Here is a 72,089-nt window from a genome sequence, read left to right on the forward strand (position 1 = left end):
AGGCTAAATTGGCTTAGGATGCCTTTTTGGAGCTAATTATGTCATTTTGAGGATAATTAGCTAAGTATAGGTCATGTTTTATTAAATAGACCATTTAGGATCTAACTAAGCTAATTATGTCATCTAGGTGGAACCCTAGCTAACTATACGTCGTTTCGGAGCTAACTTGGGTAAAATAGGTCATTCCGGAGCAAACTATGCTTATTAAGCCATTTTGGATCTAGCTAGGATAATTATAGGCCATTTAATACCTAAGTTAGGGGGAATAGGTCATCTTGCAGCTACGTAAGCCTTATTATGTCATTTAGGAGAGAACTTAACTAACTGTAGGTCATTTTTTATTAAATATGTCATTTTGGAGCAAACTAAGCTAATTATGTCATTTCGTAGGATAATTAGCCAATTTAGCCTTTCTTGGAGCTAACTAAGCTAATTATGTCATTTAGATGGAAGTCTAGCTATTTTTTATTAAAACACTAGAAATAACATACCATTATCGTCATCACAGCGGTGAAGCACTGTGGCTCTGGCTTGTTTCACCTGGAGAAGGCTGCCCTGGAGAAGGCTCGACTGTAGAAGGGTCGTGCGATGCGTTTCGGGAGATATTCTGCACCAAACATCGTTTGCAATGTGTAGTTAGCATGAGGACACTCTTAAGATTACTGTACTGAAATGAAACTCACCATCCCTGCCACGTTAATTACTGACATCGGCGGAGGGACTTGGCCGTTTTTCTCGCACATAGACTGTACATTTGGTTTCGACAAGTCAAACTTTTTATTTATTAATGAGACGGACATTCAAATGAAAGATTTGAAATAACATGAAGAACAAACTTACCACGAAGAGCTCGTATATGGCCCTGTTAGACGCATCATTCCGTGCCCTCTCCGCCTCCACCAATGCACTCGTCCTCTCCTCCAGCTCCCTAATTTCCTTATCCTTCTCCGCCATAGCCGCCTGCATTGCCTCTCTCTCTCTTTGTGAATAGCAGCCTGCAACACAACTCACTGTTAGCAATGTAATCGTATTGGTTCCAACACACAACATAATGCGGAAAGATAGTTGAGTCCATTAAACTAACCTCGATGGCTAGCTCGACTGGCCGTGGACGACGTGTTATCTCTGGACAAGAGCTCGTGTGGCGTGCCTTTATCTGCCGGAGAGTGCTAGGACAACTTATAAGGCCGTCTCCAATGGCGATCGAGCCATGGGGCCTCCCGTTGCCAGCTATCGTCACCAGCTCTGGATCAATAGGCCCCTCGCTCGGGTTAAAGTCCTCCCCTTTCCTCACCTTCCCGTGATCTCTGTACTTCACGAGCTTGTGGTGGGAGGAGATGTTGGTGAAGTTTTCTGGATGCTCGAGGTCAGACTCAGAGAATGCCTTGACCTTCTTGTACGAGGCAGTATGGGCCATTGCATACAGGTCGTACATCTGTGGCGCCTCCGTCTTATTGTGACGTGCCTAAAAGAGAGAGAGAGGAAAATTGTATTAGTAAAGGTCTCAAGATAGAATTAAGAATGAATTGCATGAGGCATGAAGCAAACCACATACCCAGTTCTCGCCAAATTGGATTAAGTTGACGCTCCCTTGATGGTGTGGCACGCCAACCATTTTACCACGCCTCTCCTTGGCGTTGTTGTGGTTGGCCTCCCACGTTTCGGAGCACCACTGATCCACGAAGGGCTCCCAACAATCCATCTTATCCACACACCATCTCGGGGGCACCTAAGTTAATAAAGAGAAATTTGAGCGCGTAAGAACCAAATCAGGGAAACTAACTACAAAGCCTTAATAATATGTAATTATCTTCATGTAATGCTCCTTCTCCATCTTAGCATCACGGCACTTCGCCTTGTCAATCCTAATATGCCACGTGGCATAGTAGTCTCGAACAGCCTGCACCCGAGCCTCGTGCCGAAAGTTTTGAAGTAGGCGGCGACATTCGGTTTCGATAACCTTTGCCGCGTCCTCCTCGTATCCCTCCTCACACGTGTAGTAGGTCTGCAAATGAGACAACACCGATTAGTACAATAAATAGCTATGATTGATTTATAATTGTGTGAAGGAGAAATTACCCAGATCTTTCGGATCACCATGTCCGCCCTCGTGTCGCACAAAACACCGTCGATCTCCACCTCCGGCGGGGCTGGGGCACCCAAGTAGTGCTACTAGGTCATTCCTACCTCTCGCTCCCGACCGGGCAACGTAACAAACCCTGGGAAGTTTTTACGGCAAAGAACACCAAGGACGCTGTTGGGCTTGCGGACACCCTTGGCAACAATCCAACCCCTACAGTATGACAAATTAAAGCCAAAACATTAGATATTTGAGAAAACGCGAAGGCAAAAGGTTAAATAAGAGTAAATTAACTTACTTGTCCCCATTTGGCCAAATCGACCACCTCTGCACGGGGGTCGCTGGCATGAGCGGGAGCCCCGAACTACCACGCTGGTAGACGGTAGCCCCCTCACCCAGCTCCTCGTCGCTACCAGCATCCCACTGGGTCTCTTCGGACGTACCCTCATCCCTGCTTTGCTCCGGAGTCGCCTGGAAGGAAGCCAATGGGACACGAGTCTCGTGGTTCGAAGGCTCGTCGACCTGAGGCTCGTCGACCCGAGGCTCGTGAACCGGAGACCGTGTAGCCTCTACCTCAGACGAATCCACCCTAGAAGTCCTATGCTCAGGTGAATCTGCTTGGGGTGGTGGCGGAGACCGTGTAGCCGCCACCTCAGAAGGCGTGGCAGCCACTGCCCTACCTCTCCCGTGGCCACGTGTACCTTTAGTACAACATAAATACCAACATGAGTAACAAAATGTATATAAATACCAATATGCATACAAGATGAGTACAACATAAATACCAACATGAATACAACGTGTACCTTTAGTGCCTCTCGGCTTCGCGGGGGGTCGACCTCCTCTCACGGGGGGCGCTCCTTGCATAGTAGAGAGCAACACTCTCCGAAGAGGCGAGGCAGGAATGGAAGTACCCATCCCATCACCCGCCGACGAAGAAGGAGCCGCGGAGTGCTTTCGACCCTTTCCCACCATCTTTCAACACCTGTCATGACAAAGAGTAAATGAAATTAGTACAACATAAATACCAACATGACTAATAAAATGTATATAATTTAAGTGTATCATCGTCATAAATACCAACATGACTAATAAAAATTGAATACCTAACATGAACTCAAAATTTATATATAGTATAATAGTTGAATACCTGACATGAATTAATAACAATCGTGCCCGTCTATATATGCTTCGGGGTCAATAAATGCATCATGATCATCACTATCATCAATAAATGCATCATCATCATCACTATCATGAAGAACATGTGGAAGTCCACCATTATGTAATCGGTCAAGAAGTGACAGGTCATCCGCAGCAGTAACCTCTTCTTCTTCCAGCTCTTCCTGTTCGGGCTCAGGGGTTAAGACGGATTCACTATCGCTGTCTACTTCAATGTTCTGGGGTGAAGTAGAGCGGTTCTTGAAACGTTTCTTGGACATACGTGTTTCTTGGAAGAATTCTCCTTCATATGTGTCTGGGTTAATGTGAGGTTCGTAATCCTCTTCATTGAGGGTACGTGGTCTAAAATGTGGCGGCACTTCATAAACGACATCCCAACCTTTGAGATTTGGATCAGTTTGGCAGGCCCACTGTAGATAGAGAACTTGTGTCGCCTGTTGAGCGGTAATATAGACATCGGGAACATCTAAGTGGGTGTTTTGGTTGATTTCGACTAGTCCTATATGTTCATGAGTCCTTCTAATCTCCCTCGACCCAAACCAATAACATTTGAAGACTACGACGGTCGGTGGGTTTTCACCATAGAATAGAAGTTCATAAATTGCTTCAAGGCTTCCATAATACTCGGTGTCTCCTTCGCCGATAGCAGAGACAGAACAATTTGTAGACTTTAGGTCGGGCATAGATAGCTCTTTGCCAAAGGTACGAAAGTGATACCCGTTGATGTTGTATTTGTCAAATGAACGGACCTTATAGTCAAAACCATTAGCGACTTGTCTCAACTCGGCGTCCATAGACTCTGCATCAGCCTACAAGTTTAATATGAAAGAATGGATGCATTAGCCGCAAATTAGACCAAGAAATCAAATGGGCCCTTAATGGTAATTAATTACCCTTTGTTTGAACCAAGAGATGAAACCGGGATAGTCGCCTCCATGCATTGCGAGAAGCTCATACTCTTCGATGGAATCCTTTTCGATGACCGCTCCATCCGAGAATTCGGCGACGTATAGACTATATCAAATATCTGGGAATAAGAGTAGTTCAAAGCAATTAGAAGTTGGAGAACAATAAATTACCGAGAACTTACTCGATGTACGGCCGCACTTCTGTTAGGTTGGTGAAGATATACAATGCAATGGTCCGCCATTCTTCGACATCCAACGATTTCCCTTTCGAAGCACCGGATGGTGCGAGCTTACCTTTTAATAAGCTGAGGTTTGATCGAACTTTTTTTCGATCGCCATCATTGTACCGAGGCTTCGGGTTATGCAAATGATGATTTTTGGCTTCGTAGTGTGCTGTCATGTAGTTTGCCGCCTCCTTAGTAATGAATGCATCGGCCATCGATGCTTCAATTCTACATTTATTTTTACACTTAGCTCGAAGTGTCTTCTGCATCCTCTCAGTTGAGTAGCACCATCGATTTTGAACGGGCCCCCCCCCCATTCTTGCCTCGGTCGGGAGATGCAAAATCAAATGTTGCATTGGATTAAAGAAGCCCGGTGGAAAGATCTTTTCTAATTTGCAGATAAACTCCAGCGCCAACTCTTCCATTTCATCTAGCACGCCAGGCGATAGTTCTTTCGCACAAAGAGAATGGAAGAAATAGCTCAGCTCTGCCAGTACTAGCCATTCATCATCAGGGATAAAGTCACGCAACATCACCGGCATTACCCGCTCAATCCATATGTGCCAATCATGACTCTTGAGCCTGAATATTTTCATTTTCTCAAGACTCTCTCCCCTCTTTAGATTCGCAGCATACCCGTCGGGGAACATCAACCGCATTTTCACTAACAATAACATTTCCCTCATAGCTGGCCTTTCAAGATTGAACCATGCCTTTGGTTTCGCTATGCTTTGATTTCCTTTTCGTTGTCGCAAGTTTTGCAACGGTCTATCACATAGAGCCTCCAGGTCGATTCTAGCCTTAGGATTATCTTTTGACTTCCCCTTTATGCCGAACAATGTACCAATAATGGCCTCCGCAATATTGTTTTCAGTGTGCATCACGTCAATGTTGTCTGGGAAAAGGAGGTCTTTCAAGTAAGGCAGATCCCATAAGCATGACTTATGAGTCCAGGCGTGTTCCGTATTTTACCCTTTGAAGTATCGTGGATGCAAAGGATCAAGTTCGAGAGCGTTTAACTGATCAAGGGTCTGTTGGCCTGTCAACGCAGCTGGTGCAGTGTTTTTGACAACTCTATCTTTGATGAAATTCTTCTTGTCTTTTTTGAACTTATGGTCAGGATCCAGGAATTGTCTATGCATGTCGAAGCAAGAATACTTGCGACCAGCCTGCAGCCAACGGAACTGAAGAGCTGCCTTGCATGTGGTGCACGAGAACCTTCCATGCAAACACTAGCCAGTGAATAGCGCAAACGCCGGATAATCATGCATCGAGTACATGTACCACACATGCAGTTTGAAATTTGTTTTGGTAGCCGCGTCGTAGGTCTTGATCCCATTATCCCAGGCTTCTTGCAACTCATCCTTAAGTGGCTGCATGTACACATTCATATTCTTCCCCGGATAGTTGGGCCCCGGAATTATCAACGTCAGGAAAATGTTCTTTCTTTACATAATCTCTCCGGGTGGCAAATTTAGTGGAATGACAAATACAGGCCAACAACTGTATTGTGCTGCCGTCATACCATACACATTGACCCCATCCGTGCTGATGGCAACTCTAGGTTGCCTTGGATCTTCCAATTTATCCTTATGTAATGCATCGAAGTGCCTCCACGCAAAACCATATGAAGTGTGTACCAGCATCTTGTTCCCATCCGCATCTAGTTCGGTCCTTTTGCCCAATATACCTAGAAGAATTGCAAATGGGGCAATAGTTCAAGGCCGCATACTCAAGCCTAAATAAGGCACATCCATTCTCATAGGCATGTATCTTCTCATAGGGCATCTTAAGTACACGGAGGATTTTCTCTGACTGGTACAGGTTTGCAGGCAGTACATGGCCTTTGGGTAGAAAGCGTCCAAATAGTGTCATCATTGCATCGTAGCATTCTGTGCCTAGGTTGAATTGAGCCTTCAGAGCCATTACTTGCATGATGGCATGCAGCTGACAAAGCTCAGTCTGCTCGTGGAGAGGACGTTTTGAAGACTCCAACATTTCATAGAAGGCCTTTGCAGATTCCTCCATCTCATCATCTGAATCCCGAGCATCATGAAAGTCTTGCACCATGTCTTCAATCCCGGTACCATGCTCGTCGGTGCGACGACGAATCACCTCAGCTCTGGCACGTTGGTCAGACTCACCATGAAAAGTCCACACCGTATAATTAGGCGTAAAACCCCACTTCTGCAGGTGTTTACCCATTTCAAACTCTGTCTGCTTTTTCTAGTTGTCGCAGTTGGGACAGGGGCACCATGTTTTTGCTGGCCATTTGCAAATGCGGCTCTCACAAACCCCCTGGTTTTTGTTAACCATTCACGGGTCATGTCTTTCTGACTAGAGTGACCAGTGTACATCCAAGCACGATCACTCGTGTTGCCTAGCTACCTATGGGGGCACAAGAAATAAATATATAATCCATCATCTATATTCATACGCTAATCAAGTTTGTCAGTTTTATTACGTCCATGCAACCTACACGCTAATAGGTAAAGATAGGTCCTAATCCCACCCGAGTATGTGTAGACTGGGTTCGTTTTCCCATGCTCTGCTCCAGATGCGACGCAGAATTTCGGCAGCACCTCCCGGCTGTTCTCCTCATACACGTCTCGGCAATAAGCAGAGAGGATGTGTACCTGGAGAACAACATGGGAGGAACTGATGAAATTCCGCATCGGATCTGGAGCACAGCATACGGGAAAACAAACCCAATCTACACATACTCGGGCTATCCATGGATAATGTTGGACAATTCGAAAGGATGGCGGTTATAAATATGCAAAGAAATGCATATTTATAGATGTCGCCCTTTCAAACGGGAGACGCATACTGGTCATGCATACTTATGATTGAAGAAACCTATAGCTAGCAAGTTTCATTGGCACGAAGACCGGGACAGAGCAAATTAAGGGGGTAGGAGGAGAAGTCATTTGTGCTCACCAACAAACGCAAGGGCGGAGCTCGTCCAATGCACGTGGAGGTCGTCGAACAACTGCACATTGAAATTCACACGATCAACACAAATACGATGTTTTTATAATTAACATAATCGGAAAATATGTGACCTAACTCATAATTTACAAAACTATGAACTCGTGGGCCTCTAGAAGGCCAAAAAGCACCTTCTCGTTCAAAAGAAGGCAGAAGAGGTGTCGGGGGTCGGGGCTTAGTGGCGTCGGGAGTCAGTGTCGTTGAGGGTCGGTGGTGTCGGGTGTCGGTGGTCGGGAGTCGGGTTAAATGCGTCGATGGTTGGGGGTCAGTGTCGTCGGGGGTCGAGGGTCACTAGCGTCGGGGGTTGGGGTCTTTTCGATCAAAAAGAGGCCAAAGAGGTGTCGGGGGCCTGGGGTTGGGGGTTAGTGGCGTCGGGGGTCGGGGGTAGGGGGTCGGGGGTCGAGGGTCAGTGGCGTCGGGGGTCGGGGGTCAGGGGTCATTGGTGTCGGGCGTCGGGAGTCGGGAGTCGGGGGTCGGGGGTCGGGGGTCAATGGTGTCGGGCGTCGGGAGTTGGGGGTCGGGGGTCAGTGGTGTCGGGCGTCGAGGGTCGGGGGTCGTGAGTCGGGTGTCAGTGGCGTCGGGGGTCGGGGGTCGAGGGTCGGGGGTTGGTGGCGTCGGGCGTCGAGGGTTGGTGGTTGGTGGCGTCGAACCTCGGGGATTTGTGGCGTCGGGCGTCGGGGGTCGTGGGCGGGGGGTCGGGGGTCGGGGTTCTTTTGTTTCTTCTTCTCCTCTCTCCTCTTTTTCTTCTTCTTCTTCTTCTTCTTCTTTCTCCTCCTCTTCTTCTTCTTCTTCTTCTTCCTATTCTTTTCTCTCCTCTTCCTCTTCCTCTTCTTCTTCTTCTTCTTCTTCTTCTTCTTCTTCTAACAATAACCTAATTAACATTAAACTAATAGTAACCTAATTAACCTAAACTAACATTAACCTAATTAACACTTAGTGTAACCTAAACTAATAGATGCACTGAAATTAAAAAAAGAAAAAAAATGAAATCACCAGGGAAGTTGCCGCAGGAGGGGTGTGGCCGCGGGGAGGGGGTGGCCACAGGGAGGGGTGTGGCCGCGGGGAGGGGGTGGCCACAGGGAGGGGTCGTCGGGAGGGGTGTGGCCGCGGGGAGGGGGTGGCCGCAGGGAGCGGTCGCGGCAGGGAGGGGTGTGGCCGCGGGGAGGGGGTGGCCGTGGGGAGGGTTCGGGTGGCCGCGGGGAGGGGGTCGCCGCAGGGAGGGGAGCGCCGCAGGGAGGGGGTCGCCGGTGGGAGCGAGGCGTGGCGGCGGCGGCGAATGACAGTGAGCGCGAGGGAGAGAGAGAGACAGTACTGTGAGGGGGAGCGACAGACAGTGAGCGCAAGGCGGAGAAGACGGCCGTTACACGGTCGGCCCCTTTGCCGTCCGCCACCCGACGGCAAAGGGCCCCACGGCAGACGGCAAAGGCCGACCCATGGCAAAGTTAGGTTCCGTCGGACACGGCAGGCATGGGACCCACCCGTGCTCTTTGCCGTCTGTCCTTGGTTCCTTTGCCGTCCGCTGGCAGACAGCAAAGGCCCGACACATGGCAAGTAGTATTTTTGCCATCAGGCAGCCCTTTGTCGTCCGCCTTGTGCCAACTGACGGCAAAGAGCTTCTTTGCCATCAGCCAGCAGACGGCAAACACACGGCCGACGACAAAGAACTGGATTCCAGTAGTGATTCATCCTTTCCTGGTACCAGGCTCACGTACTCGCATGTCCTCGAGTGAATGGGAGTGGCTTCCTTTTTGCCATGTCGGAATGTTCAGTCTGGTTGTGTGTTTCGTATTGGTGTTTCTTACTGCCTCAAGCATTTTGACCTTGTCCTTAGGTGATTCATGACTCAAGGAATCAACCTGACTGAGCTATTGCTGCTATATCCTTGATTGAAACGTCAGGCATGATCACAAAATAATCATAGATCGTAATCTCTTATGATGTCATGTTGTCTACGAGATGTTGTTGTCGATGTGCTTTGAACCATTTGATCTTAATGTCTCGTTCAGACTTTGTGGTTCATGGGGATGGCTTTGTCATATATATAGCCTCCGTAGTCCTTGTTGTGATCACTGAGATGTCCATAGTATGCCTATCACTTGGTGTATCTTTTAGGGCATAACTTCTTCTTTGGGTTGATGGTCCATATTCATGAGGAGTGCGGCAAGCTCGTTTGTGGCCGCATATGTAGGAGCCTCACCAGGGTTGGTAATACCTCTTTGTCTGTGAAACAGTATCTTGTTAACCGTCACGGAGGTCGTTTGCCTACGACTTCTTTGGTCTTGAGGACTCCTTTGATGTACTTTTCATGTTACGCCAACACCATTCCTTGATTGTTTTCCCTGAGCGTTAGCTTGTTCTCACAACTTACTCTTGTGTATCTCATAGGGGTTGTTGTGCGAATATTCTTGTTTTAAACATAGGGCTGACGTTTCTCTGAACGCAGTCATTCCTGGGTACGAGTGGCTCGCAAGAATTGATCTGTTAGACATATGCAAATGTAGGATAGGTCCTTCCATCACCACTTGGTTCTGAAGCGAATGTTTGTCCAGACTAGCTCATGCTCCTGACAAGTTTGTTGTAGGCACGATGGCATGTTGAAGAAGACTGAATTCTTTATGCTCGAAGCTTCTGCTAGAGTAGCGTGCTGAAGACAGCTGGTTATCATACCTCAAAATCTTTCCTTCATGTGGCTTGCTGCGGAAGGTCGGGTTCCTTACGCCAGAAGCTTTCCATGGTAGCCTGTTATGGAAGATGGGACTGTCATAACCCATAAGAATCTTTAACCGAGTGGCGTACCGAGACAGTGTGGTACCATAAGCTCTTTTTGGTAGCTTGTGGGGGAAGGCTAGGTTACTTATTCCAGAAGCCTTTTTGCTATGATGTATCATCGGATCTACAGACAGTTTTGGCTTCCTTTTGAATTATCTGGAATTTTACCCATAGTAGAGCCATAACTTGATACAGGCTATACCTTGGCTGAAGATATTCCATACATTGCTTGTCCTTCCGCTGGTCTGGTTTTTGTTGTTGTAAAGGTTGCATGACTGGTGCAGACCTCATGTGGACAATTGATTCGGAAGGCCATATGTTCAAACCAGGTGTTGTCGATAATAAGCAATTGATGGATACTTCCATCTGGTCCAGCTGAGCTTCTAAGCATGTTGGGTGCTTCTTGATTCGGCCAACTGTGAACTTATCCATATTCCTAGCAAACCTTGTTCATAGTGCCCAGAAAATTTTATATTTGCACCGATGTGCTTTATGATTTTCCTAGAAATTTCTACCAACGTACCGGATTTTTATCGCTGCTTTTGGGTCACTTGCATTCTTGAAATATGTCCTTGGTGAAGAATAAATGGCTCTTGAGTTTACTCAGAAAAGACTCAAGGTTTACCTTACTGACTGAAATAATACGTGTATTCCGGACAGAATATTTTATCCCTACGGATGTTCATTCTCAGTAGTTCATCTGAATGTTTCCTTTGGTATGATCGATTCTGAGGCCAAGTCTCTTAGGTATATCCGGACCTTGTCTGTTGCACACGATTCTGCTTCTGACCCATTCGTCATTCTTGACAAATCCGGTGGTAATGTTCTGAATATCACGAAGTTGGCATGGCTTGACTTTGGTTGAAATGGGGATTATTGGGTATTATCCCGGTTGCATGCTGATTTTCTTAGACAACTCTTGCAGATGGATCTAGTCGGAGCAGAAAAATGAAACCGACAAAAGAAACGAGAACCGCAAGAAACCAGAAAGCAAATAAGCTCAAGTGTTGCGGACCTTAAACATGGCCTAGGATCCACTAGTATAACTAATATGGCGCACTCGATGCATTTCTAAGGATTTAGAAGCGAAACCGCACCATGGTCCTGATAGCACTGGTGTCAAGATCCTACTACTTCCTTAGGAAACATCACTCTCGACACAGGACTATAGCCAAAGTGGCTTAGTCAACGTTCCTAAGGTTGTCGAGGAGAGATAGAATTTATAAGCATTTCCCAAAGGAAACTAGAGTTAGAAGAGGAATGTCATGGCTAGCAAGTAGGGGTAAGGATATCTGGTTGACCGAGGGGTCTCAGGACTCACGGGTCGTTGCCGGGTGCAAGAATGTCACACCGGAGGCAAGGGCCACGAGAGTTGGTGTCTGATGGAGCCGAAAACCTATGGGGTTGCCTTATGATCAATAGTAGCCGTGCCAAGTGGCAAAGATGGCTGAAATCCATGTGGGCTTTCTACTGAACACAAGACAGTGAGGTGTGGCTAGGGTAACCTATAGTCAGCCTGGAGGCTCTGATACCATTCGTTGTGGCGCTCCGCCAGATTACCACTGTAGCCGGACAGTCGCCGCACATACCAGCCCAGGAAATCACTCTTGCATGCAAGTTTACAACTGGTATCAGGAACATAGGCATTTCTATTGATGAATATAAGTGTTCTACATGATGAGCCACAAGGGTGATGGCAGTGGAAAAGCTCTATCTAAGGTAGCATAGTCTTGATGCAGCTCCAATCCATAGGGATCTGAGTCGGTTAGGCTCCTAGCCGCGAACACTCTGTCTCCTCGCGTACGACGAATCCTTATGTGAACCTGACCACGTTAAAAGCCGCTGAGTACTTTTGAATGTACTCGCAACCAAACCAAAACTAACATATACACTGAGCAAAGCAATCTATGGCATTCAAGCATGCATTTGTTATTAGAGCAATATTAATCATCATGACATAGCATACCTATCTAGCAAGGTTAATTATCAAGGTATTATAGGGTTATCTAGCAAGATAACTTCTAAAGTAAATGCGATAAGGTAAAGCATATTAGGTAAATGATTTGTACTCCGACTATTCTCATGATCTAGTCTGAATCTGATCCAATCCAACTCATGTGGTCATCGACCACTCATCTCATAGCCATCTCATGGCTAACATGTCATATACCGGACATCTTCCGATGTCTGCACAAGACGAGTTCTTCCATCATTATCATGGCTCTTACGGTTGATCACCTACTGAGGTCTGGTCGGGCTGTCCAATACCGTGGACTCGGGTATTCGAATAGGTTTGACACTCTGCAGAGGTTGCACACTTTACCTACACTATGGAGCACTGACCTTGTGATCCCATTCGGGTGGACCAGCATTACTCCAACGAAACTTGCCTGACCCGTGACTCTTTCATCGTACCCCCGACAACCACTCTCCCCGGAGTCTTGCACTGGGTGGCCCTGTGTCCTAATGACACCTACCACCGTCGTGGCCAAACCGAACTATCCCATCTAGGGACGGGCCCAAATCAACTCAACTGGAGTCATAGGATTATCACCGCCCACCTGATCAGGGTAGCACGTGTGCATAATCCTCCCTCTTTGGGAGTACCGGTGAAAGGTCATGCGATCAGCCAAGTCACGGCCGTCCCATATCGGCAAATGTGGTTGCACGATAAGCCCGGACAGGTGACTCGAGATCAACTCATTAGGTTTGGTTTAAACAACATATTTATCAAGCATGGTTGTTGTCAGCATTGACTTAACATAATGATGATTCAGCATGAAATAACAACGGTAGAAACACCTGAACCTATCTCTATATTAAGAGTCATTAATAAGACAGTATATAAATGATAGGTTATTACTTTAAAAGATCTAACTATAAATTGGACCCTCAGAACCCTCGCATAAAACCGGCCAATAAATCGGTAGCCACCAGAACGGTCTTTACAACACAGATCTAGGACATTACCGGAATAACTCAACCCCAGCTCAAGACGGCTGGAAAGCAGCACAAAGCATGAGGCGGTGTTGATAAAAAGAATGTACGAGTTCCCTAAGATGGCCGAAGAACAGCTCAGAGCATAGTGTCACTGCCACGGAAAGAAATTCAACAGCTGCCTGCGACAGCCGAAAAGCAGCTCAGAACACGAGCTAGCTGTCGACGAGAGACTTATAAAGTCGGCATCCACCTCAGACGGCCAAAAGCAGCTCAAACTCACGCGTGGTGCCGTCATTGAAGAAAATTCTAGCAAGGGTTCGTCGGAGTCATGTACCACACGTTACTATACATACAACCGTAAGCATATTAATTGAACATGCAGGAACAACACATAACAAGCTTTAGGGAATATGTCAGGTGGTCGACTTTCCTGGGGTCGAAGAATACTCCCGGAAGAGGTACGGAGAGTCCGCAGAAAGGATCGCCGGATACCGCTCTCTCTCGAAGGGGGCTGATTGCAAACAAGGACAGAAGGGTCATTTTCACAGTGTAACCACCTTGTGAATATGTTACCAACATGACGGGCTCGACGAGACGAAGACGTGAGCGTTGGTTTCACCTCGATCGGAGTCATGGTTAAAAAGATACAGACGAAAGAAGATCAGGGACCAATCTGCAAAAATATCCTCTCCAACAGGTTCCTGGGCTAAAAAATAGAAAACGTATTGCTCGAAATGCGCTTCTTCTTAAATTAAAGTGTATTTACCAGAATACACTTCCACTTAACAGCTGGACCAGGTCTTCTCTCACCGACAGGTGGGGTCGGGGCCCACCTGTCGGGTCCCCTCTCTCTCTCTCCTCACGAGACGCACGGGCCCCACTTCATCCACTCCTCTCTCTCTCTCTCTTACAAGCGGGCCCCGCCCCAGCTCCTCTCTCTCTCTCCTGCTTCTTCTTCAACCTCCCGATAGGGCCACGGGGAAGATCTGGCGACGGTCCTCACCTTCGCTACGCTACTCCGGGAGGCCAGCCAACGGGCACAGGAGAACCACCGCACCTCGCTGCGCTCGAGGGTGGCCGCGGGGTCACCGAAGATGGACCACAGCGCCACCGCCACGTGCCGGTGCACGGTGGGCGAGGAGTTGCAGTGGGCGGCACCGGCAGGGCCTTCCCTAGCGGGGTCGGCGATCACGCAAGATCGAGAGGGGTCTCAGGCAAGGGCTAGGCAGGGAGGAAGGGGACGAGGTGCTCTAACTTGAGCCGGAGCCGAATGCGGCAATGGCGGCCATGGCGGGCAGAGAGCTCCTCGAGCTCGAGTGGGAGTGGCTTGGGAGCTCTGGGCTTGCTAACGAGGAGGGGGGCTAGGCTTGCTCCTTAAATAGCCTCAGGGGAAGCTTCTGGGCATCTCTCGCCGGCGCCCGAAGCTCCCGAAGGATCGGCGTTGCTCCAGTGGTCGGCAGAGGTGTCCATGGAGAGGAACAGAGGGGGAAAGGACCGCACGATCACGGGCTAGCTACTGGACATGGATGGGACGCGAGAGGCAGAGGGAGTGGACGGGGTTGGGGCCCAAATGAACAGAGCTTGCATATGGCGCGCTCTGCTGGTGATCACCACGTGGACAACCTGATTTGACACCTGCTGCATGTCCAATCATGTCCAAGAGCACCCTCACTGCTCCAGGACATAAGAACAGAAGTTGGAATGAGCTGGGAGGCTCTCGGGAAGAAGGAACTTGCCAAAATAGATCCTGATATGAAGGTGTTTGTGGTTGTTTCTGGGGAAATGAGTGGATAATTGGAGTTGGATCTTTGTCAAAATGAAATAGGATATGAAGAACTATAAGCTTGCGAAATTTTAAGTCTTCTGGACCATGTTTGCATACACTTCCTTCACAAACCACGAAATGGTCCAGAAACTAGAATTTGAAGCTGGGCACGAATGGCTAAATGAATTTGGCGCAAACTTGGGGAAAGATGATGATTTTATCAAATGAAGATACTGGAGAAGTTTCACCTCAATTGGAAATTCCTAGAGGGTACTTCCTTCCCACAGCTTCCAAATGGGCAGAAACTTATGAAAATTGGTGGGAAAAGATGGTGAGAGGGATTGAGCTGATTTTTGGTATTCACTAGTGATTTAACAATGTAAACCATCATGAAAAGTTTCATCTCAAGGATATCAAGGAATAGAGCACTTCCTTTGCAACTTTCCCAACTAGACAGAATTTGCAATTTGATGTTGTGCTCAAAATTTGAACTAGGGAACTTGGGATTTTGATGGAAATAATGAAGATATGGATAGGAGAAGCTCTACAAATTATTTGGGATTTTTCCTGGCTACCAAATTGTGCGCAAAATGCTATATTGGCATTAAATAGGAAAATGCAATTTTTACCTTATTCTATGATGGACAATATTTTATGGGAGATCAATATGATCAAAAATAATATCTCTACAAGCTTTCATGAGCTTTGGAGATGGATAGCTATTTTCATGGATTTAATTCCTTTAACTAGCAGAAAAAGGAATTAATTCTAAATCAAAAATATTGCAAATGACTTGGAAATATTTTTGCATATCCAGGGTTCAAAGATGAAGGATGATCATTGGGAAAAGGTTTGGGAGGCAACAGGGCAAACAAAATTGGGGTTCCTTTGAAACGGGAGAGATCAGGGTTTCCCTGTCGGCAATTCGGAAGGTAGGGTTTTGACGGGAAAACCCTGAGAAAAAGTCTTGGATGGAACGGCTAAACTGGGGAGAATTTAGGGAAGGCAAGGCTGGATTACCATCTTCACTTTCCCAGGGTGAAAGAAATCTGATAACCCGAGAAAAGACGGGGGTCAAATCCCGCAAATGAAAAAAAATCAGGGAGCGAAGACCAGGGTGTTACACTCTGCAGAACTTTGCCGACAAGTAGCACACACATTGGCGGTTAAGTAGATCATGTCGACTACGCGGTGGACCTCCGCCCCAGTATAAACTTTATAGACACCCGTCTCTACACGTGTCACCACCATAATTCACCCCATGTGATTACTACTTTAGCCATTGTGGTGACAGCTTATTCTATAAAAGGAGGCACATAGGGACCTTTAGAAGGGGGGACTACACCACAACACTACATTCTTAACACACAAGTTGTTCGGTATCACAGCTTCCACCAACAGACAGTCTGTTGGGAAAAAGTATTGCCGACCGATAAGGTCTGTTGGGGAAAAACCAGACGGGAAAGCCATTGCGACCAACAAAGTTTTGCCGACCAACAGACCGACGATAGTAGGAAGAATTGCCGATCGACAGTCCATCGGCTATGTCATGGATCTTTCCCGGCCGACGACCTGTTGGCCCTTGAAGTAACCTTTCCCGACTGATGTGTCGTTGATATTTTTTTTGCCGACCGACTGTCTGTTCTCCATGTATGAACCTTCCCCAACTGATTGCCTGATGGTGGCTTCTTTGCCGACCGACTTGCCGTCAGCCCTATCATGAACATTTCCCAACCAACAGTCTGATGATGTTTTGTTTTGTCAACCAACAATTCAGCAGAGGCTGATGATATATATTATTTGAACTTACTTAATGCCAACCAACAATTCAGCAGAGGCTGATGATATATATTATTTTGGCCTTACTTAAACAATATCAACCATGTTAGATATCTAACTCACCATACAGTATGCATGTACTCCGAAATATTAAAACAGATGTAAACATATCAATTTTTGTTGCTCCGTTACACTTGCAAACATTTATGTTTGTTTGCTAGAAAATACCCAGCTAATTAACAAGAGCCAAAATGTGCATTGTTTCTACTCCATTGTTCCCAGTATGGCTAAATGATCCACCATTACAAAATGATAGCTAAGAGATCCACCATTACAAAATGATAGCTAAGAGATCCACTATACAGGCTCAAACCAATAGCTTCATGGTGCCTTCCTTGTCCTCTTGTCTTTCCTATAGTGTTAACAACAGAGATGACATAGTAAGGGTCATAGCGGTTATCAACTCGAGTAGCACACAGGGAAAGTGGAAATTGCGGTTATCAACAAAGATGACTAGCAAACTCGAGTGAAAATTTCCCTGTGAGCTACTCCAGTAAGGCTAAATGTTGGTTGGCATTAAGTAAGGAGTAGCAGTTTTGTTACAGCAGCAGCAACAATCTTAAAATACTGAGCATTTTTCACACAGGAGTAGCAGTTTTGTCACAGCAACAACAACAATCTTAAAATACAGTAGCAGCAGCAATCTTAAAATACAGCAACAACAGCAATCTTAAAATACAGCAGCGGAAGCAATCTTAAAATACAGCAGCAACATCAATCTTAAAATACAGGAGAAGCAGTTTTGTGGCAGCAGCAGTTTAGTTACAGCAGCAACAATTTTGTCACTGCTATGGTTTTGATCATTGAACAAAATTCTATGCCTTCAAAGGTATCTATACCCTTTGTGCTGGTTTACTATAAGTTCAATGTAAACTACCGTTAACTATTAAGGATAGTACCTTAACGGCGGGTCGAGGAAGATGCCCGTGGCTTGTAGGGCTTCATCTGGCAAAGTAATCATGAGTCAATATCTTAACGAGTGGACTGTTGTACAATACAAATCATCCTTTAAGACATAGAACCAGTGCACAGAAAATTTTAACCAGTGCACAGAACGAGAGTACAGAAAAATTAATAGGTAAATTCAAATTATCTATTATATACTTAAAACGATAGAAAAGTAACGGCGAAGATTGACTGCTCAAAAGTTAAAAAATATGAACGGACTAGATTAATGCAGCTCTCCACAAGAAAAATATATCGTTACGTGCAAATATTATAAGGTGAACTTGCAAAAGGACTGACACATCACATAAAAATTAGTTCAACACGTTCGACGAACTCATATGCCTTTTTCCTGAAAAAGTCACGTGTAGAAGGTTAACACGTTCATTTAACTCATATGCCTATTCCTGAAAAAACCACGTGTAGATATGAGTTTGTTTCCAAAAACAAATCAAGGTTGAGTCCTACTAGAATTGAGGTGTTGATGTCAACTAAGAGACATGATCCAGTACAATCATTATTCCCTGCAGTAAATCAATTTGAACGACTGCGAAGCTTACGTGCCTAAAGAAGTTTTATCCCTAAACAAAATCAGTACAAGTTTGGCCCGAGCTTCTCTTCGGCTTAATTTGTCACACTAAACCACTATAGCTACATCTATTTATTTCATGCCTTAAAAATAGCAGGTCATGTCAACAAAAAATAGTACTCCACTCACATTAAGGAAAAAAGCAAGAACAACACGTGTTGGCATTGGTTCAATCTCCAATCATACCCGTACGTGATGTCAAAGAGAAAAGGACATAAGCTCCAGTCGAGGAAAATTAATATGTCCCTGTGAAGACTTTGGTTGAATCTCCAGCCTTACACATACATACAACTTTTTTTGACTATTTGTCATCTTTAACTCAAAAGATTAATCATATATGTATAGGAAAAAAGACATTATTGTATCGTTCGACTCAAAATTCATTGATTTTTTTATTGGCGCAACATTGAAAAATACTTCTTACATATTTGAGTGGCATGGAAATTTAGGTATAAATTACTAAAAATATCAAGATTTAAAACTTAAATAAAAAACTCTACAAATCTAATATTCCCTTGCTGACTAAAACTCTTCAGGTTCATTTTTTAATTTTTTTGACTAAAAAAGCAAATCGAAGAGGTAAAGGAGAGGTAAAGGAGCAAAATCAATTTGATGCCACTTTGTGGCAGAACATATATTGTTGGTGATTACCTTGCTAGATGGCCATGGAATGGACTTTGTGACAGCATCAGCGATACATTGTAAACCGTCACATTCAAAAGGCACCGTAGCATCTCTTCTGATCGCAACATTGACAACAACCTCATAAGTCCCTGGTCCAAGGGGATCTTCGCCCACAATAGTGTCTGGATCAACTGAGATAATTGTTGCCTTAGCAACAGGAGTTTTAGGACCAGTCCATGCATATAGAAGCACATCCGTACCAATTTGAATCAATGATAATTTTATAAACATGAAAATAATATAGAATTTAAACATATAGGTAAGCATGAGAAGATTACCAGGCTTTCATATTCATGGGCTGATGAGCTTCTTGCAGGGGGCTTCGCAACAAGTCTTCTACGAACAAAGGGCTCTTCATCATCCCCTTGATCATCTTCTTCGCCATCATTATCTTCCTCAACTGCAAGTCTTGAGTTCTATTCAGACAACAATATGGAAAACAAAGTTATTGCATGCAAGAAGGATTATTGATGCAATGAAAAGATGTGGAAATAGTTCTTTACTTCTCGAGAATTGGAACCGTTATGCGAGCTAGGAGTTTCCATATCATGCCCTCTTTGTGAAGCCAACATCAATTACATTCGGTCCAGTCGTTCATGCATTTCTAGCACATGCTCCTCCAGCATGCTAACACGATTTTCAGCTACTCGACGCCCTTCCATTGCAACCAGAACTCTTGTGCTCATTTTACCCCGTGTACCAGGTGTGCCCAAATCTTGAGGCGTTCGTCCTAGACCTAACACACGGACACGACCCCTTGGCTCCTTAATTCCACATACACGTGCAAACAGATCACCTTCTTTAATAATTTTTTCCTTCCATTGAGGGTGTGTTTGAGCATTCTCTATGAGGTCTTTCTGCAAAATGACATTCACTTGCTATGTTAATTCTACTTGTACAATTTCTGAGTAATTCTACTTGTACAATTTCTGAGCATGGCAAAAGAGACTTACAATTGTTGATGCTGCCTGAGGCACATAACTACCTTTCCTATCCCCTTTCTTGCATGTATGTGTTTCGATATAAACTTGATCTCTTCGAGGCTCATGCCCAAGTTTGACAGCCTGTAATCATTTATTTGTGCATTAGCAACAGAGACTCTTGCTACCATTTTTAATGCGGGTAACTATTTTTACCATTTCATCGGCAACACGGGCATGACTCTGGTTGCCACATGTATGAGGCACTGCCTTGGCACGATTCCTCTTTGCGATAGCACTGCGAGACTACAAGAAGAAAGAAAGGAACGCAGATTTATACTATGAGTAGCCATGTTGACAGAGTGCTGCATGTATACTATGATTCAGCGGGATGGCTTACTTCAAATACCGAAGATCTCCAGTAAGTAATAAGGGCCTTCCAATCAGTTTCACTAATTCTGCTATCACGTCTTTTCATAAGCTGTGCATCAGTGAGTGCAGCATCAAACTTGTGCCTCTTCAAATCCGACTTCCAATCCTTCCATTTTATGTGTGAAGTGTTGATAACAAAGCTCAAAGCGGATGAATCCAGATCATAAAATGCCTATTAAAAAGAGAGAAACCAGGAAACTCAGTTAGACAAGAATTGAAATAGTGTACGTTAATCAAACTATGCCTTCAAGGTCTCCCACACCAACAACTTCTTTTCTACATCAACATCTCGCCAATCTAACTCTGCAGGTGGTATATGCTTCCTCACCAAAGTACCAATGAAATTGGTAAATTCAGTGGCATCTGGCCCAACAGGCTGGCCATTCCCATTAAGTGGAATATGGATTTTGGGTTGATTGAGCCTAGCATATATGTTAGCCTTTCGAGTAATTTTTCGCCCATCTTTCTTTTGACTACCTTCATCATCAAGCTCACAAGTAATTTCTTCATGCAAGAAAATTAACATAGTCATACAACAATTCTAGCAAGTGACATTAGGATACAATATGAGCAACTATACTACAATACCTTTGGAAGGCTGATGCTCAGGATCTACATGTAAGTACTTCTCTATATGCCTACATGCAAGTGTACATGTGTAGTGTGTTATATAAAGTTTCGGCATCTAAGAAATTTAAAATATATATGTGGCGTTATACCTATGTGCATCCATCCAACTTCTATCCATGGTAGCTAGCTTCACACTTGGTAACAAGAATCCTAATAACCAACCTAGTTACACACTACAAAAATTAGTGTCAAACATAAGGAGGCATCTCTACATATTCATGGCATCCACACATATGGACGACATCTGGACTTGAGTGGGGCAGAGGAACTCCCTTGAGTGAATGCAGTAACCACGTCAGTGGATAATCTCTTCAAGATGAGCTCTCACGGTGCAGCCTCCTGAAGAAACAATTGCATAAGAACCGAAGCCTAAGCAAAACCTTCAATTTATGTTCATGGGCAACATCCATTTGGTTATGCTAGGAATACACTAAGATAACAACTTCAGTAAATCTTGGAGTCGACATTTGTTATTAAACTCATCAATTTTTCACTAGCAAATATTCTGCTAGGTAAAATCAAATACCACAAGCTAATTGCTAAGTACCAAATATTCTGCTACTAGATCTTCTTCCTCCGCTCAGTAGTATGAGTAGTGGTTCTCTGTACTACCTGCAAGGAAACAAGATAGTTTAAGTAAGGTCACAGAGAGGAGTTGTACCTCAACTAAATGTGAGAAAGTTTGAGACCGGGGCAGTGGTGGAGACCGGGGCGACCCGGGGCAGTGGGGGTGGCGGGGGACGGCACGGGCCGGTGCCGGGGCCGGCGCTGGGTGGAGCTGGACGGCGCGGGGAGGAGGTGGGCGGCGCGGGGCGGAGCTGGGCGCCGCAGGGAGGAGCTGGGCGGCGCGGGGAGGAACTGGGCGGCGCGGGGCGGAGCTGGTTGGCGCGGCGAGGAGCTGGGCGGCGCGGGGCAGCAGGGGACGGCGCGGGCGGCGGGGGACGGCGGTGGACGGCGCGGGCGGCGGGGCTCGTGAGGCATGCACGGGAGTTTTTTGTGTTGGAGAAGATAAGGCAGGGGAGAAGATAAGGCAGGGGAAAAAATAGGGGAACAAGACCGCGAGTTGGGCTGAATTGGCACTAAAATTTGGTGATTCCCGCGTTAGGCCCATTTAGTGTCCGACTGTTGGTCGGGATTATTTGCCGACCGACGGTCCGATGGGCACAAGACCTTTCCCGACCGACCGCTCGACAGGAAAGTTTCTGGTATTACCGACCGACTGTTTGTTATTGTTAGTTAGATTTCCCGACCGACTGTTTATCATAAGTTTTCCTGACAAACAGTCGGTCGGCGATACTGACTTTTCCCAACACCCGTCCGTAGGGAATGCAGTGCCGTGGTGTAGGGGACTCCCTGTCCATTTTGCACGCATAGTCACACATTCCCCATAGTGGAACCGCAAACAGGTTCCTTGTTGGTTCCATAGATTTTTGTGCCCCAACAACTTGTGTGTTCATCATCATATTTCTTTGGATGATCATGTACCTCAAATAGTATTTGTGGAAAAGCCACTATTCATCATTACCTGCATGTTATGCTAGATCGTTGCACATCCTGGTACACTACCGGAGGCATTTATATAGAGTCATCCTGGTAGTGGGAACTTTTCGTTATAGAACTTGGCTTGTATATTCCGATGACATGCTTCCTCAAATTCCCGAGGTCTTCATGAGCAAGAAAGTTGGCTGCACACCCACTTACCTTCCGTTGAGATTTCATACACTTACAGTTCTAGTGCATCCATTGCATACCAATCCCTAGTCCTCACATTGATGTCAATTGATTGGCATCTACCTAGCCCTTTGGTTCACCTAGTTGATGTGAGACTTTATTTCCACTTTGACTCCTTTTGATCCCAACCACCATATTGTATTCCACCCATATGCCATATCGATGGTTCAACTATAGTATTGAGTGAGGTTGAAATTGTTCAATCACGTTAGAAGTGCAATCCTATTACCTGACTTAACGCCGAGGTGCTCATGATCTATACTGTATGATAGGAAGATTAAGCATGAGAGGCTATATGATTTTGTAGGGATAACATTCTTTAGACTGTTATTTTGAAAACCGTGATTGTTTTTTGGTATGCCAGAGGATTAATGTCTTTATATCAAATGATAGACTATTGCCTAGAGTCACTTGTATGTTAATATTCATGCCATAATTAGACGTTTGTTCAAGATTATGTTAGGTAGCATTCCACATCAAAAAATATCTTTGTATCAATTACCTACTCGAGGATGAGCAGGAATTAAGCTTGGGGATGTTGATACATCTTCGTCATATCTATAATTTTTGATTGTTTCATGCCAATATTCTACAACTTTCATATATTTTTGGCAACATTTTATAATATTATTGGGACTAACATATTGATCTAGTGCCCAGAGCGGGTTCTTGTTTTTTGTATGTTTTTGTTTTGCAGAAAGTTCATATCAAACAAAAATTCAATAAAATTTTTATGGAGATTTATGTTGGATTATATGTGATTTTGGGGAGTAGGAATCAATGCAAGATGATGCTCGAGGTGATCCCAAGCCAACACGACGCGACCGGGAGGGTTGGTTGGGCCATGATTGCTTGGTATCCCATTGTAAGTTGTTTGAGGCCCTTCTCTCGCCGCAAGAAAGATAATTTCCCGATAAAACCCCCGAAAAATTTCATCGCAATCAGAGTTAGGGATCTCTGGGTATTTAAGAAATGGTGAAGGGACCTAATACAGACGCAAAAACAGAAGATAAACAGAGAAAGAGAGATCCAATCTTGGACGAGCTCCTCCCCTCCAGGAGACATGGCGGCCATAGACTATGATAACTCACAAGTATAGGGGATCGTGACAGTCTTCAAGGGTAGAATTTCACCCTAATTTATTGATTCGATAGAAGGGGAGCGAAATAATATTTAGAGGCCTTGACGGTTGAGTCGTCAATTCAACCGCACGTGGCATATCTCTCTATAGCAAAAGATTTAGTAGATCGACACAAAATAGTAGTAACGGTAGCAATGCTAGGAGCAATTTTGGTAACAGCAGTAAGAGTAGCAATTGAGTAGCAGGTGTGACAGTAACAGCAGTAGTAGTACCTTAGCAAGATTTAGTGTTTTTAAAGCATAGGCACATGAATCAATGATGGAAAGATATGGATGGCATTAATCATGTTGTAGTTACACACTACAGCAACACAGAACTAGCTCCGGTTTTTCAATATAATGTAGGCATGTATTCCATATATAGTCATACGTGTCTACGATAAGAACTTGCATGCCATCTTTTGTCCTACCCTCCTGTGGAAGCGACGTCCCATTGGAAACTTAGGGATATTAAGGCCTCTTTTTAATAGAGAATCGGAACAAAGCATTAACACATGGTGAATACATGAACTCCTCAAACTACGGTAATCACGTCATCTTGGGGATTGTGGATCAAGACACGCAATAGGTGGAGACAACTTGCAAGATGGGATCTAAATACTTTTCATATTTAGAGAGAACATAATATGTTCAGATCTGAAATCGTGGCACTCGGGCCCTAGTGACAAGTATTAAGCACAACACAATGATAGCAACATCAATCTTAGAACATGGTGGACAGTAGGGGCTAAGCCCTATCAAACATAACTCGATTACGTGATCAATCTCATCCAAACCACATCACCATACATCAAGCCTACTAAGGAATTACTCACACCTAGTAGTGAGGATCATGGAATTGTTGATGGAGAAGGGTTGATGATGACGATGGTGACAAATCCCCCTCTCTGGAGCCCCAAACGGACTCCACACCAGACCTCCCAAGAATGAAAAGGAGGTGGCGGTGCCTCCGTCTCGTAAAACACTATGACATCTTCTCTTTGATTTTTTCTTTGCGGATAGGAATTTAAAGGAATTGTAATTAGGGTCGGCCGAGCCACATGGGCCTCACAAACCATCAGGGTGCGACCAGGGGGTGGTAGCACCCTATTGGCTTGTGGGCCACAGGCAGTCCCCATTGGTGGATCTTTGCTCGAAAATTCATCATATGTTCCATAAATAATCCACAAAAAGTTTTGTCCAGTTTGGAGAACTTTTATTTTTGCACAAAAATAACACCAAAGTAGTTCTACTAAAAACAATGTCAACCCGGGTTAGATCCATTCAAATAATGCAAACTAGAGTCAAAAACCAGAGAAAAAGTGTTTGGAAAAGTAGATAGGTTGGGTATGTATACACTCCCCAAGCTTAGCTCATTTCTTGTCCTCAAGCAATTCAGTTGACAAACTGGAAGTGATAAAGAAAACATTTTGTCGGGACCCTGACTGTTGGGGATATTACCTACGGTATGACCCGCCCCAATGGTCCAGGTCAGGAAAGTGGCGACTCATACATGACCAACATAAGCCTTGGTTTGGGCCTGGGGCGTGTTGGGATGTTTTGTAAGAAGGCCGCCACGGCCCATGAGCCGGATGGCGGTTCAAGGATGACAAAGAAGACGAGCTGCCAAGGAGTTTAACTTGGCTTGAGACACACGGCGACTTAGAGATAAGGAAGACATGATTTGTAACGTGGTGAGGAATCTGTAAGCCCTAGGGCCTCGACCTGTATATAAAGGCAAGTCCGTGGGACAAATAGTTCAAGTTAGAAATCATCAAGAGCTAGGTCAGGCGAGTTACGCCCTCCTTGTAATCGAATCCACCATCAATATACACAAAGCAGGACGTAGGCTTTTACCTCCACACAAGGGGCCGAACCTGGGTAAATCTGTGTCTCGCTTCTGCTCACCCCCTTTGAGTCGCCACCAAGGTGTGATGGCTCCTTCACTAATTCCTTTCATGAGGACATCCGCCGTGACAAAACCACGACAGTTGGCACCCACCGTGGGGCCTGCGCACGGTGGAGTTGAGTTCTCAAAGGGAGCCCTTCCGGGGTTAGGAAGCTACGTGGTCGGCATCATGACGAAGATCCGCCGTGGGAAGTACTACATCGACAACTCGTGGTGGGGGCCTGAGGCCGATTCAACCAAATCTGGATACAGGGTCCCCTTCGGTAAGATCCATGTCCTCATCGGCAAAATCGGAGCACCCGTGCCTCAGCCGGACACCGTCACGGACATCATCGAGCCGGCTCGGTACGTCCGTCCCATCAAGCGATAGGACCGGTCACGTCACCTTTTTGTTGGTTTCACGTAGGGAATCGACCCGCCGAATGAGCTGGTTATCCACGGGGTCACTCCCGTCAATCCGGACGATGATTCATCCATGGGCGATACAGATTCAATCTACAATCTCCACGAAGGACAGCTTGGGGGGCTTCCGGAGGCAGCAATCTCTGAGGAAACCAGGGGTCCACACCGTCAAGTCGCCATCTACATGGCGAGGGCAGCACCGCATCAGCCAAACCCGGCGGGAAACAATGAAACCAGCGGGTCGTCAAAGACTCCAGCTCAGGCCATGGTAGACCTAGCGGCAGAGATGGCCAAACTCATGGTGATCGATGTGATTGCATAGAACCAGGAAACGATCAACACTGAGCTTCCGAAATTAAGGGAAGAGATGGCCAAGATTCAGTGGGATGTGGAAGCGGAAGCCACCAGGATAGCAACACAGCAGGCCCATATCACCGAAGAGACCGAGCGTTTGAATGCTGAAGGCTAGTCGCTTGTGCGACAACAATGTGCTTCCGATGCGATCCATCACAGGAGACATCATGGCCGCCTCCCGGCCGATCTAAACCCGACTCGCCTCTTCGCCAGCCCGCATACCCCCGGGACGGGACCCGATCGACCTTGACAGGTCGCACCAGGAGACGATCTAGCTCGACCGCCGCCTAACCCGCAGCCGCCTCAACCAATGGAGGAACGTGCGCCCCGGTTCCAGACACCACGGGGCCACTTCTCAAATCCCTTGGATAACGTGCTGGCGGCAACCCGCCACCTAGAGTCTCTCCCGATTTACGGAAACTCCCAGGATGAGGTGGAGGCAAGAAACACTATCGAGATGCTGAAGATGGCGGTGGTACAACATGCGCAATATTCACGTATCCGCGACCGGTTACACTCCACACCCCTGGCGAGTCACACCAGGAGTCGCCATGACTGTCCGCCCGCGGTGACCAGCGAGGAGCGATGACTGCCTCACGCTAACTTACCCGACACAAGAGCATAGGATCTTGTGGATGTGGCACGAACCGCCTGCCTCATGGAAACGGATGCCACAACGGGTCAGGGTTATCTGGCTTATACTTTGCCATCTCCCGCGTCGGCCGACACCAGTGGCAGGAATGTCGGGGTGCCTTGTCTAGCACCCACCATTCGCAACGAGCGTATGCCAAAGGATTTCAAAGGCCCGCGAAAGGTACCCAATTATACGTCGGACCTAGAGCCAGGCAAATGGATTGAAAGTTATGAGCTTGCGATGGATATGCTTGACGTGAGCGAGGCGGCTTGTGCTAAGTACTTCACCATGATGCTCGAAGGAACAACGCGCACGTGGTTGAAGGGCTTTCCACCCAATTCCATCTACACTTGGGTCGAATTAAAGGAACGCTTCGTGAAAAATTTCAGAGGAACCTGTAAACCACCAATGACCATTGTCGACTTACAGCAGTGCGTTCAACGCCCGGACGAGTCGGTCCATCGTTGGACGCGACAAGTTGCGGAGGTAATCCATTCGTCAGAGGGCATTTCGGCGGCTCAGGCCATGTTGATCCTAGAGAATAACTGCCACTACGAGCCCTTGGTGCTCAAACTTGGGCGGCTCAAGCGTAAGGTATGGGACATGGGAGAATTGATGGACACCCTCACCAGGTACGCTGAGGCAGACGACACTAAACACCTCGGGGAGGATGAAGACAAGATCAGCACTGCCAGGGGGCCACTCTCAGTTCTAGGGGCCACTCTCAGTTCCAGGGGCGGGGCTACAATCACCCTCCAGGTCAAGGCAAAAGGAGGCAGAAGGAAGGCGTCACCGATTTCGTTGCCAACACCAGCGCTGGCAGTGGCAACCAACGTCAGTTGAAGAGGGGCTTTAGTGGTAAGAAGCCATGCAACTATTACGAGATGCTCAAGGGCCCGTGTCCACAACACGCCACCGCAGATGGACCGTCTACCCACTCTTGGGAAGATTGTTATGTGATGCAGGAGTTTCACGCCGAAACACTCAAGAGGGGGCAATGAGGAAACCAGGGTGGACAACAGGAATGCTTCGGCGCGGCTGGACCACCTAGAAATCCGTTTGGCGGATTCCCTAACCCGGGCCCGCAGGGCGGGTCATAGCCTAATCCTGGGCAGCATCCGGCTCCGAACAATCAGCAACACAACCCACATGATGTTTTTCGGCAGCCACCTCCTCACAACGGTTCTCAGCCATAGGACGATAACGGCGGCTTCCAGAATAACCCTAAACAGTTAAATAATGAGCAATATCATGTGTTCACCACCAGCACTTGCAAGCGGGATCAGAAGGTGAAACACACGGCCTTCAGCGTGACTGAGCCGGTGCTCCCCAGATACCTCAATTGGTTAGAGCAGCCAATCATTTGGAGTAGGAAGGATCACCCGCCGCGGGTCGACAATCCTGGTAACTTGGCTTTGGTTGTGGCACCCCAGGTCGGGGGCTACACACTGTCCAAAGTTCTTATGGACGGCGGGAGCAGCATCACCATCTTATATTTCGATACTTTCTGGCGGATGAATTTATCGGAAAGCAATTTTATGCCTTCCTCCACGGTTTTTCATGGCATTGTCCTGGGTAAGTCGGCATACCCTGTTGGGCGGATCAAGCTTAATGTGGCTTTTGGCACGGAGTCTCATTACAGGGGAGAGTCCCTCATGTTTGAAGTGGTCAAGATCAAAAGCCCTTATCACACACTGTCTGGAAGGCTGGCTTATGCTCGTTTCATGGCTCGCACATGCTACGTCTATCTCAAGTTCAAAATGTCGGGCCCGAAAGGAACCATCACAGTAACCGGGGATAGGAGAATTGCTCAAGAATGCGAGGAAGGAGACGCAGCTTATGCCGAGTCAGCCTGTGTGGTTGAGGAGCTCAAGTTTCATCGAGCTAATGTTAACCCGGCGAATATGACGCCGCTCAAGAAACCTACGGTTGATTCAGAGCCCCACCTCAAATTCAAGCCAACGGATGACACGAAGGTGGTAGAATTCACACCTGGCGACTCAGCCAAACAGTTCACCATCGGGACGGGTGTGGATCCCAAATAGGAAAACGCGCTTCTTGAATTCATCCGTGAGAATCGGGACATCTTCACATGGAAACCTTCTGACATGCCAGGTGTGCCGAGGGAAGTCGCTGAGCACCACCTTAATATTGATCCTAAGATAAAGCCGGTTAGGCAGTATCTTTGTCGTTTCAATGAAGAACGGCGTAAAGCAATTGGAGAGGAAGTCGCCCGACTCTTGGCTGCTGGTTTCATCATTGAAGTGTTTCACCCTGAATGGTTGGCTAATCCGGTTCTGGTGCTCAAGAAGAACGGCACTTTCCGCATGTGTATCGACTACACTGACCTTAACAGGGCTTGCCCAAAGGATCCTTTTGCTCTCCCTCACATCGATCAAACCATCGATTCTCCGGCGGCTTGTGAACGGCTATGTTTCCTGGACGCTTATTCAGGGTACCACCAGATTAAAATGGCTTTGGCGGATCAGGAGAAAACGTCATTCATAACCCCCTTCAGGGCTTTTGTTATGTGTCTATGCCGTTCGGCCTCAAGAGTGCTGGGGCGAATTATCACTGTTGCATCCAGAATTGCTTGCACAACCAGATTGGGCGTAATATCCACGCCAATGTGGACGATATAGTAGTCAAATCCCAGAAGAAAGAATCACTTTTGGTAGATCTTAAGGAGACTTTTGACAGTTTTGCGTGTGTACCAGATGAGGCTCAATCCAACCAAGTGTGTTTTCGGCGTTCCCGCAGGAAAGTTATTAGGTTTCTTGGTGTCAGAAAGAGGCATTGAGGCTAACCCGGATAAAATTGAAGCAATCACTTCGCTTGTCAAACCGGCCAACATCAACCAAGTTCAGCGCATGGAGAGGCGTATTGCAGCCCTAAGTCGTTTCATAAGTCGCCTCGGGGAGAAAGCCATCCCTCTTTATCAGCTACTCAAGAAAACTAATCGCTTTGTTTGGACGGACGAAGCCAATGAAACCTTCAAAGCCCTGAAAAAAATAGTTGGCTAAGCCGACCGTCTTCGCTGCCCCGACCAACAAAGAGCCTATGCTCCTGTACATTGCTGCCAACTGTCACATCCCTGACACCTTAAGCAAGTTAGTCTTGTGCTCATGTCTTCTTTGCATTGCATCTAAGAAATTGTCAACAAGAACAAAGAAAGAGGTGAAGGAAAAACTCAAACCCTAGCCACTTCTTCAAATAAAGGAAATCTCAAAACTAGTTAAAATCAATGAACCCAAAATGGCCTCAAGAAAAGTTCAAACTTTCTGATAAATCATGAAAGTAAATGAGCAATGAAGAAAACCATTTTCTTAACATCTTAAGCATTTTAAATAAATGCAAAAGCTACTGGTTTCAAGTTTTTAATTTGAAATCAGAAACTTTAAATTTTCAAAAATGTTGAAAACTTTGGAAATGGTTGGAAATATTCCAACAAATATTCAGGTGTGTTTAAAATAGTTTTTACAAACCATTTTGGAGCTGAAATAAATAGCAAAACAATAGTTAGCAAAGCAGAAACAAAATAGAAAATAAATAAGAGAAAGAAATGACTTACCTCTATTTGTCGCCGGCCCAGCCCACCAGGGGCTCCCCGGTCATCTTCCTCCTCCTGCCAGAAGGCAGGGGAGAAGATGAGCACGGCGGCCGAGCCGGCCACCTCCTGGCTACCTGCTCGCTGCTGGAGGCCTCCAGGAGCGCCAGCGCGACGCCTGCGTCTTCTTATCCTCCTCCCCGCGGCTCTATCCTCTTCCCTAGGCCTCTCGATCCCCTTTCCCTCTCGAATCTCTCTCTCCCCGAAGCTCCGGTCGCCGTCGATCTGTCGTCTCCCGGTCCTCCCCGACCCTGCCGGCAGCCTCACAAGATCCGCCGTGAGCTCCTGTTCCTGTTCCCCCTCATCCCGAGGCCTTCCCTATCCTCTAACCACGTTAGCCACCGGAGCCCAAAGGACCTCGTCGCCAGCCATGTCATTGTCGTCGTTGTGGTACTCGGCTCGCGAGGCCGAGCTCAGGAATGAGCTCCTCGAGCTCTGTAGATGGCGTAGGGCCTCTCTCCCAGCTCGCTAGCCCCCTGCATCAGTACTTTCATCGACGCCCAAGCCGCAGCCGCCGCTGGCCTCATCGCCGGCAAGGATTCCGGTGACCACCGGGTCCAACTCCACCCTAGATAAATGCGGTGTTTCACCAGCTGCCTGTAGCTCTCTTCTGCGCCCAAAACCGACGGCCCTAGCGCTGTCTGGCTCTCTCCGGTGAGCCCTCCACCGCGCCCGTGGTCGCCGCCGGCCATACTCTTGTGGGGGCCGACGTGGCCAAGTTAATCCAATAGCTTAGAGGCTTAAACTCTCGCTGACAGTGGGCCCAAGGCCAAGTCAACTTAGTTAAGGGGCTGGTCAGCGTGGGATTAACCCCAGAGAGGCTGACCAGTGGGTCCCCCCTGTTAGGTTTGACCTGAACAGGTCGGCTGACCTGCTGATGTCAGGCTGACGCAATAAAGAGATTTTTCAGTATAAGAATAATTCCAGAAATGTTTAAAACTTCAAGAATTCGTAGAAATTAATCTGTAACTCCAATGAAAATAATTTATATATGAAAAAGAATCAGAAAAATTCAAGGAATCTGAATATGCTATTTTCAAACATGTTTGAAAAGTTACAGAACCCAAACATGTAGATTAATGAATAAGTCAATTCTTATAATTACTTTATAGATGGAATATGAAAAGTATTTAAATTTCTTTTTGTTTGACATGATCAGACATTGTTCTAATAACAAACCAGTACCTTAACATGACATCTCATGCATGCTAACATCAAGTTGATCTGAGCATCAGGTCGAATCAATTAACTCGGTATCCGAGAATACCTCGTTTGAATTGATATTTGGATGTGATTCAAAGCAACTTCAAACCTAATACATGTTGATTATAATAGTGTATCACCTTGCATTCTCATTCCATGCTCATGCATCATCTTGTTTGCATATGATTGTTACTGATTGTTTCCATTCATTTCGGTAGGCTCCGCTCCCCCGGATTCCACCGAATATCCGTCTGACGGATATTGTCCCTCCTCTGAGCAACAAGGCAAGCAACCATTTTGATCATCCCGATAAATCCCATGTTCTTCCTCCTGCACTTATTTATGGCATTAGTATCAAATGCTTCAAATGCTTTTGCCACGTTAGTTGAACCCACTTCCTTTGCATGACCTAACCTTGTCATAGTAAATAGTCGAACCTTGCAACCTAGCATACCTGGTAGTTGCTTGAGCCATGTTGTGCTTATCCTGCTATGCATGCTATGCTTAGAGTTGTGTATGGTTTGTCATCTGGGAGATGAACAGAATTGTGAGAATGTGTTCGGTAAGCAAAGGTTGTGCGTTGAACCTGATTTGGTAAAGGTACCGGTGAAAGGCTGTGTAGGAGTACATGGCGGGTTGTTTCATTGGAACCGTCCTTAGGAACTGAGTTCCGTGTATGTAATCCAAGACTAGATACTACCACATGTTGGGCCCTGAAATATGACCCCGCTCGGCCTATTAATCGATTAGTACTCTGTCCAAGAGTTGCAAGTAGTTTCTGGTGTTTATAGTAATGCTGGAGGCCGTGCATGGTGCTGACCTGAGAGGTGGGCCGTGATGCGGTAGGCAGTGGCACAGTGTACGGAAACCTCGGCCGGACTTCCGTACGGGTTACTCTCAGATAGGCGATAATCCTGGACAAGGTACTAGTGTGGTTAACGGTCGTGGCCGACTCCCTCGCTGGGCTTCCGCTTGAAGGTTGCCGAGGTGCAAGACGTGCACATGGAGATAAGTGGCGAGAGCGTGTGTGACGAAGTACACCCCTGCAGGGTTATGATCTATTCGAATAGCCGCGTCCGCGGATATGGACTACTTGGAGACATATGTTGCTCATAGATAACTTCAATGGCTACTCATAAAATTGTCAAGATAAGCGTCAGTGTCGTGGACGGCAATTCCGTATGGAGACGGAATGATTCCATGATAGTGTATTGTTGTGGTGTTAGTGGACTCGTGTGCGAGAAATCAAGTTGTCAAAATTATTTAAAAATGCAAGTTGTTTAGCCACGAGTCAGATGCTGGCTTTCCGCATGAAACCCCACAATACCCTTTTGATACCTTGCATGAGTAGTTAGATATCCTAAAGTCTTGCTGAGTACCTTCGTACTCATGTTTGCTTAATAAATGTTGCAGAGGTTGCTAATGACCCTAATGGAGGGTTCTTCGTAGACATCGACGACGACGAGTAGCTGGTGTCCCAGCTACGATCTGGCCCTACGTTGGGTCTGTAGTATAGCCAGGCTGTGTGCCTTCTAGTTGCCCTGTCTGTACTCAGACAGTTTAAACTCTTCCGCTGGCTTGTAACTGAATGATTTCTATTATGGGTCGTGAGAACCTTAATGTGTAATATTATGTGTGTGACTCTTCCAAGCCTCTTAAATAAAGCTTGTATGTTTATGGTTATGTTGTGATGCCATCGATGTATCTATACATATCGGTATGCCATGCATACGTGTGTCGTACTTGATATGTATGGGGTTCGATTACCTAGTCGTGAACTTTAGTAGCACTCCTTACAAGGAAATGCCCCTTTGTGATCCAACGAGCCTTGGTAGTTCGCTACTGCTCCGGACACATTGGTTGACCGGCATGTGTCCTTCTTAGCTGATGTGTCTGTCCCCTTTGGGGAAATGTCACGCGATGTAATGGAGTCCTTGCAGCTTGCTACGACTCGTCTACACTCGCTGGTGACCGACACCTGCTTTGTTGGGTCATCTATGCCTGTCCTTGTGCGGTACTGCCACCTTGGTTTGTGACTACACTTGTCGATCCGGGTTCTTTGACATTGGAATGCTAGCGACACTATTGCATACGTGAGTCAAAAGACGCAAACGGTCCCGGCTAAGGTAAGGCTGCTGCCGTGGAGTTAACCGTGCGTGAGACCGCAAAGAGATGTGATGTGTTACAGGCTGGATTCCTATGACTTAGGATCGTGGTCCCGACACCAACTCTAAAGCAGTAAGCATCGCAATGGTCGTCGAACGTAAGGAAGAGGGGAAGGAATACCCGGTTCCACGACTAGTCTACTTTGTCAGCGAAGTCCTAACCCTCTCTAAATAGCGTTACCCACATTGGCAGAAGCTGGTTTTTGGATTATTCATGGCAAGCCAGAAGCTGAAACATTAATTTCAAGAGCTTCCCATCACAGTGGTTAGTTCTGCCCCACTTGGTGATATTATACAGGACAGAGAGGCGATTGGAAGGATTGCTAAGTGGGCCATTGAGCTAAGACCTCACCACATGCGGTATACCCCTCGCACAGCCATTAATTCTCAAGCGCTAGTGGATTTCATCAACGACTGGACCGAGTTGCAGATTCCAGAAGACAGACCTGATCACACGTATTGGATTATCTATTTTGACGGGTCTAGGCAGCTGGAAGGCTCGGGGGCTAGCGTGGTGTTAACTTTGCCTCAGGGTGATAAGTTTTGCTATGTCCTCCGACTCATGTTCCCGTGCACCAACAATGCGGCAGAATATGAAGCTCTGCTCCATGGGTTGCGACTCGCCAAAGACATGAATCTGAGCCGAGTCAGCTGTTTGGGCGACACAGATCTAGTGGCACAGGAGGTTTCTGGCACGTGGGATTCCAGAGATCCCTTGATGGCGGCTTATAGACGAGTCGTGTCCGACGTGGCGGGTCATATTCATGGCTATCAGGTGGATCATATTGATCGTCGACTTAATGAAGCGGCAGATGCTCTTTCACGACTTGGTTCACAACGTAAGCCAGTTCCCCCTAATGTCTTTTTGATTGTATTGCATAACCCATCAGTAAGGCTGCCTTCAGAGGAAGATTTGGCGGTTCCAGATCCTGAGTCTCAACTTGTGGCGGCTCTCCGTGCTACCCCGGATTGGGAAATTCCCTACATAGCGTATCTGGCACGAGGCGAGTTACCTACTGATGAATTGTTCGCCCGCCAAATTGTGGGTCGATGCAAGTCCATGGTCATACATAACAGCGAGTTACATAAGCGAAGCACTTCTGGAGTATTTCAAAGGTGTGTTTCTTCCGAGGAAGGATGTGTGATTCTTAACGAGATTCATGCAGACGACTGTGGTCATCATGCGGGGTCATGCACCCTGGTATCCAAAGCCTTTAGGCACGGATTTTATTGGTTGACAGCTCATGCAGATGTCGAGGATATAGTTCGCCGATGTGATGGTTGTCAAAAATTTGGGCGTCAGATGCATGTGCCAGCTCAGGAATTACGGATGATCCCAATCACATGGTCGTTTGCAGTCAGGGGGTTCGACATGGTTGGCCTTTCAAAAATTCGTCCAACAAAAAGACTCACCTATTGGTGGCGGTTGAAAATTTTACCAAGTGGGTTAAAGCACAGCCGGTTAGTAGCTGTGATGCTGACACGGCTGTCAAGTTCCTGAAAAATTGATTTTCCCTTTGGGTATCCTGATAGTATCATTACTGATAATGGTACTAATCTATCAAAAGGCGCAGTGCAAGAGTTTTGTGGAAGGGAGCACATCCGGCTTGATGTTTCTACGTTCGCACACCCTCAGTCTAATGGACAGGCACAGAGGGCGAATCAAGAAATATTGCGAGGAATCAAGCCCCAGCTTGTGGTGCCTATGGACCGTACCCCGGGATATTGGGTTGAAGAACTGCCCTCAGTTTTATGGAGCATCAGAATCACCCCGAATTGTTCTACGGTTTTTACTCCCTTTTTCCCGGTCTACGGGGCAAAGCCAGTATTGCCACGTGACATCAGACTTGATTCACCACGAGTCGCTGGTTATGTGGAACAGGATAACGAGTTAGCACGCCAAGACTCGTTGGACGCTTTGGAGGACGAGCGTGATTTGGCCGCATCGCGATCGGTGGTTTATCAACAAGACCCGCGACATTATCACAACTGCCGAGTCAAGAGCCGAGCTTTCCAAGAAGACGACTTAGTGCTCCGACTGATTCAAGACCAGACTGGTATGCATAAGTTATCCCCTCCATGGGAAGGATCTTTTGTTATCAACAAGAATCTTCATAATGGTTCATATTACTTGGTGGATCTTCCCCCGGATAGGCCAACAACAGAGGTCGAGTCAACCCGCCCATGGAACATCACCCACTTGCGGCCATATTACACTTAGAGCCACTGGCTCCTTATTTACGTTTGCAATTTCAAATTTGTAATCTTTTATTTATAAAGCAATAAACCTGGCACCCACGAACTTCGGGGTCCTTTGCCGTTTCAGCTTCTTGAAAGCATGAGTCTTTATTGTTCTATAGGTCGTCCAAGCACGGACGCTGTCAGTATCAAAGAGCATAAGTCGCCATGCTGCACCTATTTCAAAACGGCATACTGGTAAGCCAAAGAGGACCAAGGTTGCCATGTTCCACGGTTCAAACATGGGCGCCTTATATGATTTTGAGAATTAAGCCGACTTACTTAGGGGCTACTGGATCCCAAGTCGTTTTGCAGTAAAAGCGGATACGCTTCTGCAATCCTATGTTTGTTTTTCCCTAATCATAGGTCACTTGGGGGCTTCCACTCACTGAGTTCAGCCTGAATACCCTGTTGGCTAGCGAAAAATTAACGCATTACAAATGGTTATACTCGACTGTGTGTTGGACGAATCGCCCTATGGACCCATGTACTCTTGGCGAGTCAATCCGCTCTTGGACCCTGAACTTCCCTTGGTTAAAACATGAAAGGTACCGGCAAGAGCCAACACATGGAAAATAGAAAAACCATTGGTTCACTGAACCTGTTTCACTGAAGCTTGACTCGCGCGTGATCAGCCGGTCTAAATAACTTGGGCTATTGCAAAAGCCTTCTTGGGGTAGCACTAGAGTTTTGCAAACTCGTCCTATCCTGTTGTAACTCATCGAGCCGACAAATTTTATGACTATCTTTGTGGCATTGCCACAAGGTTGCATAAAACATTTTTATAACATGTCGCGACTCACTCATCCGGCTCCTTGTTTATAACTCGCCGCGACTCAGTGAGCCGGCTCCTTGTTTATAACACGCGGCAACCCACTTGGCTGGCTTATTGCTTGCTGTGACTCATTGAGTCAGCTTATGGTGTTTTACTTGATAAACATGTTGAAGAATTTTTTTGTCAAACTATGACACAGGTTTGGAAAGGGAGATTCATATTACTGAAGGTTAAAACTTCCAAACAACATAAGGTACGATTGTGACACTGTTTTCTTGATAACTAAACTATTACATGGCTCACTAGGCCACCCAGAAATCATCTCCCGATCAGAAAAAAATCACCATATTCTTGGAGAATCGACTTCAAGCTAAGTCAGTTAAAGCCGCCTTCGGGTGACCCTGCTTCGAGCTTTCCCCGTCTTCGATCTGTAAGTCGCCCAGTTTCCAATTGCAATTGGTCAAGGCGACGAACTCGTCTTCATCGCTCAAGTTGGCAGATAGATGGACATCAAAGTCAAAGGGATTCTTACGGTGTCGAGGAGTCACGCTGGTGACATCATATGAAGGAGGATTCACCTTTTTGTTGCCCTCATCATAAGCCGCATGGTATTTTCCTAAGTCCAGGTTGGCTGCTAGCTGAGTCGCCGTAGAGCGAGATGCTTTCACACATTGGTGGTAGTCCTCTTCGGTGAACTCCGACTCATCATCTTTCAATTCTGGAAAGCCAACTCCTACCTCCTCCGGCTTAAGCTCGGGAGCATATGCCAGACACCGGCTTAAAGTGGTCAGTGCTCCTTTCTGGGCGGCTGACCTTTTTAATTCTTCCACTTGCGGCAGCAATGTTGATAGGCAACCCAACATGTGTTTTATGGACTTTATGGGCTCTTTGTTGCCCATCACGACCTTCATGGTCATCATGCCGCCCGTGTACAACTACTCTGTGAAAGTATAAATCGCCTTCAGCTTTAGAATGCAGTCGTTCTGTAGGTGGGCGGTCGCAGACCTACGAAGGACGGAATGAGATAACTAGCATTTGAAATAATTTGCAACCCTTTTCAGATGAAGGGAATTGATCCTTACCAAAGATAGCTTGGGTGATGTCGGAGATATGCTGTTTTAAGGCGGAGAGTTCTTGTAGAGCGGTTTCTAGCTTCTCTTCGGATTGTTCCGCCCGCTTCATGATGGCGCCTTGATCAGCATGGGCTTTCTTTTCAAATTTCTGGTGTTTAGCTTTCATCTTCTCCATGTCAGCAAGGGCCAGGCGATATTTCTCTTCAGACTTAGCTTGAGCATCCTGTTGTTCGGCTAAGTTTTCTTTCAAACTGACCAAGGTTGATTCAGCCCGAGTCAAGGATTCCTGGAAACAAATTTTGGGGAAGCAAGTTTCAGAACTATTGCAAGCAACATCCCTGACACTTGGGGGCTAATGTATGCTTCTTTTTCGAGTCATACCAAATTAAAGACCCGGCTCATCTTTCAAAAGATGACCCAGCCCTTGGGGGCTACAGGTCGAAGTTTTCCGAATTCAAGATCCGACTCATCTTTCAAAAGATGACCCGGCCCTTGGGGGCTACAGGCTGATGTTTTTCCCAAATTCAAGACCCGGCTCATCTTTCAAAAGATGACCCTGCCGTTGGGGGCTACAGGTTCAAGGTTTTACCAAATTCAAGACCCGGCTCATCTTTCAAAAGATGACCCGGCCCTTGGAGGCTACAGGTTGAAGTTTTTCCCAAATTCAAGACCCGACTCATCTTTCAAAAGATGATGCAGCCCTCGGGGGCTACAGTTTGAAGTTTTTCCCAAATTCAAGACCCGGCTCATCTTTCAAAAGATGACCCAACCCTTGGGGGCTACAGGTTGAAGTTTTTTACCAAATTCAAGACCCGACTCATCTTTCAAAAGATGACCCGGCCCTTGGGGGCTACATGTTGAAGTTTTTCCCAAATTCAAGACGTGTCTCATCTTTCAAAAGATGACACGGCCCTTTGGAGCTAAAGGTTGAAGTTCTTTACTAAATTCAAAGACCCGGCTCATCTTTCAAAAGATGACCCGACCCTTGGAGGATACAGGTTGATGTTTTTCGAAATTGAAGAGCCGGGTCATCTTTCAAAAAGATAACCCGGCCCTTGGGGACTACAGGCAGATATGGGTCTCACAGATAATGCAAAATACACAATTCATCAAAGGAAACTAGTCTTCTGGAAGACTAATGGGTGGAAATTCAAATAACAAAGGACATACCTCATGTTTTATCTGCATCATGTTGGCCAAGCTCTTTTCCATTTCATAGCTTGTTTCCAGGCGACTCATGAAACCAGAATAGTGTTCTTCAAATTCGATTTTCTCATAATTGGGAAGCTTCAGCTTGGTAATGTCCTTTTCTGCAAAAGAGTGGGTCTCTTTGGACACATGTTTTGTTAACACCGTGGCTGCAGGCTTAGAATAGCCAGTACCAGTAATGACTACTGTATCTAGGTCTTCAGACGCCTTGGAAGAGCTTGGCGGGTTGACATCTTTAGTTATTTCCTTCAGAGGGCTCGAAGGATCAATCCGGACATCAGCAAAATCATCCAAAGGGTCATCATGAGTCACCGCTGGATCTTCACCAAATTCTGGGACAGAGGCACTCATACCAAACACTTCAGCTGCCTTAGGAGCAGAAGACGAGTCGCCAGTTTTCCTTTTCTTAGCTTGTGCTCTAAGATGTAAAGGCACCAAAGTTAAGACAGGCATCAGTATTGTGAAGGAAAAGGCTAGCAAAGGAACTTGCCCCTAAACACGAATCATTGGGGCGAGCATCAACATTGCTGAGTCGCCGGATGAAGGAGGTGAAACCTTTCGGACAAGAATTCCAGGAGTGAACGAACGGGGAGAAAATTTTACACGAGAAGGGAAAGGTACTAGCAGGAACATACCTCACTTTGCCATTTTCGACCAGTTGTCTTTTCGGGTAACCCAGACACTAAGTCACCGGAATGGCTTCGGGTATGACGTTTGGGGGTGTAACTCGCCTTCTTCAAAAGGAAATTGGGGTCCAGATGAGCATTCGGGTGAGACATGGGAACTTTTGCACAGATCCGCCTGGCCGGCTTGGGGGGAGAAGAAGTTGAGTCGGAAGAAATAGAAATTACCTCGACAACGTCATCCTGGCTCCCATAGTCATCATCTTACGGACAAAGGTAATGGAGCATAAGTATAAGAAAGAACGTAATAATAAGGAAAAGGTCATTTTTACCTCTGATTGTTCTTTGACGGCCCGAGACTCGCCAACGACGGATGACTCCTTGGCGGCGGCTTTGCCCTTGTTCTTCTTCTTTTTAGGAGGCGTCTTGGTTGTTTTCTGGATATTCACTTTGGGCTTTCAAGACCAAAATTCTGAGCCCCTCTGAATGATATAACAACAGTTTGGATTAGGGACATGGATGAACATATTGAAAGAATAAAAGGAGGCGACTTGGATTGTTACCGGTGGAGCCGGGTTGGAGACACAAAAGGGCTTGAGCCCAATCTTGGCGCAATTCTCCATAGACTCACTACTTAACTTCTTGATAATTTCAACAATGACTTCTTCAGTAAGCCTTGTGTTGAAGAAGCACTGGGAGTGGTTCGAGCTGCCATCGTACTCACACTTCAGGTCGTCCCGATGACTCAAAGGCAGAATCCTCCACTCCACCCAACAACGGATTAGATCAATCCCAGTAAGCCCATTGTTGGTCAAAGACCTTAGCTTGGAGAAAGCCGGGATAAATGTTGATTCTTCTTCTTAAGTTAGTTTTTCTGGCAGCTTGAAATCCATGGGCAAAGTTCTTCTCTGAAACCCGGAAGTGGGTTCTCGTCGGGTGGAGATGTGTCGCGACAATAAAACCAAGACTTTTCCCAACCTTTGGGATGGTTGGGAAGAACAACAGATGGGAACCCGCATTCATGACGTCGTTGAATGTTAACTCCCCCAAGTTCCAAGCACGGTTGAGGAATTGTCTCGCCAAAGGCGGTTCGCCAGCCAACGACTTCTTTGGGGTCAAGATAACACGCCTTAACAAACTTCTCAAGATAAGCGTCATTGACTTGGGTTGGCAACCAATTGCACTTCAAGATAGTGCCCGTAACTACAAAGGGAAGGAACAGGGTGGATTATCAGAAACCACGGAGTGGCAACTCGCTAGTTAAATGATCTATGGCATCTCTACAGGTATATTACAACTCTCCAGTTAAATGATCTATGGCATCTCTACATGGATAGTACAACTCGCCAGTTGAACGATCTATGGTATCTCTACAGGGATATTACGACCCGCCAGCTAAAATGGTCAAAGATGTATCTATGGGAATGTTATAACTCTCCATGGTAAAAGGAGACGGGTGGCGTGTCACGCCCAAGATGCGACCCTATCCTCAATTTGGCACGCAGGCCTCGTCAGGGATAGAAGCGCATCTCGTCGTGTCGCAAGTTGGTATCAGAGCAGTACCGACCTAGGAGCCCCCTTGATAGATCAAACTTGGTCGAGTCGAGTCTAGTGAAAAACTGCTTTGAGTCTAGTTATATATCGGAGAGTAGGATTCTTTTTTCTCCTCTTCTATGCTCTAGTGAGGAATCTTGACGTAATAATTTAATTCTACTCCTCTTCTCACTCAAAAAAATTTTAGGATCACGCGGATATTTTTCGAGTCTATATGATGCCGATGTGACGGAGTTCTGTCTTGGTGCCTCCTATCTACTCTAAGTTCCAGGGGAGTCGAGCTCCAGGGGATTCTTGAGCACATCGTTATCATTCATATTTCTTAGTATCTCAGAACGAAGGATGTTCGTAATTGCTTCAATACTAGTAGTGGCGAGATAACCCCGATGTCCCTAGTACTGGTGCAAATTGTTCGGGAGTACTGCCATACTTTGTATCGTTGTGATCACAAGGGTCTGTTGTAGATGAAGGTCCGAGATTCTGGTTGTGTGTTGACGGATGTGATACAGGTGACGGGTTAGTATAGGAGTTGTGTGATATTACTCCTTGTATCCGTGTACCAGATTGCATGACCAGATATTTCGGGAATTCTTAGGTGGGAATTCAAGTAGTTGCTTATGGGACAATCTTCCAACAAACGCATGATGTTAGGTTGGTGTTCGACATCTAGTGGATTCATTCGTTCACGGTCGACTCACAGCGGTACACGTTGTGTCTTAAAGAGTCCTTCTAGCTTGCTACGACTCGGGGACACTTCGTATGTCGGGTGCACTGCCTTGCACTTGATGGCTACTGTAAAATCGAGCCCGTGCGATCCTGTCCATGAAAATATCAAACGGAAAGCTTTGTCATGAGTTTTTTCTGGCTTGTTTCATAAGCCGCACCCTTTGTTTTGTTGAAATATGGTAATCCAGTTGCTTCGATGTCAAGTGGTCATTTCAGATCTTTCCAAGAGGTGTTCTCATATTTTTATGTGAGAATGCAAATTCTTTGCTCAATCAATTGTCTTATCAATTCTTGTCAACCGGAGTCGTCATGTTAATTCCTTTTTAACCGGTGTGTTTCTCTTCAAGTGGATTCAATCCTCTCTAATTTGTGCAGATCATTCTCTCTTTTATTCCGGAGTTCATCTCATCTGCCCCAGGTTATCTTTGTTTTTTCCCGCCCTCCCGCCCTTTTCTTCTGTGTTTGGATTTCATCCAAGCGTCTTCTTATTCAGTGATGCTTCCGTTCTCTCGTCTTCCTTTCATAGCCGGTGATTCATTTTGAAGATTCTCGCGAGCTTCATGTTCATCTTTATTCATTCTTGTCATCTTTTCCGGTGAATTTAATCCAGTTCTCCGTGTTCATCATATTCCTTTCGTCCTTGTAATTCTTTCCATGTTGGAAATTCTTATCAGCCTTCTTGTTATTCATTCCTCTCTTTTCTATCCGGAGTGTTAAAGATATTTCAGTAGTTTCTTGTTTTAAATTCTTTTAATTATTTCGGGCTGCTAACCTCATCTAGTTTTTCTTATTCCGGTGCAATTTCTCTCGTTCTAGTAATTGTTTCAACGGTGGTTTCTTTGAGTGGGCCCATAACCCACATGTTTTCCCAGGATCTTATCTAGCTCTTGTAATCTTTTTCGGAGATCTCTAAATCTTTTCAACTATGACATAAGTGTGATTTCATCAGTCATATCCCTTCTTCAAGATCTATTTGAATTAATTCTCATATTGGCTCAACATTTCATTCTTCTTTATTCCGGAGTGTCTCATTAATTCTTGGTGTTGTTCTCGTCATCATTCTCAGCTTGCATTCAAAGGAGTGTTTCTCTCAATCTTGGTCCATTCTCTTCATGATGAATAGTTTCAGCCTTCTGGCATCATCTTGAATTATTCCCAACGAGGAGTAATCTCTTTCTTGCTATCCGGTGCGTTTCTGAGTTGTTTTTATTTCTCGTTCCTCCGAAGGCCATCATTTCAGAAGATTCTTCGTTCTGAGCTTTCAGCTTTCATCCTCAATTCTTCTCCATTGTTGCCTCTTCGTTCGTCTCTCGTTTATCAAGTGCCTTGTTCAAGTTTTCTCTCAGGTGGCTTATGATCTCATCATTCTCATGTATCTCCATTAATTCTTGGTTTTCCCATTCAATTGTGAATTCTTACCGGTGCTTCCTTCGTTTATGCTTCATGTGGTGCATATCCGTCTCTCTCTTCAAAATTCTTTCAAGAAGAATAAGTGGTATGCTAAATCCGTTCCTTGTCATCAATTTAACTTGATGAAGGATAAGCATAACATAATTCTTATTCTTGTCCTTCCTTCTTCCAAGAGATTTCAATTCTTCTTCGGAGGACTCATGATATAAATTCTTTTCTCAAGTGCCTATATTTGTTTCCGGAGTTCCAAGTTCTATCAAGTTTCTGTCTGTGAGGCTTCATCTAAATCATGGCAAGGTCATAATCTTATTCTTTCTACCTTCTTATTGTTGCATCATTCATACGGAGGTCCTTCATGGCGGTTCATCATCATATCAATTCATTCTCAAAGTGTTCTTCAAGATTCTTGTTGGAGAACCTCGAGTATCCTTTCTCTTGCATTTATATGTGCAATTGTTCTTCCTTTATCCTTTGAGGTGGTATTATAGCATTCTTGTTAGTGTAAGAGTCTCGAAGAGTTTTCCTTTCAAGAATGAGATAATTAAACCCACCAATTCTATGATCATGAGATATTTTCAACCCATGGTTTCTTCATTGAGCTATTTTGGGTTGGATTTCACCTAAAATCTTTTCCTATGGATTGTTGCTATCATGGTGCTTGTCATTAATCCAAGTTCTCAATGTATCCTCTTGGTCTAAGTAATTGTTTATATCTTGTTTCTCCCAATCTATCCTAGTTTCTTTTAGTGGTTGGTTGTCACCTCATATTTGTTGAGATGATTTCCATAAGCCCACTACTATCTTCTTCTTCGTTGTTGGTTTTCCAACTACTAAGTCAATTCTCTATCCGGAGGCTCTTCAATCCTATTGCGATGATAGTTGTCATTCTTTCTTCATTCTCTTCTTCCGTATGAGCTAGTTCATATTCTCTTGTTCCGGAGGCCTTGTGTTGTTGCTCTTTTGGGTCAATCTTGTTTTTCTATCAAGATCATGGTGTTTCCTTGCTCTATTTAGTTGTTGGTTGTGGATATTGTCTATTTCTCTCTTCTTATCGAATTTTTTGTGTCCCCTTTTCCTCCCGAAGTGCTGCCGAAATTTTCCGTGAATTCTTGCTTCTTTCCCATATCACTCCTCATCTCGTTCCAACCTTGAAGGATCGTTGGTTTCACTCGTTTGTCAAGAAGCAACTAAGGTTTTACCTCTTGTTCTTTCTCGTCCTCTCCCTCTTTAATTCTTGGATCTCGGGGTGAGATCCTCTTGTAGTGTAGGAGAGTTGTGACAGCCCGAGACCGACGCCCAGAAGATTACCCTTTTATTTCCGTTTCCGTCGTGTGGCTATTTTATTTCGTTCGTTGCATCGTCATTTAGTTTGCATCGTCGCATCATGCATGGCATCATGTCATCCGTGTTAGTTGTCGGTGTTGCTTGTCGCTATGTTGTTGGGTGTTAGTGCTTTGTGAGTGTGATGTCGTTTGTTGGCATGATGAGAGTGCGTGCGTGAGAGCCACCGCTAAGCCCCGTTTCACCGCGAACCACTCCCCTCCTCTCTTCTCTTTGATTTTGTTTTGGAGTTGTGTAAAGTTCCCGTCTTAACCCTTTTAAAAAAACGTCTTCTTTTAAAACCCCTTTTATTAAATGTGGGGGCAACCCCTTGGGTTTTCTTTATTTTCTCGTTTTGGTTTATTTTAAAACCGTATCATTTTATTTTCTCTTTTAAAGGGCTTTTATTTTATTTTTTAAACAAAAGAGGTTTTATTTATTTCTTCAAAGGGGTTTTAATTTTTAATTCTTCAAAATATTTTATTTTATTCGTTTGAGAGAAAAATGCCCAAGCTATTTTATGTTTGGGGTTTAATTTTCAAAGGAGCAAAAGCATTTTATTTATTTTTGTTAAACGTATTCCTTTTGTTAAAGCTTTCTATTTTTTTCAAAGTTCAAAAAATCAAAGGAGGGAGAGAGGAGCCCAGCCCAGCCTTTGAGCCTGCCAAGGCCCAAGGCCCCTTTTAACCTAGCGTCAGGGGAGAGCTTCGCTCGAATCCCTCCTGCACCGCCGAGCCCGACCTTCTCCCGTTCCTCCCTCCTCCCGATCCCGTGCATCCCCTCGCCCCCGTGTTTGTTCTTCCGTCGCCTCCAGGCCGAGCAGCTCCCTGCGCTGCGCCCGCCGTGGACACCAGCCCCGAGCGCAGCAGCTCCCTGCGCTAGCTCCCCGCCGCGCCACCTCTAGTCGCGCTCGACCTCGCCCGCGCGCCGCCATGCATGCCGGAGGCTAGCCCCGCCGCCGCAGCGTCCGTGCTCCCCCCGCGCCCTGGTCACCCGCGCCTCCTCGTCGCCGCGCCGCCTCGGCGCGCCGTTCCCCACGTCTGCCCGTCGGCCCGACAGCACCTCCCAGGACCTTTCCTCGAGCCCTCCTCCCCAACCATGGCGCTCGACCGCCTCCCGCGCCCCGCCATGGACTACCCCGTGCCGCCGACCTTCTCCTCCTGCTCGCCGTCGTGCTTGCCGGTGCGCTTGCCGTGCTGCTGTTGCTGCAGTGCTGCGTTTTGTTGTAGCTGCTGCCGAGCCGCCTTGGCGTTCCATTGCTGTTGCGTTGGTTGCTGCTAGCCGTTGCCTCGCTTGCTTGCCGCTGCTGGTTGCCCGCTGCTGTGGCCGCACGCGTTCCCCTGCCAGCCAGCTGCTGTTGTATTTGCTGCCCTGCCTGCTGTTGATGTGGCTGCCGAGCTTGCTGTTGCCGCTGCACCGCTGCTGCTGCCCTGCTTGCCTGCCGTTTCATGCATGTTGTTGCCCCGCACTGCTATTGTTGCTGCCGAGCAGTGCCGCCTGCCTGCTGTTGTTGTGCCGTTTTGTTCCTGCCTTGCCGAGCCGCTGCGCTCTTGCTGCTGCGCCGCTGCTGTATGTAGCTGCTGCTATGTGCATTTTGCTGCTGATTGCTTATGTTGTGTGTTGCTGCTAGCTGCAGTTAGCCTGGCCGATGCATGCTTTTGCTGTTGCGTCTTGCTGCCACTAGATAGATGATGTTAGGTTAGCTTGCGTGCTAGCCTGCTAGATAGATGCTAGTAGCTGCTATTGCTGTTGTTGCACATGCTGTTATGTCTGCTGCCGTTTTGCTTGCATGTTGCTGCTGCATCCTGTCATGCTTGCGTGCTAGTGCTGCTGTTCTTGCTGCCTGCTAGTTGCTATGCTAGCTGCTGCAGTTTCTTGCTTGTTGGTTCTAGATAGATGCTAGGATGCCGGATGTTGCATGCTAGTTTGCCATGCTGTTGGTTGCCTTCTGCCGCTTTGATGCTTGCGTCGCGTTGCCGTTTGTTTCCTGCTAGATGTCATCGCCGCGTGCACCTTCCCTGCCTGCCGTGGATCCGACAAGATCGGCGAGTACCACGACATCCTCGACGACCCCGGACCTCTTCGGACCCGTGTTCGACTACCGTCGCCGAAGAACCGTCTACCAACGCCAAGAGTACGCCTACCATCGACGAGACCCGAGTACCACGACTTCCTCGACTTCCACGATGTCTACGACGACCGTTGTTCCCCTTCACCGAACCGAACCGTCTACCAACGCGTCGAAGGTATACCGATGGGACATGTCGTGTACCGTGTACAAGTGATGTATGAATGAATGTATGTTTGCGTCGTATGTTGCCCGTTGCACGTGTACCTCTTTTGTTGGGCCCCGACATATGGGAACCCGGTAATTGGGATCACCCCATCTTTATTTAGCGTTCCCGCACGCGCTCCCTATTCGTTGGCACGGTATCTCGACGAGTTATCGGGATAGGAACGTTGTCGTGGCATCGTTTCCGTCTTGCCACCATAGTTCCCCTTTCGCTTGTTGTGGCGATACCTGTTTCTTTCCCTTCTTGCCCGTGTTACGAACTCGCATGCATGACGCATTCATGGCATATAGTCTTGTGTTGCATGTTCTTGTGCCGTAGCTCCGTTCTAAGTCCGACGTGCTGTCGACTAGGTTGTCATGTAGGTTCATCGCTCACCCCTTGCCATGTTAACAACATTTAATATTGCCGTGTAAATAATCGGGAGTGAATTAAATAATTGAGTGTGGAGTTTCGTCGATATGCAACCCGTTGCATATCGAGCTTCACTTAATGTGTAGAGTTTGTGTGAGGTGAATTGCCATGCCATCCCTTGCATTTTGATCTGATCATGCATCATATTAGGGTTTGCATCATGTCTTGCTTTTGTCGTGGTGAATATTTGTGTTGATGTTTGTTTCCGGTTTGCTCCGTTCCGATAGAGATCCGCAAGCGTGTCAGAATGTGAGGACCCGTTCGACTACGTTGGTTTGCTGACTCCACCGAGTTGTTCTTCTTCCAAGCGGGATCTCACGCAAGATGACCATTTCCCCAGATACCATTACTATCATTGCCATGCTAGTTTTACCGCTTCTATCGTTATGACTCGTTGCCTACCACATGTTAAATATCAGCCTCTCAACAATGCCATGATAACCTTCAACCTGTTCGACCTAGCAAACCACTGATTGGCTATGTTACCGCTTGCTTAACCCTGTGTTAGCGTTGCTAGCTGCAGGTGTAGTTGCTTCCATGTGATAACATGGGTTCCTTGTCATATCACCATATTTAATGCTATTTAATTTAATGCACCTATATACTTGGTAAAAGGTGGAAGGCTCGGCCTTTCTAGCCTGGTGTTTTGTTCCACCTTTGCCCCCTTAGTTTCGGATACCGGTGTTATGTTCCATAAACGAGCGCTCCTAACACGATCGGGGTTGTTATGGGGACCTCCTTGATAATTCGTTTTAGATTAAAGCTGGTCCGGCAAGGCCCAACATTGGTTCTACATTTGCCCAACGTAATAATTTTGTTAATATTGAAATGCATAGGGCGTCATGAACCCGAGGAGTAATTTTACATAAACAGGGGGGCCAGTGCTGATGGTGTTGGTCCCAAACGGTCTGCCTGCGGGGCCACCACGGGGAAACTCGAGGTTTGGCACCCGTAGCTAGTTCCATTCGTCGTGTCCTGAGAACAACATACGCGGCTCCTATCGGGATCGTCGACACGCCGGGCGGCCTTGCTGGATTAGTTTTACCTTTGACGAGATATCTCGTGCATCGGGATTCCGGTGATGCTTTGGGTAATCTCAGAGTTGAGGTTTTCCACTAGGGAATCCGACGAGATTGCGAGCTTCGTGATTAAGGATTTCTATGCGACTTGTGGTAATTTGTGATGGACTAGTTGGAGCACCCCTGCAGGGTTAAATCTTTCGGAAAGCCGTGCCCGCGGTTATGTGGCAACGTGGAAACTTTGTTTAACACTGGTTCTAGATAACTTGAAGTTAACTTAATTAAAAGATGCCAACTGTGTGCGTAACCGTGACTGTCTCTTTTGTGAGTTCCTTCTCCGATCGAGGACATGGTGGGGTTATGTCTGACGTAGGTAGGTGTTGAGGATCATTTATTTGATCACCAGTAGTTCACGTCCGCTATGCATAGATCTTCCCCCTCTTATTTCTTGTACTCGTAAGTTAGCCACCAAATAATTCTTAGCCGCTGCTGCAACCTCACCACTTAACCATGCCTCACCCATTAAGCTTTTCTAGTCTTGATACCTTTGGAAATGAGATTGCTGAGTCCCCCGTGGCTCACAGATTAATACAACACCAGTTGTAGGTAAAGGAAAAGGTTACTTGACGCGAGCGCGTTGATTGTCCATTTGGGGTTGCTTCTTCTTCTTCTTCTTCATCGATCTAGGATGGGTTCCAGGCCGGCAGCCTGGGATAGTAAGGATGGACGTCGTTCTTATTTTTCTTGTTTGTTTTCGTCCTAGTCGGACCCTGCTCTTACTCTTGATGATTATGTAATGTACTGATGTGACTCTGATGTAGCTTGTGGCGAGTGTAAGCCAATTCTATATATATCTCTTCTTTTCAGTACATGTACTTGTAACGATATCCATTCTTGCGACACGACGAGATGCACTTCTATCCCTAACGAGGCCTTCATGCCAAATTGAGGATAGGGTCGGATCTTGGGCGTGACATGGCGGCTCTAAAAAAGAGTTTTTCCTTAGGAACGTTCTTGACTCGAGACAAACATGTTCTAACATCAAATGATAATTCACGAATCTACGAGTGTTTCCAGTAAAGAAAAATAAACACTGACTGAGGGGTCGAACGCTACAAGAACACTACAAGAACATGGAAGAACACTATGAAAAATGGGGTGTAGATCTATGGTCTACAGGGAAACAATGGATTGGTAGGAGGCTTAACAAGAACTACCGCAATCATTATTTCACAAGTCTACGGTAGTGCATCTTGATTGGACGAGAAGCAAGAACATGAGGCATTCATGGAGTTCTACGGTACCGCATCTAGTTCGGATATGTTTCTACTGAGAAAAGGGAGAATTACCTGAAGGAGGAAGATACATGCAAGGGTTCGGGGAATCCTACGACGACGGCCGCGCCTTCGACTGGTCCGAGAAGCGGCCGGACGGCGATGATCTGCGGCGAGGCTTCAGTGGCGACGAAGCAGTCGAGGGGCAGCTGGAGAAGACGATGCGTCTGGAAGAAGGAAGTGGGGGCAGGTGACGTTGCCTTCCCCTGGGATATTTAAAGGCCTAGGGCCGAAGGTGAAACGACGGGCGCAGGAATAGAGGCAATACATTGAAAATCAACAGTGACGGCGCCTAGATTTTCGGGATGGCAGGATGAGGACAAAAAATCCGTTGGGAATAATGTCAACAAATCCCAGAAATGGAGGAAAAGGTGATGTCATCAATAAATAGCCTGGCGGCTCAGACAATTTGTGAGAGATGGCGGCTTGTCACTTATCAAGGGACGGAAGTAGTACGAGTCGCCCAGGATGAGTGTGGAAGTTTATTGGCATGAATAAATTCAAGTCAATTTGGGGCCTAATGTTGTGGATATTACCTACGGTATGACCCGCCCCAATGGGCCGGGTCAGGAAAGTGGAGACTCATACATCACCAACATAAGCCTTGGTTTGGGCCTGGGGCGTGTTGGGATGTTTTGTAAGAAGGCCGGCACGGCCCATGAGCCGGATGGCGGTTCAAGGATGACAAAGAAGATGAGCCGCCATGGAGTTTTCCTTGGATTGAGGCACACGGCGACTTAGAGATAAGGAAGACCACGATTTGTAACGTGGTCAGGACTCTGTAAACCCTAGGGCCTCGACCTGTATATAAAGGCAAGTCTCTGGGACAAATAGTTCAAGTTAGAAATCATCGAGAGCTAGGTCAGGCGAGCTACACCCTCCTTGTAATCGAATCCACCGTCAATATACACAAAGCAGGACGTAGGCTTTTACCTCCACACGAGGGGCCGAACCTGGGTAAATCTGATTCTCGCTTCTTCACACCCCCTTTGAGTCGCCACCAAGGTGTGATGGCTCCTTCACTAAGTCCTTTCATGAGGACATTTGCCGTGACAAAACCACGACACCGACCCTAAGTCATAGGAATCCAGCATGTAACACATCACATTACTTTGCGGTCTCACGCACGGTTAACCCCACGGCTGCCACCTTACCTTAGTGGGGACCGTTTGCGTCTTTCGACTCACGTATGCAATTGTGTCACTAGCATTCCAATGTCAAAGAACCCGGTCGACATAACTAGTCATAAACCCAAGTGGCAAAACCGTACAGAGACAACCATACATAACCCAGCAAAGCAGGTGTCGGTCATCAGCGTGTGTAGACGAGACTTAGCAAGCTACAAGGACTCCATTACACCACATGACATTTCCCCGTAGGGACAGACACAGTAGCTAAGAAGGATACATGTCGGTCAACCAATGTGTCCGGAGCAGTAGCGAGCTACCAAGGCTCAGCGGAAGCACAGAGGGGCATTTCTCTATAAAGAAGGCTACTAAAGTCACACGACTAGGTGTCGAACCCCATACATATTACAATACATCACACGTACGCATGACATACTCAATATGCATAGATACAACAATGGCATCACAACATAACCATACAACATCACAACATTTATTTAGAAGACTCGGAAGAGCCTTATTTAATAAGTTCATACAGGTAGGGGTCACATGACCCGACACTCAAGTCATACAAACAAAGTCATACAAGCCATGCGGAAGCATTAAAGCTGTCTGAGTACAGACAAATGAAAGGAAAAGGCATAAAGCCTGACTATCTACAAATCGCTTCTGAAAGGTGCCAGGTCATAGTTGGGACACAAGCTACTCGTCATCATCGACGTCTAGGTAGAACCAACCTGATGGCTCGTGGGTGTCTTCTTCAACATTTAGTAACCAAACATGAGTACAAAGGTACTCAGCAAGACTTTAAATCAGTTCTATCTACTCATGCACAAGTATCAATGAAGGGGGTTGTGGGGTTTCATGCAGCAAGCCAGCTTTGACTCTTGGTAGCCTATACTACAACTTTAATTATTTTTTAACAAACTTTGATAAGTCGTACACGAGTCCACTACCACCACAACAATACACCATCATGGATTCTTTCCCGTCTCCCTACGGAAATGCCATACATGATACTCACACTTATCTTGATACTTTTATGAGTAGCAATTAAAGTTATCTATGAACAACATACATCTCCAAGTAGTCCATATCCGCGAACGCGGCTATTCGAATAGATCATAACCCTGCAGGGGTGTACTTCTTCACACAATCTTTCACCACTTATCGCCATGTACACTTCATGCACCTCGGCAACCTTCAAACGGAAGCCCGGCGAGGGATACAGCCACGACCGTTAACCATACCGATACCAAGTCCAGGTTTATCACCTATTTGAGAGTGAACCCGCACGGAAGTCCGTCCAAAGTTACCGCTACGGCCCCAAACGATGTGCGCGGGATTCCCAAGCCCACCATACGGGTGCCACTTGCTACACCGTGCCACTGCCTACCGCGTCACAGTCCACCTCTAAGGTGAGCACTATGCACGACCTCCAGCATATGCTATAAACACCAGAAACTACTTGCAACTCCTGGATCGAGTATTAGACGATTAATAAGCCGAGAGGGGTCGAGTTACCAGAACCCAATGTGTGGTAGTATTTGGTCTCGGATCACATACACAGAACTCAGTTCCTAAGAACGGTCCCAATGAAACAACCCGCCATGTACACCTACATAGCCTTTCATCAGTACCTTTACCGAATCAGGTTCTACATTTATTATTTTGTCATTAGAACACATTCTTTCATTCCTCTTCATCACCCAGATGAAACAGACTTGACACAACTCTAAGCATAGCAAGCATAGCAGGATAAGGCACATCATGGCTCAAGCAACTACCAGGTATGCTAGGTTGCAAGGTTTAGCTATTTACTGTGACAATGAGAGGTCATGCAAAGGAATGGGTTCAACTACCGAAGTAAAAGCATTTGAAACATTTTGTCCTAATACAATAAGTGAGAGCAGGAGATAGAACATGGGATTTTTATCGGGATGATAAAAAATGATGCTTGCCTTGGGGATCAGCGGAAGGATACACTCCTTCAGTCGGATACTCCTGTGTATCCAGTGGAGCGAAGCCTACCGAAACAAACAATCACAATCAATACACAGCAAGTGCACCAATATAATGCATGATCAAGGCATGACAATAATATGGTGGATGAGCTAATGCATCTAAAATGGTTTGGTTTGAAGCTGGTTTGAAACATAGTTTCAAATGCCACTTCAAATAATTATTTCCATATACTCCTTTTAATTGATTTGACCTGATGTTAAGCAAAACTTGTTATATCATGCACGAAAATATCACCATTGGATTCTTTGGATTTGTCTGATCAATTTTCATATATAAATTATTTTATTCTGAGTTACATATTAATTTCTATGAATTTTTGAAGTTTTGAACTAAATCTGGAATTGGTTTAAAAACAGAATTATAATTATTACATCATCATGACATCATCACGTCAATAGTGGTCGTTGCTCGTCAAACGTGACTAGTGGGACTCACTGGTCAGTGTCTCTAGCTTAAAATCAATTAAGATTTAAGTTAATTAGTTAATTAACAGACTTGGACCCACATGTCAGTGTTTGATTAGGGTTTAATAATTAATTATTTTTATTAATCTTAAACTTAATTATCCAGAGGCTGGCCCCACCTGTCATAGGCTCAGGGGGGTCGAACTGGCCGGCGGTGAGCCTCCGGTGGCTCCAGAGATGGCGGAGGGCGTCGGAATCCCTTCTCCGACGACCAAATGGTCGGCGGAGTGCACGGGTCGAAAGACCACTCGCGTGCGAGTCAAATGGAACAAGCTCCAGGGGCTGGGGTGGTCGGAATCGACGCCGGTGATGAGCTTGGCGGCTGCCGGAGCTCGGGCCTCGTCGGGATCATCAATCCAGGGGTCAAAACTCGCGGGGCTTGGCTCCTAGAGCATCTACACGTCGAGCCGGTGCTGATGCTGGCCTCGGATGGACCAACCGATCACCGTAGACTCACCGGCAACGAGCTCCTGCGGTGGACCTCGTCGGGCTCTAGTGGAATCGGAGCTAGAGCTCGGGATCGAAGGGGAAAATAGGGGGAAAGGACCCTGAGCTCAGAAGGAGTGAAGAGGTGACGAGAGTAGGCTCGGGGACGTCTTGAAGATGGAGAACGACGGCGGCGATCCACGGTGACCCGAGGAGGAAGACGATGGCAATCTGGCGTCTTGGAGGTTCTCGGCGGCTTCTCTTTGCGTGTACAGCAGCAGGACGTCGAGGCGGAATGATCCCCAGCCTGGATGCGATCTTGCGTGGCTAGAGCAGGCTGTTAACGGCGAGCTCGCCTCAGCAGCAATGGCGGCACAGGGGGAGAAGGAGAGGGGCGAGTCAGGAGGAGGAGAGGATGGGAACGGCTCCCTGGGGTGCTTATCCCGTGCGCCAGCATGACCAGGTGGCCACGTATGCACACAGTTGCGTGCTGCCGCCGGAGGGAGCGGCGGCCAGCTCCTGATTGCCGACTGGCAAGGAAAAGACGACAGAAGAGGGAGAGATGGGCTGGGCCCGCGATAGATAGAGGTTTCCCTTTTTTTCCTTTTATTCTTTCTGTTTTGTATTTCCAGCTTTGTTTCATTTATCTTTGGCTCCAAACTAATTCCTAAAACATTGGACATACTATTGGGGGTTGTTTTGGAATATTACCAAGCTCCACAACATAATTCTGCATTTTATAATAACTTTGATAGTTATAGCTAGTTATTTTTGCTATTTTCACAGACTTTCATGAAGTATTTTAAAAGTCAAAATTGTTTGGAAAATATTAATCATCCGTGAAATATTGTTTCCAATATTTATCAAAAAGGATGGGATTTTATGAAGGCCATTTTGGATTCATTGAAAATTCACATCATTTGGATTGGTTTGATTAGGGTGAGGTGCTAGGGTTTATTCAATCCCCATTTCATTTTTAATGCAAAAAACAAAATATGAAGCACAATCAACTAAACACCAAGTAGAATTTTCGGGATGTGACAACTCACCCCCACTCAAAAGAATCTCGTCCCGAGATTTGGAAGTCGTCGGGAAGAGCGCGGGATACTCAAGTCGGAGATGGTCCTCGCTTTCCCATGTTGCTTCTTTTTCAGAATGATTTGACCATTGAACTTTAAGAAACGTAATGTTCCGACGTCGAGTGGTACGCTCAGCTTGATCAAGAATACGGGGAGGGTATTCTCGGTACAAAAGGTCATTTTGGAGATCAAGCGTTTCGTGGTCCACTTCACGGATAGGATCCAAGAAGCAACGCGTGAGTTGCGAGACGTGGAAGACATCACGAACCTTGGAAGGTGGAGAGGAAGTTCCAATTGGTAGGCAACTTCTCCTTGTTTGGCAAGAATGCAATACGGACCAATGTAACGAGGAGCCAATTTAACTTTGAGACCGAATCGATGGGTACCCTTCAGAGGTGGAACCCGAAGGTAAGCCTTCTCGATAACTTCAAAGGTCACAACCTTATCATGACGATCATATTGGCTCTTTTGACGAGATTGAGCTGTTTTCAACTTTTCACGAAAAATGCAAACTTCCTCTTCTGCCTCCTCGATCATATCCGGACCAAAGAGTTGTCTCTCCCTGGTTTCTGACCAGTTAAGAGGTGTTCGACATCTTCATCTATAGAGAACTTCAAAAGGGACTTTGCCTAAGCTTGATTGATAACTATTGTTATAAGCAAATTTGCTGAACGGAAGACATTTCTCCCAATTCATGCCAAAAGATATAACACAAGCTTGAAGCATATCTTCCAGAATTTTATTTACTCGTTCTACTTGACCACTTCACTGAGGATGGAAAGCAGTGCTAAAGGAGAGGTGGGTTCCCATGGCATTTTGAAAACTTTCCCAGAAACGAGAAGTAAAGATACTCCCACGATCTGAGTTAATTTCCAAAGGAACACCATGAAGAGACACTATTCTAGAAATACATAACTTTGCTAGCTGACTAGCTGTTATACTCTCACGAACTGGAAGGAAATGAGCTACTTTGGAAAGATTGTCAATGACCACAAAGATAGCATTATTCCCTTTCTTGGTCCTGGGAAATCCGGTGATGAAATGCATACTAACTTTATCCCATTTCCACTCATGAATAGCTAAAGGTTGACGGGTGCCAACGGGCCTTTGATGTTCTGCTTTAACTTGACGACAAAAGTCGAAGTTAGCAACGAACTGAGCAATTTCTCTCTTCATCCTAGTCCACCAGAACCTCTGGTGTAGGTTCTGATACATCTTAGTACTACCGGGATGAATCGTGAGAGGAGATTCATGAGCGTCCTTAAGGATCAACTGCCGCAAATGTTACTTCTTGGGAACCACCAAACGATTCTCAAATAAAACAACACCCTGATCATCCATGAAGAAACATTTGGCAATTCCCCTTTCATATTCCTCCTAATCCGGGAAATTCCGGTATTATGCTTCTAGGCCTCTATGATTTGATCCATAAGAGTAGGTTTCGCCACCAAGTTGGAAAGGGATCCTCAAGGAACAATGTGGAGGTTAAACTTCCGAAATTCCTCATAGAGACGTGATTGACTTTGTTGTAACATCAGATTGTTACAATAAGACATATGACTTAGTGCATCAGCCATGACATTGGCCTTCCCCGGGGTGTAAGTTATCCCTAAGTCGTAATCCGTGATCAACTCGACCCACCGTGTTTGCCTGAGATTCAAATCCGGCTGGGTGAGGATATATTTCAGACTTTGGTCATCTATGTGAATTTCGCAACGATTACCAAGAAGGTAATGTCGCGAGGTTTTTAGTGCAAGGACTACAACTGCAAGCTCAAGATCATGTGTGCGATAGTTATCCTCATGTGGATGCAACTGTCGAAATGCATATGCAATCACATGACAATCCTGCATGAGAATGCAACCTAATCCTTGTCGCGAGGCGTCGCAATAGATAACAAAGTCCTTGGAGAAATCTGGTGGTACCAACACAGGTGCGGAAGTCACGCGTCTTTTTAGTTCCTGAAAACTATGCTCACACTGTGGTGTCCACACAAAATTTTTATATTTTTTGAGGTGTTCAGTTAGAGGCTTTGCAACCTTGGAGAAGTACTCGACAAAGCAGCGACAATAGCTCGCTAGACAAGAAAACTCCGAACTTGCTTAACTAATTCAGGTTGAGTCCAATCAAGGACGGCTTGAACTCTCTAGGTATTGACATCAATACCTTTACCAGAGATTACGTGGCATAGATAGGTCACTTCTGGCAACCAAAATTCACATTTAGAGAACTTGGCATAAAGACGATGCGCTCGAAGTTTCGTCAATACCAGCCTTAGATGCTCGGCATGTTCTTGTTCATTCTTCGAGTAGATGAGAATATGTCGAGGTAGACCACGACGAATTTATCCAAATACTCCATGAAGATCGAAGTCATCAGGCGAGAGAAAGTGGCTGGGGCATTGGTTAAACCGAAGGACATGACGGTGTACTCGTATTGGCCATAACGAGTGATAAAGGCTGTTTTTGGAATGTCCCCGTTCTTGATTTTGATTTGATGGGATCCCAACCTCATATCCATCTTGGAGAAGACTGAGGATCCAGCGAGCTGATCATACAGGTCGTTGATCCTTGGGAGCGGATACTTGTTCTTTATGGTGACCAGATTAACTGGTCGATAATCTACAACCATCTGATCCGTTCCATCCTTCATCTTGATGAAGAGGACGGGACAAGCCCAAGGAGAAGAGCTAGGATGAATGAAACCTTTATTCAAGGCCTCATCTAGTTGTTTCTTAAGTTCGGCTAGCTCTAAGGGTGCCATCTTGTATGGTCTTCTGGCTATTGGGACAGTTCCTGGAATAAGATCTATCACAAACTCCACATCCGTGTCAGGTGGAATGCCTGGCAGTTCTTCTGGGAAAAGATCCGGGAAGTCACAGACTACCGGAATGTCTTCTAGCTCTGGAAGAGGACTAGCATTGAGGGAATAGAGTTGGCATTTGGAAACTCGAGTTGAGACATTAATTATCTCACCCGATGGATGTGTAAGTTGAACATTCCTAGAATGGGTATCAATCTTGGTGTAATGAGCTGACATCCAGTCCATTCCCAAGATGACATTGATATCAGAAGACTTAAGAGCTATCAATGATGCTAGGAAGACTAGTCTGTCCACAAGAATTTCATTGTCCTAACTTATCCTAGAAGTTTGCCATTTACTACCAGGAGTTTGAACCACTAATGGAATTGGCATACCACAAAAGGACATGTTATGCAACAACGCGGCCAAAATGAGATGACCCAGTGTCAAAAAAAACAGACGCTGGGTGACGATTGACAAGGAGCGTACCCAGAATGACGTCAGGATCCTCTGCACCTTCTTCTGCTGAAACATAGTTCACGCGGCCACGAGTAGGAGTTGGATTTACATAAAATGCTTTGCCCGACATGCCACGCTCGACAGACTTTCCAGGTTGCTTTGCAGCGTTATTCTAATGACATTCACATGAATAGTGACCTCGTCCTCCACACTTGTAACAAATCACTTGATTGGCACATGGTGCAGCATTGGTAGCTGGACCACCATAGGTCTTGGCTGGAGGGTTGGTCTGATTTGCCTGAGGCGCCACATAGGATGGCCCCAGAGTGTATCTTGGTGGCAGAGAACTATTCGGGACACACACCCTGCGCTTCTGAAACGTTGAACCAGATGAGGAGCCAGAATCACGAGAGTGCTTTTTTGTTGCTTCATAGTCAGTATGACCAGTCTCAGGACTGATCGCCTTGTTGACAAGAGCTTGGAAGCTCGTACATTTATGAAGGCGCACATCACGACGAAGTTCGGGGCTCAGTCCCTTGCGGAACCTTGCTTGCTTCTTGGCATCAATTGACACCTCTTCGGTTGCATAGCGGGTGAGGTTTCCAAACTCACGGTTGTATGCATCTACAGTCAACTTCCCATGAGTGAACGCACATAACTCCTCTCTCTTGTGATCCATTAATCCTTCTGGAATGTGATGAAGACGCAAAGCTACGCTAAAATCAGCCCAGGTGGATGCTGGTCCAGCAGGACACTTAGCTTCATAATTCTCCAACCACAGATTGGTGGGGCCTTCCATAAATCAAGCAGCAAATGTCACCTTATCAACCTCAGCAACGTTGGCAGAACGTATCTTGTGTGATATACTGCACAACCAATCATCAGCGTTGAGGGGGTCGACAGAATGATGAAACTTGGGTGGATTGAGCTTCACAAGATCATTGAGGGTCACTACGTCATTTCGCGGTTGGCGAGCCGTATTCTGCTCAATACGCTCTAACAGACGGTTGGTTTCTCTCTTATTCCTTTCTGCCTCCATCATAACCTTTGCCGGAGAGGACGGGTGAGGCAGGTTCTCCTGAGCTGCTTGACTACCCTCTCCCTGCTCATGGGCAGGAGAATAGTTGAGCCTGGTGAACACCATCCTGACAAACAACTCACGGCTTAGACTAGATCAACATCAATACTAGCTAAGAATTAAGAAATGCACTGAATAATATGGATTGTGTAAATGAACATCCGAACAACATGGCAACAAGAAAACTGCTATATATACACCATGGTTCATACACACCATAACATTGTTCAGTATAAACTCAAACTGAAGAGATAACTACTAAAAAGATGATACTACTCATCAGAGGCTTTCCAAGCTTCCTATACATTATTTTACTATGCCTCCGGAACTCATCTCACAACATAGTCATATTCCACAAGGCACACAAGACTGTGGAAATATAACAGTTGCAATACTACTATTCTACTCACGAACTCAGGCATCCGCATAGAACATCTCATACAGGTTTCATCCGTGACCTGGGAGCTGAACCTGCGGATGAGGAAACACCCTAGCCTGAGATCCCTGGAAACCATAAGGACATGGATGTGGCCTCGGTCCCCTGACTGGTGGCAACAGAGGTCCACGAAGAGGGGCAACACCTTTGATAGCAGTCCAATCAACATGAGCTGGCAAATGAGTCCTAACTGGGTTCAACATCTCCATGTCTCCATAGCTTGTCTGAACGACCGGTGCGAGCTGTGTCAAAGCTGTCCACAAACGGGCACGGGTAGCATAAAGCTCCATGCGAAGAGCACGAGCATCTCGGTCTCTATTCTCTAACATCTGGGTGGTAACCTGCAGCAACGGGTCATCCAAAGAAGAATCAAATAAAACTCCACTAAGATAACCTTCTTCTCCTGGCTGAGAAGCTGGAATATAATAGAACTCTTAATTCTGCAGCAGTGCATGTCTTGCTCTCATGATGGTCAACATTGAATAGGCGGCATCCTCGACCGCCATGTCAACGGTAACCCCTAATCCATAAGACTAATGGATTGGCTCCTCAACTCCATGGTAATCTGGATATACCCTAACAATACACATATACCGGCTCCGGTTAAAGTCCCGGTACTGCTCCTCCACTGTATACTTTGGGTACCAGCGGTAATCGGCTACTGACATCATCCTGACCAACATGGTCGTGTGACCCGGTACATCGATGCACCTAGTCAAACGGACCACCTGACGAGAAGGACGAGGAGGCATCTGAAATAGAGAATGATGCAAGGCATTAGAGCTCTGGGAATGAAATTGGGCAGCATAACTGTAAATGCTCAAAAACAATTTTGAGACATCCTTCAAATGATTGGATAGCATAAGCACTCACGTGTCAAGTTCAAATTCCGCGGTCAACAAAGAAAAATTATAAGCCTACGGAATAGTATCTCGCGAACCTATGAGATAGATAAGAAGCCTAGTTCTTAAACCCCGTAGATAAGATAAGATTGACCTGAATAGAATGACCTGAGAAGAGAAACAAGAGCCTCACGTTCCCCTCCAGAAACAACTCCCTTATATATAACTAAAGCATTTCTAGACTCGACTTCGACCAGTTTGGCCTGGTAATCCTACAGTCAGTCAGGCTTTGATACCAACGCTGTCGGGACCCCGATCCTAAGTCATAGGAATCCAGCGTGTAACACATCGTATTGGTCTCACGCACGGTTAACCCCATGGCTGCCAACTTACCTTAGCCAGGACCGTTTGTGTGTTTTGACTGACGTATGCAATTGTGCCCCTAGCATTCCAATGTCAAAGAACCCGGGTCAACATAACTAGTCATAAACCCAAGTGGCATAACTATACAGAGACATGCATACATAACCCAACAAAGTAGGTGTCGGTCATCAGCGTGTGTAGACGAGTTGTAGCAAGCTACAAGGACTCCATTCACCACGTGACATTTCCCCGTAGGGACAGACACAATGGCTAAGAAGGATACGTGCCAGTCAACCAATGTGTCCGGAGCAGTAGCAAGCTACCAAGGCTCAGTGGAAGCACAGACGGGCATTTCACTGTAAAGAGGGCTACTAAAGGCACACGACTAGGTGTCGCACCCCATACATATTATAGTACATCACACGTACGCATGACATACTCAGTATGCATAGATACAAAAATGGCATCACTACATAATGATACAACATCACAACATTTATTTAGAAGACTCGAAAGAGCATTGCGTAATAAGTTCATACAGGTAGGGGTCACATGACCCAACATTCAAGTCATACAAACAAAGTCATACAAGCCATGTGGAAGCATTAAAGCTGTCTGAGTACACAGAGATGAAAGGAAAAGGCATAAAGCCTGACTATCTACTGATCCCTTCTGAAAGGGGCCAGGTCGTAGTTGGGACACCGGCTACTCGTCATCATCGACGTCTAGGTAGAACCCACCTGATGGCTCATGGGTGTCTTCTGTAACATTTATTAAGCAAACATGAGTATGAAGGTACTCACCAAGACTTTAAATCAGTTATATCTACTCATGCAGAAGTATCAACATAGGCGGTTGTGGGGTTTCATGTAGAAAGCCAACTTTGACTCTTGGCTAGCCTATACTACAACTTTAATTATTTTTGAACAAACTTTGATAAGTCATGCACGAGTCCACTGCCACCACAACAATACACCATCATGGATTCTTTCCCATCTCCCTACGGAAATGCCATACATGATACTCACACTTATCTTTATACTTTTATGAGTAGCCATTAAAGTTATATATGAACAAGATATGTCTCCAAGTATTCCATATCCGCGGACACAGCTATTTAAATAGATCATAACCCTGCAGGGGTGTACTTACTCACACACGCTTTCACCACTTATCGCCATGTGCACTTCATGCACCTCGGGAACCTTCAAACGGAAGTGCAGCGAGGGAGTCGGCCACGACCATTAACCATACCGGTACCAAGTCCAGGTTTATCTCCTATTTGAGATTGAACCTGCATGGAAGTCCAGCTGAAGTTTCCGCTACGGCCCCAAACGATGTGCGCAGGGTTTGCAAGCCCACCATCCGGGTGCCACTTGGTACACCGTGCCACTGCCTACCGCGTCACAGTCCACCTCTAAGGTCAGCACTATGCATGGCTTCCAGCATATGTTATAAACACCAGTAACTACTTGCAACTCCTGGACCGAGTATTAGACAATTAATAAGCCGAGAGGGGCCTCCAGCATATGTGTGGTAGTATCTGGTCTTGGATCACATACACAGATCTCAGTTCCTAAGAACGATCCCAATGAAACAACCCGCCATGTACTCCTACATAGCCTTTCATCGGTACCTTTACCACATCAGGTTCTACACTTATTCTTTTGTCACTAGAACATATTATTTCATTCACGTTCATCACCTAGATGAAACAGACCTGACACAACTCTAAGCATAGCAAGCATAGAAGGATAAGCCGCATCATGGCTCAAGCAACTAACAGGTATGCTAGGTTGCAAGGTTTAGCTATTTACTGTGACAATGACAGGTCATGCAAAGGAATGTGTTCAGCTACCGACGTAAAAGCATTTGAAACATTTTGTCCTAATGCAATAAGTGAGAGCAGGAGCGAGAACATGGGATTTTTATCGGGATGATCAAAAATGGTGCTTGCCTTGTGGATCAGCGGAAGGATATACTCCTTGAGTCGGATACTCCTAAGTATCATGTGGAGCGAAGCCTTCCGAAACAAACAATCACAATCAATACACATCAAGTGCAGCAATATGATGCATGATCATGGCATGACAATAATATGGTGGATGAGCTAATGCAGCTATAATGGTTTGGTTTGAAGCTGGTTTGAAACATAGTTTCAAATGCCACTTCAAATAGTTATTTCCATATACTCATTTTAATTGATTTGACCTGATGCTTAACATAACTTGTTCTATCATGCATGAAAATAGCACCACTGGATTCCTTGGATTTTTTTGATCAATTTTCATATATAAATTATTTTAAGCTCAGTTGCAGATTAAGTTCTATGAATTTTTGAAGTATTGAACTAAATCTGGAATTGTTTTAAAACCAGAATTATAATTATTGCATTATCATGACATCCGCAGGTCAATATGGCCGTTGTTGGTCAAACCTCACCAGTGGGACACACTGGTCAGTGTCTCTGGCTTAAAATCAATTAAGATTTAAGTTAATTAGTTAATTAACAAACTTGGACCCACATGTCAATGTCTGATTAGGGTTTAATAATTAATTATTATTATTAATCTTAAACTTAATTATCCAGAGGCTAGCCCCACCTGTCATAAGCTCAGGGGAGTCGAACTAGCCGGCGGCGAGCCTCCGGTGGCTTCAAAGATGGTGGAGGGCGTCGGAATCCCTTCTCCGGCGTCCAAATGGCCGACCGAGTGCACAGGCCGAATAATCACTTGCCCACGAGTCGAATGTAGCAAGACCTAGGGCTGGGGTGGCCGGAATCGACGCCGGCGACGAGGCGGGCGGCTGCCAGAGCTCGGGCCTCGCCGGAATCATCGATCCAGGGCTCAAAACTTGCGGGGCTTGGCTCCTATACCATCTACACATCGAGTCGGTGCTGATGCTCGCCTCGTATGGACCAACCGATCACTGGAGCCTTATCGGGGAGGAGCTCCCGCGGAGAACCTCGTCGGGCTTGGGTGGAATCGGGGCTAGAGCTCGGGATCGAAGGGGAAAAGAGGGGGAAAAGGACCCCGAGCTCACAAGGAGTGCAGAGGCAATGAGAGTGGGCTCGGGGACGGCCTGGAGACGGAGAACGACGAAGGCGATAGACGGTGACGCGAGGAGGAAGATGACGGCTATCTAGCATCTCGGAGGTTCTCGGCGGCTTCTCTTTTCTCGTCCAGTAGAAGGACGTCGAGGTAGAATGATTCCCGTCCTTGGATGCGAGCTTGCATGGCCGGAGCAGGCTGTCGACAGCGAGCTCGCCTCGGCAGCAATGGCGGCAGAGGGGGGAGAATGAGAGGGGCGAGTGAGGAGGAGGAGAGGATGGGAACGGCTCCCTGGGTGCTTATCCCCTGCACCAGCACGACGAGGTGGCCAGGGAGGCATGCAGCTGCATGCTGTCGCTAGAGGGAGCGGCGGCCAGCTCGTGCTTGCCGACTGGCATGGAAGAAGACGACGGAATAGGGAGAGATGGGATGGGCCGGCGACAGATAGAGGTTTCCCATTTTTTTCCTTTTATTCTTTCTGTTTTGTATTTCCAGCTTCGTTTCATTTATCTTTGGCTCCAAACTAATTCCTAAAACATTGGACATACTTGTGGGGGTTGTTTTGGAATATTATCAAGCTCCACAAAATAATTCAACATTTTATAATAACTTTGATAGTTGTACCTAGTTATTTTAGCTATTTTCAGAGACTTCTATGAACTGTTTTAAAAGTCAAATTTTTTTGGAAAATATTAATTATCCCTGAAATATTGTTTCCAATATTTATCAATAAGGATGGGCTTTTATGAAGGCCATTTTGGATTCCTTGAAAATTCACATCATTTGGATTGGTTTGATTAGGGTGAGGTGCTAGGGTTTATTCAATCCCCATTTCATTTTTAATGCAAAAACAAAATATGAAGCACAATCAACTAAACACCAAGTAGAATTTTAGGGATGTGACACATTTACAAACTCTTTTGTTCTTGTTGCTATATATATGTTTAACTTGTGTTCAGGTTTTAATAATAAATCATAAGTAGTCATGTCCATGATAACAATTAAGCATCATATTAAATCATGGCAATACATAACCAACTAGAAAGCAATAATAAGATATTTTGCATCCCAACAACTTGTCAAAACAATCATGATACAATATGGTGACATGGTATCTCGCTAGCCCTTTCGGAGACCGCTAAACATAAATGCAGATCACCTCTTATGTTCAAGGAGTGACTAAACATTGTAATTCAGGGTAGAAAAGTTCCACTTCATGCTCAGATCCAATATTAACTAGACTCAATGCATAAGAATGACAATAGTGCTCTCCGGTGTGGTGCTTTTAGTAACAGGGTAATGACTCAACGTAAAAGTAAATAGATAGGCCCTTCGCAGAGGGAAGCATTGATTTGCAGAGGTGCCATGCTCAAGTTTTGTAACATGATTTAGGATATAGTTTTTGAGTGGTATTCTTTACTATCAACGTTACAACTAAGGTGTTCAGTACCTTCCATGCTACACTCATTATTGGTGATTCCCAAACAGAGTTGTAAATTTTATTCCTATCCACCATCCATTCAGAAACCATGGCTAGCAAAATTCACGGGTGCTCTCTAACATATCAACTTTCCCAAGGAGTTTTATTGAATTTGAGTTTTATTATAAAGGACCAGGCATCCTTTTTACCAACCTCTCTCATGCAATGACGGCAAATAAAAGCCCGTCTTGAGAATAACTTACTTAGCATGGAAGATACCGATCACCGTGTTGCCCCATGAGCAGTATGAGTGCACAAAACTGATGTTTGTTTTAATTTTTAGATGTGGCACATGCAAATTTACTTGGAACGACAGGGCAATACCGAATAACTTGGTTTAAAGTTTTGGATGCACAAGCAACATTCCCTCTTAGTACAGGTGAAGGCTAGCGATAGATTGGGGAGCGGCCAGCTAGAGAGAAACAACGGTCATGAACATGAATTGTGAATAATTAACATTCTCTATTGGCATGAGTAGAATATGAACACTCTGAATTTAAACTTCATGAGAGCTGCATTTGTGTTGAATCAAGTACATGTTTGCACATGGGCCAAGTCAAGCCGCTTGAATCACTCAGAGGGAAATACCATACTACCATACAACATCATAACTATTTTAATGCATGTTTACACACAAGATAAATCATTATCAACTCCTAGCTATTTTAGCATGGCATGAGAAACTATAATATATAATTGTCATCACGAACATGTTCACTCATGGTATACTGAATCAAGATCGTACGAGCTAAACTTATTTACAAAAACGGAAAACAAGAAGAGGTCATACCCATTTCCTTTTCCACGGTCACTTCATCAAATATCAGCATTATTGCCTTTCACTTGCATGAACGAACGATGTGATAATAATAATAGTGCAAGGATGCCATGGACTAAGTTGGAATCTTCAAGGTCTTTTTGCAAGGGAGAAGACATGGTAGCATTGGCTCTTTGTTAGATCAAAAATAATGCATATGAGAGTTACTCAACATTTTCATCGTGGTCTTCTCCTTTAAACGACTCAAAGAAAACAAAAGAAATTCACAGAAACACACTTAAATATATTTGGAGTTTTGTTTTTTCTGACGAGCTCCCAGCAAGTAAAGGAAATCTTTTTGGTTTTCTTTTAGTAATACAACTAATTAAATAGGAAAGACAAAGCAAAAGAAGCAAGAAATATTTTGGGATTTTCTTACATTTTTCAAAAACACAAGAAGAAAGCGGAAAAATAAAACTAACATGGATTTACAATAAAAGAGGATGAACACCCACAATTTATATGAAGTGAGTGAACATGAATGTAATGTTGGTGAGAAATACGTTCTCCCCCAAGTTAGGCATTTTCCTAGTTTGGTGATCACCATCGCTGGTCTAGATAATAATCAATGTGGTAGCTCGGAGAGACATTCTGTGCCACCTCCTTCGCCAAGCGAGCTGCCTCCACTTCAGCATTGTGCTGTTGCACCTTGCTCTCAAGAACATAGTATCTCCTTTTGTTCTAAAAATCAAAAAGATCAAGTGCACGCAAGGTGGCAGAAATAGGATTATATTTATTAAATATAAATTTATACGCATATCATTGACATTATTCAGAATGAACTCATGATAGCGCATGGCTTCTATGTCTAAATATCTCTTAGGTAGCATAGGGTCATTAGGTTGGGTTGAAATATTCAGACTTGTGGCTACACGGGCAGCATAAATACCGCCATATAGTTCGCCGCTACTGGCGTTAGAATTCAACCTACGGGCCACAATGGCACCGAGGTTATAATGTCTCTCGCAGTGTGAATAAGGCTTAAATCGGGGCGTACAATGCACTACAATCATGTTTACCCACTACACATTTTCCATTAAACAGTGCAAAGTAGGGAATAGAGGGGAAATTAATGCACTACAATCTCTCGTAGTGTGAATAAGGCTTTAATAGAGAACCAGAGCAAAGCATTAACACATAGTGAATACATGAACTCCTAAAACTACGACAGTCATCGGAAAGAATCCCAATTATTGTCACCTTGGGATCGGCGGATCAAGACACGTAATAGGTGCATAAAACTTGCAAGGTAGGATCCAAATACTTTTCAAATTTAGAGAGAACATAATAAGTTTAGATCTCATAGAAACATGAATATCAAAACATAGTGGATACTAGGGGTCAAGCCTATGAAACTTAACTCGATTACATGATCAATATCATCCAAACCTTATCACCATCCAGCGAGCCTACTAAAGAGTTACTCATACCCGATGGTGAGCATCAAATCAGCCCTCCCGAGGAAGAACAGGAGGTGGTGGCGGCTTCATCTTGTGAAATGTGATCGAATCTTCTCTCGGATATTTTTGAGAATTGGAATTTATAGGACTAGAATTAGGGTAAGGGGATCCACGTGGGCCCCATAAGTCATCAGGGGTAGACAAAGGGGTGGTCGTGCCCAGTTGTCTTGTGGCCCACACGCAGCCCCCTCTAGAGAATATTTGCTCCAAAGTTCATCATATATTATGGAAATAATTCACAAAAAGTTTCGCCCAATTCCAAGAACTTTTATTTCTGCACAGAAATAACACCAAGATAGTTGTACTGAAAACAAAGTCAGTCCGAGTTAGTTTCATTCAAATTATGCAAATTAAAGTCCAAAACAAGAGGTGTTTGTAAAAGTAGATACGTTGGAGACGTACCAAGCTAGAGGGGAAACTATCCTCCCATCTAGGGGAAGACCAAGGAAGAAGAAGAAGGAGGGGGCATGATACGTCCCCAATGTATATATAAATTTTTATTGTTGGATGCTATTATATTATAATTCTAGGATACTTTTTGGATGTTCATTTACCAATTAATGTTATTTTTTAGCACTAACCTATTAACCTAGTGCCTTGTGCCAGTTGTTGTTTTCTGTATGTTTTTGGCTTTCCAGGTTTACACTACCAAACGAAGTCCAATTGCCACGAAACTTGAACCTGATAATTTTTGGACCAAAAGAAGACTGGGAAGCTTCGGGGGGAGACCATACACCTCACGAGGGAGGCACGAGGTAACAGGGCGCGGCCAGGGGGGTTGGGCATGCCCTATTGGCTTGTGTACCCCTCGGCTGCCTTCTCGTGCCCCTCTCTGGCCTATAAATTCACATATATTCCGAAAACCCTAAAGAGCCACTCAAAATACTTTTTCATCGCCTCAATCTTCTGGTCCACCGCGTGCCCATCTAGAGCTCTGTTCCGGTGCCCCGGCGGAGGGGGGTGAATCACGGAGGGCTGATACAATGAACTTGTTTCTCCCATGGTGATGTGTGACTAGTTGACCACACACCTATGGGTCCATAGTTTGTACCTAGATGTCTATCTCTCTCTATCTCTTCATGTTCAATAGAATGATCATCACATCTTCGCTTTGATCTACCCAATGTAATTATTTTGTGCGGTGTGTTTGTCGGGATCCAATGAATAGTGGGTTTATGTTCATATTATTTATGAAAAATATTTGAGTCTTCTCTAAAATCTATTATGATTCTTATGTGCATGATCATCATAACTTCCTAAATCTCTCTAATCTATTGATTTCCTTTGGCCATGTAGATTGATATTTCTTTAGTGAGAGGGTGTGTTGTTGTGGGTTCAACCTAATGGGTTCCTATATCCTGTGATAGAAGGGGATAATATATGTATTTGTATTTTTGCCACTAAGGATAAAAAATTGGGTTATTTCATATTAATTAAATTCTCTTGGTGTACATCATGTGATTGTTCTCCACACATTACTCTGTTTTACTTAATACTCTAGATGCATGATGGATAGCGGTCGATGGGTTGATTAATAGTAATAGGTGCACGCAGGAGTCAACCTATTTGCTTATGGACATGATGCCTATTTACACATGATCATTGCTATGAATATCACATAACTATGCACTTTTCCCACTAGTTTGTTTACCCATCGTATGTGTACTTACATGAGACATGCCACTAGGGAAAACTATGGTTCCAGGGTCTATTCACTTATAAATTAACAAACACCACAATAACCTGCTGCCATTTATTTGTTTTTACTTTATTTATGTATTTATAATTATATACTACAAATTACACTACTTACAAGCTTGCAAATAACGAGTCCAAAGGGATTGACGACCCTCTTGCCCGTGTTGCGTGCAAGTGTTTGCTATTTTGGTGTGTAGCCGCTGAATACGAGGGTTGGTTGTTACTGCTATTGGTTCGATAAACCTTGGCACTATACTAAGGGAAATACTTACCCATATTGTACTGCATCACCCGTTCCTCCTCACAGAATACCCAACATAGATCACAAGTATCAAGAAGTTGTCGGGGAGTATCATCAACCTACTATCAAGTAACTTCACATAAATTATCATTCACTTGTTCTTCTTTTTATTTCCTGTTATATTTCGATTTCCATATAAAAAAACAAAAATATTTCTATTTGCTTACTTGCCTAGTTATGTTATCTTTATCTTTGTCATGCCAAAACAGAAAGTAAATCCAAGAATTTAAGATAAATGTATCATCATCCACTTGCTAATCTTTTTGAACTCGCTTCTTGTTGTAAACCAATAGCCAATAATCTAAAGTCTATTGGGATACATTCTATGAATTAAAAGCATGATTCCAATGTCATTAGTATAAATTCTATCAAAGTCAATTGTGCTAATGATCATGATTGGGGTGATGATGGTTCTTTTGATCTTGAAACTTTATTTAAGCCTCATAGTGAATCTACTATTGATAATGAAATTTGGCATAGTATTGAAAGTGGATTTGGAAGAGTGTCAAATTTAGGTAAAAATAATCCCACGTATTTGGAGAGCTTTCAATCTTGTGATTTTATTGATTAAAGTGGGTTTCAAAGGTCATGACTTTAGTTAATGATAATCCCACTATCTTGGGAGATCATTAAAATTTTGTGCATGTAGATCATGGAGAGTATATTTTATATGATAGTAATATTGTTGAATTTGAATATGATCCTTTATGGAATTATTATGACAGAGGCAATATGGTTATAGAAATTTCCATCTTACTCGCATAGCTCTCTTTGTGTTAAAATCATTAATGCTTCATTCTACCTATTTGCATGTGCTAGATAATTCTTGTCGTGATAATTTATTTTCCTATAAAATGCTTATTCATAGGAATTGTGTTAGACTAAAATGTGTTTGTAACATGCTATATGATGCACTCTTTGTGCTTCAATTCTTATGTTTTACATGAGCATCATTATTATCCCATGCCTATCTTAATGGCTATAAAGAAATAGATTGTTGGGAGACAACCCGATACTTTGTGTTTGTGTGTAATAGCATGATTGTTGCCTCTATAATTATTGTTTTTATCTTTAAATTAGTGTTTCTGCCATTTAAAGACTTTGGGATGATTTGCATGATGAGTAGAATTAATACGGTGCCAAAAAAGAAACTTTAGCGTCCACTTCAGAATTTCTCAGACATTACTGGAACGCCTTTTTGATATGAAAATTTTACATGGTGTTTATATACAAACTTCCAAGGTCGTCCTAATGTTTTGGAAGTTTTGAAATAAAGTCAGTTAATCTAATAAGTCACTCACATGTGGGTCCAGTACTGTTAATTATGTAATTAAGTTTAAAACTAATCTAAAACTGACCAGAGTCACTGACCAGTGGGTCCCACTGGTCAGGTTTGACTTTCAACGGCCAGTTGGACCTGCTGATGTCATGCTGATGCAGTAAAGATTTTCTGATTTAAAAGAATTCCAGAAAAATGCCAAAACTTCAAAAAAATCATAGAAATTAATCTGTAACTCCAATGAAAATAATTTATATATGAAAAAGTATCAGAAAAATCCAAGGAATCTGAATATGTCATTTTCAAACATGTTCGAAAATGTTACTGGACCAAACATGTAGAATAATGAATAACTTAAATTTTATAAATGCTATGGAGATGGAATTTGAAAATCATTTGAATTCCAATTCAAATACTATGATCAAACATTGTTCAATCACAACCAACAACTTAACATATCATTTCCATGCATGTTAAAAACAAGTTGATCTGAGCATCAGGTCGAATCAATTAAAATGTTATTCGAGAATACCTCGTTTAAAGTGACATTTGAATCTGATTCAAATCAACTTCAAACCTAATAAATGTTAGCCATAATAGCATACCACCTTGCATCCTCATGCCATGCTCATGCATCATCTTGTTGCATCTGATTGTTATTGATTGTTGTCATTTCTTTCGGTAGGCTCCGCTCCTTCGGATTCCACCGAATATCCGACTGACAGATATTCTCCCTCTTCTGAGCAACAAGGCAAGCAACCATTTTGATCATCCCGATAAATCCCATGTTCTCGCTCCTGCACTTACTTATTGCATTAGGATCGAATGCCTCAAATGCTTTTGCCACGTTAGTTGAACCCACTTCCTTTGCATGACCTGTTTTGTCACCGTAAAT

The sequence above is a fragment of the Hordeum vulgare genome, chromosome 5H (genome assembly GCF_904849725.1).
Source record: "Hordeum vulgare subsp. vulgare chromosome 5H, MorexV3_pseudomolecules_assembly, whole genome shotgun sequence".
NCBI classification, from domain to species: Eukaryota; Viridiplantae; Streptophyta; class Magnoliopsida; order Poales; family Poaceae; genus Hordeum; species Hordeum vulgare.